Genomic DNA, 72,089 nt, shown 5'->3' with positions numbered 1-72,089 from the left:
AAACTAAGAAATTCGGGAGCAAAATACCAAATTAAGTACTAGGTGATCATAACCCAACCACTAATTGTTAATGTAACTCAAGGATTGGCCTAAATCTGATTCCAAGCAAAAAACCCCAAATTGGGTATAAACCCTAAGTCTCCAAATCCGAAATTCAACGTTAAAAGTGGAAGATATATGCTTGAGATGCTTAGATTAGTCAATATCTAACATGACCAGCACAAATTTATCATTAATAATCTAGGAAAATGTTCTTCCAAAACCCTCTCTCAAATTCCATCTCTAAGGGATTGTTAAGGGAAGGGGAAAATCTAAGATGATTGTGATTAAGGAAGAGTAAAGGATTAGGCAAGTTTTACCTCCATGAATTTATTCAAATTATCTCTAAGAATAGTTTCCCTAAGCTCAAATATCGAGATGAGAAATAATGAGGGTATAGTACTTATTTAAGAAACATTTAATGACAAATCGCTGCCCTCACCACTGTAACAGTACTTGGACTGCCCGAGTGACCACCTGGCCGCTTCAGCGGTAATGACTAAAAGTCATTAACCGCTCCAGCGGTAGGGCTACAGCTCCAATGGTGCCGCTGCCGCGGTGCTAGTGCCGCCAAAGCGGGCACCAGATACTAGAAACTTAACCCAAGATTTCCTTTCGATCCGATTTTTCGACTAATTCCCGAGGCCATCTGCTCACATACCAGACACAGTCCCATATAAAAATGCACTGCGAACGCGCCTGTGGCCTCGAAATTGCCAACGGAGGTATGTTGACCTAGTCAACCCTCGGTGCCTTAATTATAAATTTCCCTCCCAAGTCCCGAAATGCACCCAAGTGCATTGGGAACCGAACCAAACACATACAAGTTCTAAACGACCATCTGGACCTCTCGAAATTGATGAAATTCCGAAAAAAGGTTCGTTTGCCCAAAAGTCAACTTTGAGTCAACAATTTTTTACTCTAAACCTATATTTTCACCAAAGTTGCCTGAATCTAGTTTAGACACTTCGAGAAGCGTGTCAACGGTCCCTTCGGGTCAAAAGTGAGCTAATCAATGCTCGGGAACGGGCAAAAAGTAAAAAAGACTATAACGACCAAACGGGTCATTACATCAAATACCAATTAAACCGTGCTCGTCCTCGAGCAAAGAAAGGAAGGAAAGTAGGGAAATACCTAAATCAGTGAACAACTAGGGATATCGGCTACGCATATCAGACCCAGTCTCCTAGGTAGCCTCCTCAACAGGACGGTGCTTCTATTGCACCTTCACAGAAGCAATCTCCTTTGACCTCAACTTTCGAACCTGCCTATCTAAGATTGCGATAGACTCCTCCTCATAAGTCAAATTATCATCAAGCAATATAGAATCCCAACGGACAATATAGGTACCATCGGCATGGTATTTCTTCAGCATCATAACATGAAAGACCGGATGAACTCCCGCCAAGCCTGGCGGTAATGCTAACTCCTAAGCTACAACGCCGATACAGTCCACAATCTCAAATGGACCAATGTACCTGGTGCTCAACTTGCCCCTCTTACCAAACCTCATAACACCCTTCATGGGTGAAACCTTTAGTAGAACCTGGTCACCAATAGAGAACTTCAAATCCCGGACCTTCTGCTGACTCTGAGCAGCCATAAACCTGGCCTGAATAACTCTCACTCTATCAAGGGACTCTTTAAATAGATCCGTGCTTCCAGGTCGAGCCTCGAACCCATCAAACCAATCAATAGGAGATCTACACCTCCTACCATATAAGGCCTCAAAAGGCGCTATAAAAATACTTGAATGATAACTGTTATTGTACGCAAACTCTACCAAGGGCAAGTGCTGATCCCAATGACCACCAAAGTCAATAACACATGCTCTCAACATGTCCTCGAGCACCTGAATGGTCCGCTCGGACTGGCCATTGGTCTGGGATGGAAAACTGTACTAAATTCCAATCGGGTACCCAACTCCTCATGAAATGCTCTCCAAAATTAGGAAATGAAGATAGTACCCCGATCCGATACAAAAGAAATATGGATCCTATGTAATCTCACAATATCTCGAATATATACGTCTTGGCTAACTTCTTCGCGGTATAGGAACCTGAATCGAAACAAAGTGAGCGAACTTAGTCAACCGATCCACTATCACCCAAATAGAATCAAACTTGCCAAGGGTCTTCGGAAGACCCGCGACAAAATCCATGGTAAGCCTCTCCCACTTCCACTTGGTAATGGGCATCTTCTGAAACACCCCACCAGGTCTCTGGTGCTCATATTTCACCTGCTCCCAATTTCCACACCTAGCCATAAAATCAATTATATCCCTCTTCATACGACGCCACCAATAGTGTTGTCTCAAGTCACGGTGCATCTTAGTCGCACCCGAATGAATGGAATAGCGAGAGCTATGGGCCTCAGATAAAATCAACTGAATCAGATCACTAACACGAGGAACGTACACGCGTCCCCTAATCCTCAGAATGCCCTTAGAATCAATCACAACCTCCTTGGCCTCCCCTCTCGACACCCTATCTCGGATCTTTCTCAACTGAGAATCCTCAAATTGATGAGCCTTGATCCGATCCAATAACAATGATCTCGCCTCTATACAAGCCAAAATCCTGCCCGAGGCCGAGATATCAAGATGGACGAAACTGTTGGCCAGAGTTTGAACCTCCATAGCCAATGGACGCTCGGAAACAATCAATCGAGCCAAACTCCCTATACTTACTACCTTGCGACTCAAGGCATCAGCCACCACATTGGCCTTACCAAAGTAATACAGAATAGAGATGTCATAGTCCTTCAGGAGCTCCATCCATCGGCGCTAACTGGAATTAAGATCTCTCTGGATAAACACACGCTGAAGGATACGGTGATCGGTAAAAACCTCACAATGGACACCGTACAAGTAATGCCTCCAAAGTTTCAAGCCGAAGACTACGGCCAACAACTCCAAATCATAGGTAGGGTAATTCTTCTCGTGAACTTTCAACTGACGGGAAGCATAAGCTATCACTCTACCCTCCTGCATCAACACCGATCCAAACCCATACGGGAAGCATCAAAATAGACAGAGAAGTCCTTACCTTCCGTAGGTAAGGCTATAATCAGGGTTGTGGTCAAAAGAAGCTTGAGCTTTTGGAAGCTCTCCTCACAATCATCCGTGCACTGGAAGGGAACATCCTTCTGAGTCAATCTGGTTAAGGATGAAGCAATGGCAGCAAAACCCTTCACAAAGCGACGGTAATAATTGGAAACCCACAAAACTATGAATCTCGGTAACTGTAGTGGGCCTCGCCCAACCCCTCACAGCCTCAATATTCTGTAGATCAACCATAATCCCCTTCTTGGACACTACATGGCCTAAGAATGCTACAGACTCCAACCAGAACTCACACTTGGAAAATTTAGCAAACAAGCTATGTTTCTTCAACAATCGAAAAACGGTACGAAGATGGCTCTCATGCTCCTCCTTACTCTTGGAATACACCAAGATGTCATTAATAAACACAATCACAAAATAATCAAGGAATGGCCTAAAAATGCCATTCATCAAAGTCATAAATGCAACCGGGGCATTGGTAAGCCCAAAAGACATCGCTAAAAACTCATAGTGGCCATATCTCGTCCGAAATGATGTCTTCGGAATATCCTCCGCCCTAATTTTCAACTGGTGATAGCCGGAACGCAAATCAATCTTGAAGACACCGAAGCATCCTGAAGCTGGTCAATCAGATCATCAATACGAGACATGGGGCAATTGTTTCGAATAGTGACCTTATTCAACTGGCGGTAATTAATACACATTCTCATGGTCCCATCTTTTTTCTTCACAAATAACACTGGGAACCCCAAGGAGAGATGCTCGGTCTAATGAACACCTTGCTCAATAAATCCTGAAATTGTTCCTTAAGTTCTCTCAACTAGGCTGGTGCCATCCGATATGGTGGAATGGAAATGGGATGAGTACCCAAGTCCGCATCGATACAGATATCAATGTCTTGATTGGGTGGCATACCCAGCAAATTTGACGGAAATACCTCCGCGAACTCGCTCACAATAGAGAGAGACTCAAGGGGTGGAGATGCAACAGTCGTATCACGAACATACACCAAATATGCTAAACACCCCTTACTTACTAACCTTTTCGCCCGAAGGAAGAAAATAATCTTCTTCGAAGCGGCACTAGGAGTACCTCTCCACTCAAGCCTAGGAATGCCCGACATGGCTAAAGTGACTGTCTTGGCGTGATAGTCCAAGATCGCATGATAAGAAGAAAGCCAGGACATACCCAATATATTATCAAAGTCCACCATATCCAGAATCATCAAATCTACCCAAGTGTCGTACCCCATAAAAGTAACTAAACAAGACCGGTATACTCGATCAACAACCACAGAATCTCCGACCAGAGTAGACACATGAACAGGTATATCTATGCTATCACATGGCAAATCCCAACCAACGGCATGAAATGCAGATACATACGAATAAGTGGATCCAGGATCAAATAATACAGATGCTGCACTATGACGGACAGAAATGGTACCTGAGATCACAGCATCGGAGGCATCTGCCTGGGACCTACCAGGGAATGAGTAACAATGGGCTTCACCACGCCTAGTCTGGGATCCCCCTCTCGCACTCTGAGTGCCACCCCTACTGGCTGGGATCCACCTCTAGAACCATGGGAAGTACCGCGGCCTGACTGAGTATCGCCTCTATAAGAAGTCCCTCCTCGACCACCGAATGATACAGGAGTCTTCAACGGCTGATAATCCCGCCTAGGTCGGGGACATCTCCTGACAACATACCCAACCTCTCCATAAGAGAAATTGGTAAGAGGAGTCAAGTGCTGAAATACCGAAGCTGAAGACCCGGATGAAGCAACCCTGTCCACTGGTCTAGAGAATGAACTCTCAGGAGCTCTCTTCCTAGGCGGCTCACTAGAGGAAGCCGATAGTGCTGAATGCACGGGACGATCGGAATAGGGCTGAGGTGGCCTCGAAAACTGACCGGTACCCCTCATACCCCCAAAACTGCCAGTCTGACGTGGCCTCTTGTCACCACCACTAAAAGCATGGGCCTTAGCGCCCTCAACCATAGAAGCATGCTCAATAATAGACTGGAAGAAAGCCCCCATAGACTCCATCTGAAGACAAGGAATCTGTAGAGAGCCCACAAGTCCTCCCACAAAGCGTCTGATCCTATTGGCCTCGTTAGGAATCAATGGAGTAGAATATCGGGCCAAATAGAGGAAACGGGTCGCATAAGACTCTAAGGATATGCCCCTCTGCTCAAGGTGTAAAAACTGCTCCCTACGAGCCTCTCTTAAAGACCGGGGCACATACTTCTCAAGGAAGGCCTAATAGAACTGAGTCCAAGTCAAAGGAGGAGATCCCTCAGGTCTGCACGCCACGAAACACCTCCACCACATCATCCCGTCGCTGCGAAACTGGTAGGACACATAATCAACACCATGGGCCTCCACTATCCCCATACGGTGCAACAACTTATGTATATAAAGAATAAACGCATAAGCATTCTCAGATGAAGTACCAGAGAACCTCTGTGGCTCCAACTTCCTAAACCTTCCCACCAAGTCCTGATCAGCAGCATTCATAACGACGCCATCCATGGGCCTAATATCCTCACCAGAGACGGGTATAGTATCAATGCGGGAAGCCATAGCTGCAGCGAGATGTGCTACCCACGTAGGACCCTGCTCAGAGGTCTGCGCCCCAACCCTAGTCTGTGAACTTCCACCGGGTGTAGTAATGTCGACGACCGCCTCCTGGGCATCGAGATGAAGCAATACTGGCCATAGTATCATGCATGGCCTGATCAGAAGCAACCTCGGGTTGTGTCCATGCTGGGGCCATGCCATCCTCCTCGGCCTGGTCTCTAGCAGGCTGATACTCGCGCTCGGGAGATGGAAACCTCTCTCTTTCGCTGGTCCACCATCGGAGCTCTACCCCTGGCTGGGGAAGCCCCGCGGCCTCTCGCTCTGCCGCGCCCTCCGGTTGTCGCTCTCCCTCAGGTGCCAACCGTAACTGCGGGCTCTGGCACCTGACCTCGGGCAATAGTAGCTCGAGTCCTCACCATCTGTGAGAGAAAAGATAAGAGTCAGATACCAATTTGATCTTTCTAGATACCAATTCGAATAAAGTAGCACGACGAAAAGAAAGAAGCAAGATTTCCTAAATATCCCATAGCATCCCGCAGATAAGTACGGAGCACATTGTACCGATCCATGCGACTTTACTAGACACGCTCTTCTATTAAAGATCGGGTAACCTGGGGCTCTGATACTAACTTGTCACGATCCAATTAGCCTAGGCTGTGCGGACACTTACCTTTCCACCTCGGTAAGCGAACCCTCTTCCCAACGATGAACCAATACATGATATTGAAGGAAATTAAGTAGCGGAAATAACAGGTATGTAAGTCTCACGATATAGATAGATAAATAGTAGTAAAATGTTGCGGAAGACAGTAAATAACCCCAGGGTCTAATCTGATTAATACAAGAGCATCTAGGGAGAATAATACAATTTAGAAGTACTAATACATAATATCTGTGTCTCTGGAATAAAAGTAAGACATATATAGGAAAGTCTTCAAGGTCAGCGAATGTCATGCTCACCCTAGGAACTCGAGTGGAAGCTAAAAAGTTGATCAGCCACGGGTCAGAGAAGTAGATACGGCCTGGTACTCTGCATTCATAAAAGAATGCAACAAGTGCAGGTCAGTACAAACAACAGTACTGGTAGGCATCATCGGCCGACTAAGCATAGTTAACACAATTCAAAAATAAAGCAGATAAGCAAATAGCCAACCAAGCATGAGACAATGTAATCGCAATCGAGTATCCGTCATCACCTATGTAAGCCTCTAAACCCAAATATGCCAATTCCGAGTATATTTGATCCCATCCAATCACCATAATAGAATCATCACAATCCAATCGTCACAACAGAATCATCACAATCCAATCATTACAACATCTCAATCAAGTCATAATGCAATGATGTGCAATAATGGTATGAATGGGATGCCATGCCATGCAAATGATGTGTGTACATGTACTCCGGACAGAAATATCGACGTCTCGGTAGCACAACCCAGCGTGACTCGCGAAGTCTAAGTGCCACCCGTCTCGGATCTTTGCCCAACAGATAGACGAGACCCTAGCTAGTTGCTCATATGAGGAGTCTCACCGGCACCACCCTGGGGGACCCGTGGAGTCCATGCACTAACAACGATTCCGGGATAACATCGGAATCGGCCATGCAACAACGATGACCGAAATAGTTCATCAGATATCGGCCGCCTCACAGTCACTCAAGTACAAGAGTCTGTCAAATAGCAGTTTCACACAATCAACGATTCCGGAATTGAACCTCGAACATCGGCCTTCTCACAATCACTCAAGGAAAATAGTTCATCAAAATATCAGTTACATATAATCAACGATTCCGGAATGGATCTTCGGACATCGGCCCTTTTACAATCACTCAAGAAAAAGAGTTTATCAAATATCAGTTTCGCTCAATCAACGATACCGGATCATCATCGGGTATCGGCCATGCATGATGAATATGAGAAAATACGTGCAATGCATATGTCAATCATCAACAATCAAGTTCAATATCACAAGTACCACAACGGAGTACGCCAAAAATGTATCACATCACAATACCAACAGTGGGTATGCCAACATATATCAATAAATCAAGTACCAACAGTGGGTATGCCAACAATATATCCAAGTACAAATACCACAAAGGGTATGTCAATTCTATCCAAATCAAGAAGACAAACAGAAGTCAATACTTACCAATTACACATGACATCAAACCAACTCAATCGAACAATCAAAGCACATGTAACGGGGTGGCTAATCCCAACACACATCAGGGCCCGACCTAAGTCAATATCCATCCCAACTTCATACCCGAAAGTTCACATGCTGTCTCCGGCATTATATTCTAAATATGTGATTCACTATACGAAGTCTTACCAAAGGTAAACCATAACCTACCTGGACTGCCAAACCGCAACACCAACAAGTCATTCTTTTGCCTCGCTCTTCCTCTGAAGCTCAGAACCAAAGTAGTCTAAGCATAATCGAATTCTATATTAGAAATTATGAAGAATGATACTAATATTGCTATGATATCAATTAAGTCAACTCTAACCCAAAAATATGGGGAAACAAGTCCACAAGGGCAAAACGAAAAATTCGGGGGAAAAATACCAAATTAAGTACTAGATCATAACCTAACCACTAATTTTTTATTTAACTCAAGGATTGGCCTAAATCTGATTCCAAGAAAAAACCCCCAAATTGGGTATAAACCTTAAGTCTCCAAATCCGAAATTCTACGTTAAAAGTGGAAGATATATGCTTAAGAAGCTTAGATTAGTCAATATCTAACATGGACATCGCCAATTTATCATTAATAATCTAGGGAAATGTTCTTCCAAAACCCTCTCTCAAATTCCAACTCTAAGGGATTGTTTAGGGAAGGGGAAAATCTAAGATGATTGTGATTAAGGAAGAGTAAAGGATTTTTACCTCCAAGAATTTCTTCAAATTATCTCCAAGAATAGTTTCCCCAAGCTCAAATATCGAGATGAGAAACAATGAGGGTCTAGGACTTATTTAAGACACATTTAATGTCAAATCACTGCCCGTCACCACTGTAGCGGTACCTGGATGGCCCCAGCGACGCTGCCCCAGCGACCACCTGGCCGCTTCAGCAGCAATGACTAAAAGTCATTGACCGCTCCAGCGGTGCCGCTACCGCGGTGCTAGTGCTACCAAAGCGGGCACCAGACACCAAAATTTCAACCCAAGATTTCCTTTCGATCCGATTTTTTGAATAATTTCTGAGGCCATTTGCTCACATACCAGACGCATAGTCCCATATAAAAATATGCTACGAACGCGCCTGTAGCCTCGGAATTTCCAACGGAGGTCTCGTTGACCGAGTCAACCCCCGGTGCCTTAATTCCAAATTTCTCTCCTAAGTCCCAAAATGCACCTAAGTACATTGGGAACCGAACCAAACACACACACAAGTTCTAAAAGACCATCAGGACCTCTCGAAATTCTAAAAAAGATTCGTTTACCCAAAAGTCAACTTTGAGGCAACTATTTTTCACTCTAAACCTATATTTTCATCAAAGTACCCGAATCCGGTCTAGATACCTCGAAAAGCGTGTCAACAGTCCCCTCGGGTCAAAAGTGAGCTAATTAATGCTCGAAAATGGGCGAAAATATCAAAAATACTATAACGACCAAACGGGTCGTTACACGATCCTTATGACTGATGTGGCGAATCGACGGGATCAGTTTCTTATTTTAATACCTTAAGTCTTAATCATTAGTCCAAAGCACCCAAAAACCTTATTCTAAGAGCTAGTAGAGGCAATTCTTGAAAGATTTTGGAGAAATCTCTGTTGGGGTAAGTCTAACATCTAATTTTGCTTATTTACCTTCCTCTTTAAGATTCCATAGGAGATTATGACCTTAGAATGATAGGTTATGAGACCTAGGGTATTAATCATGAAATCCGTTATATAAATTGGTTATTGTTGCTTAAACTACTGTCTATATCATCTAGAATTGCAGATTAACACATTCTAGGATTGAATCACTCCTAATTTCAAGAATCAATTCATGAAACTTAGTGTTTTGCCCAAATTGTGGTTTCTGATTAATTTGATGAAATTGAAGGGTCTAATGTGATTAGAAACCTAAGTAATTAAGGATTATGGATTTTGGGACTATGGGCTGGGTAATTTCACCCTTAATTTTTTGTCTAACCCGTATGATTCGTTAGGGGTATTTTGGAAAATTTCCACCGAATCGATTCTTTTTCCAATTAGTTGGTTTATTGTAGTAATTTTATTACTTAGCATTGATAATTGCTAGACTACGAGCGATCTGAGGCACTTCGGAAGGGCAAGGCTCAGATTTGGCAGTTCACGACATCAGCTCGACGTCGAGGTAGGTTACAACTTATTTTTTTGTTAGACTCCAATTAGTGAAACATATGTGGGAGTTAGATATTGATGGGGAAATCATGCTAGGCCTTCGGGTAGAGTTGATATGGAATTCTATTAGGTTGGTTGTTGTTGATTGTGGCTTGTTTCCCTATTATTGTGATTAGGCTCGTTGCCTTAATTGTTGTGTTGTGATACGTGTTGCACTTATCTCTCTTTTGTTGTGTCATTTATCATCGGAGTAAGGAAGGATAATGAGATTAGGCCTTAATCGTGTTGTATAATTATGATAATACACGGTTGAAATCTTGATTATGGTTTACTGTTAATGATGATATCATGCATGACATACATTCTTATTCCACGTGTATATTGATATCACATTATGACTTGGTACTGATGATGACAAATGAGAAAATGGAGCAATTTGGTGACACAAGACTTAGTTGTGAGGTGTACTTGCAATATTTGGAAGTAAAGGGTGTCATAGACTCTCTATGCTGATTGAATTGGTTTGTTGATTTATTCCATAGTTGAGTATTATGCATGCATTCTCATTCCTCATGCTTGCATCTGTGCTGATGTTCCAGATTGAGGTTTCTATACTTGAACCATATTTTGAATATATATATATATATATATATATATATATATATATATATATATATATATATATATATATATATATTGTGTATGAACTCGTGATCTGAGGTCTGTTCTGGAGCGAGTGGTACATGGACGCCATATGATCTATATTGAAATTGATAACATAATTATATGCGATCTCTTTTTGGTAAAGACATGAGGCAGACTAAACGGTACAAAACATTCATGAAGGCATAATCAGCAATGAATGTATTTCTGTTGTTGCTCTATTGCATAAACGTTGTCTCGTCTATTAGAATAATTATAAATCTGAAATGTTCATCTTCAATATCAAGCTCAAATGTGAAATGTTCATCTTTTACCTCAAACTCAAATATGAAATTGTACGCAAAATCACCTTAAATCTTCTCAAAACTCCCTTGAATTTGAGATTTAGACTCCTCAAAAGTCCCCCAACAAAATCCAATAACACTCGTTTGAAATAAATCACTCCTTCATAAAATCAATTTGAAGCTCAAGCTTCAACAATGGCTATCCTCAAGCCCAAATATGAAATTCAATCCAAACTCACCTTAAATCTTCTCGAAAATCTCTACAATTTTAGATTTAAACCCATCAAAATATCCCAATAAAATTCAACAACACCCAATTGAAATGAAGCACTCTTTCAAAAATTTTTTTTTTCAAGCTTGAAGCTCACAGCTTCAACAATGGCTACCAATGGAGTATATTTCGAATGTAGGAGGAAAAAAAACATGGGAATTAATGGAGATAGGGGAATATAATTTTATATTTCTTTTTTGTATAAGGTAAAAGATATATTTTCAGATTTTTATTTTGATTTATTTTATTATTTCTTACTTCGGATAAAAAGGATATTTTTTAAAACTTGGGGGCTGGTTTGACAGCTTGGAATATTTTTTATTTTATTATTTTATTTTTTTCCTTGGACAAAAATGTTTTTTTTTTAAAACTTGAGACTTATTTTGACGCCCCAATAACTTATCTCCACTTAATTAGCCTTAATCCTAAATGGGGTCTAATTACCTAATAATTTAAAACTTGGGGTCCAATTTTCAAATAAAAATTTGGTTAGGGCCCTGTCACCACACTGCCCCATGTTACTGATGTTACTGATTCACATATACAGACTACAGTCAATCTTTCTATAATAGCTTTCCAAATATAACTTGACAGTTATAATGAAATGTTGTTATTAAAGGGGATTGATGGAGAGATTTGATGTTACAATTTTGCATTTAAACTCTAACAACTTAACTTGTGGAGAGAAACAATTTTTTTTTTTTGGCAGTTACAAAGGATGGAACAAAACGAATTAATAATTATGACATCTGGCCAACAAATAAAAGCTTCTTCTTATAGTGTCCAGATTCCAGAAGATGGACCTTAATTAATAGGAAACTTGAAAACATAGTGTAAGAACAGCTATTAAATAGCCATTAAATAGAGAGAATAAAAATAGTACCTTAGCTTCGAAAATTTCTTGAGACGGTAGAGTCTCGTGCTGATAACGTGTTATAAAACAATAAACTAAAGCAAGAATATTTGTAGAACAAGAGAGAATAGAGTTCTTATTTCTTATCAGGGATGAAATGCAATGAAGGAAACCTCTCTATTTATAGGAGAGAATTGACTTAGTGCCAAAGTCACAAACCCTAACATTTCTCCTAAAGATAGACATCACAATATTATAATAATATTTATAACAAAATGAGTTTAAATACATTGTCTCGAAATAAGTGTCATTTTAGAAATTTAAGACCAAAGTTAGCAATTATGTCCAATTATATCCTTAACGTTAAAAAAGTAATCCTTTTTAATATTGCTCAATTCTCGAAAAAATATCTAATAAATAGAAATAATCGAGTAAATATTGCGCTGTATATGTTGTTTGAGACTATGGGTGTGTTCGGTATGAAGGAAAATGTTTTTCAATTTTCTTATATTCGTTTGGTAAAAAGTTTTGGAAAACATTTTATTTTACGAAAACAAGTTCCTTAAAAATGGGAAAAATGACTTCCCTAATCAAAATAGTGAAAACAAGTCCGTATTCGACATTTCACCAACCTATCACCATCCAACCCACCCCCAACCACCAAACCAACAACTCTCACAACCCCACGCACCTCCCCCATCCACCCCTCACCCCACCCTATTTTTTTTTAAAGTTCTTAAATTTTTTATTTTTGGGTTTTCTATACCACCAATCTCTCCCCCCCCCCCCCCCCCCCAAAAAAAAAACCCCTCTTTCCAAAAAATATTATTTTTTTCCTTCAAAAAAGTTTTTTACACCACCCACCCCCGACCTCCGCCCCAACATCCCACCACCCCCTCAAAAACATTAATTCTTTTTAAAAGAAAAGGTTTTGAAAAGTTTTGTTTTTTTTTAATTTGGGTTTCTACGACACCCCACCCCACTGCCCCCTCCAAAAAGAGTAACTTTCTTTTAAAACAAAGTTTTGAGAAGTTTTTTTAAATTATTTTTTTATTTTAGTTTTCTACGACAACCCTAGCCAAGCGTCCCCCACCCCCCCACCCCCAAAAAAAGAATTGTTTTTTTAAAAAAGTTTTGAGACTTTTTCTTTTTTGATTTTCTACACCCACCTACCCCCCCCCCCCCCCCGGGGCAACACACACCTCTCTCGAATTTTCTACTTCATATTTAATTTTACCTTTATAAAAGAGGTTTACACAGTATCAAGATAACACTTGTGTTTCACAAATTCTGCTTTAAACAAGATTCTCTAACCAGTTAAGATTACACTGTGAATGTTACCAAGTGAAAAGGAATGAGATTCAATTTATAAGAGTTCAAAACCTTTTACTCCAAGAAAATGATCAACCAAATACGAAAAGATTTATTTCCTTATAAAAAAAGAAAACGAAAAACAATCATGGTAAATATGTCTCCATTCTTTCAAAATAAAAAATAAAAACTAAGCAAAACCCAAGTATGATAAGAATATTAGGGCAAATAACTAATAAATTTTGGCTCGAAAAAGAAATGCAAAAAGAAGGTCATGCTTATTAGGATCCAAACTAGTGACCTATAGCTTATTATTGAACAACTTTTGCCACTGCATTAAATCTTTTCTTGTAACCAGAAAATTCAAAAATATATGTAACCTTACAAAAGTTATTTCTCCATTAATATTAGCACGGTATAATTTCCAAGGAAGGGGATTCACTATAACGCTTAGTTAGAGGTAGCCGCCAGTAGTGACTAGTCGCAGTACCTCTGAAAATCTTAGCCAATAATAGATAGAGATGTCCATAAAAATCTTGTTCTTTAATTATTTATTTGTGGCCTCATGAATAGTAAAATTATTTATTTGTGGTCTCATGAATAGTAACGTTGAATTAAGTACATTATTGCAGATTTACTACTAAAATGGGCATTTGCTGGTGTAAGAGAATGTTTTCCTTGATTATGATGTTCCCTTGAATGGGTTGATATACAACAGGGTTGATATACAACATTTACAACATAATTGTAGGCTACAAATTAGGAACTAATTTGACTAAATAATTCTAACATACGCTATCCTAAAATAGAAGATTACAGAATATATTTGACTAAATATTTACATAATCTAACACACCCCCGTAGTCGAAGAGGGAGGTTTATGAACGGTTAGACTGTCCCGAAAATCATCAAATAGTACGCGCGGAAGACCTTTGGTGAAGATGTCGGCGATCTGATAACGGGACTAAACATGTAAGACACGAACCTCTCCACGTCTAACCTTTTCACGAACAAAGTGAATGTCCATTTCAATATGCTTGGTACGTTGATGTTGTACCGGATTTCCAGACAAGTAGATGACACTCACATTGTCACAATAGACCAAAGTTGCTTTACGAATAGGACAATTGAATTCAAGCAACAGATTACGAATCCAACAAGATTCAGAGACAACATTAGCAACCCTTTTGTATTCAGCTTCAGCACCAGACTTAGATAGAGTAGGTTGGCGCTTGGAAGACCAAGAAATCAAGTTATCCCCAAAATATACACAATAACCCGACGTGGATCGTAGAGTGTCTGGACATCCTCCCCAATCAGCATTTGTATATGATAGTAGTGACTGGAGAGAGGTTTTGTATAAGTGTGTACCAAAGTCAATCGTACCTCGAATGTAACGCAAAATGCGTTTTAATGCTTCCATATGCTCGACTTTGGGATCATGCATAAACAAGCAAACCTGTTGGACCGCGTATGATATGTCTGGCCGAGTAAATGTCAAGAATTGCAAAGCACCTGCCAGACGACGATACTTCGTAGGATCTTCATACGGGGGGCTCGAAGTAGCGCTGAGTTTGCCTTTTGTATCAACTGGAGTAGGGCAAGGCTTACATTGTGCCATGCCTGCCCTGTCAAGAATATCCTCTGCATAAGAACTCTGAGACATGAATAGGCTATTTTTGTTCCGGGAGACGGCAATCCCCAAAAAATAGCTCAACGGACCCAAGTCTTTCATTGCAAATTCCGTAGCTAACTTGGACATAATGCCTAGTCTGAGAGAGTCTGAAGATGCAGTTAGAATAATATCATCCACATATAACAAAATGTAAGCAGTATCTTTCCACGACAATAAGTGAAGAGAAAGTTGTCAGATGTACTATGCGAGAAACCAATGGTTTCCACATATTCAACAAAATGCTGATACCATGCCAGTGGTGCCTGTTTCAAGCCATAAAGAGACTTACGCAAGAGACAAACAAGATCAGGACGAGCCGGATCCCGGAATCCCAAAGGCTGATACATATAGACGGTCTCATTCAAATTACCATGTAAGAAAGCATTCTTTACATCAAGTTGGTGAATTGGCCAAGAGTGAGATAAAGCAATAGTAAGAACCACACGGATAGTTGCCGGCTTGACCACCGGACTAAAAGTCTCGTCACAATAAACACCTTCCCGTTGAGACCTGCCATCACCTACAAGACGGGCTTTATGCCTCTCAAAAGAACCATCAGATTTCTTTTTATGCCGAAAAATCCATAAAGACCGAATAATATTAGCATTGGGAGGACGAGGGACCAACTCCCAAGTCTTACTATCAATAAGAGCATTATATTCATCTTGCATAGCATTTTTCCAATTCGGGTCATTAAGTGCACCGACGCGATTCCGGGGAATAGGGGAGATGGAATTGGTGGTGGCACTTAAATCTTGATTATGGTATTTCAAGTTTGGCTTAAATATCCCATGTTGACTACGTGTAGTCATGCGAGGAACAGGCGGGGGGCTGGCAGTGAGGGGACTGCTCACGGTGGGGGAGGGGGGGGCTGGCAGTGGCGTGACCGCCGGCTGGACCGCGAGTGGATTGGGAGGGAGCTGGCGGTCAGCTGGGGTGGTGGAAGGGTTCGACTGGATAGACGACGAGGGAGGAGAGGGGATGGTTGAGCTCGGGTGGTGGGTTGCAGATGGTGGAGCAGCGGCCTGGTCATGCAACAAATGTATTCTCAATGGAGAATTATCATCACCCAAAAACTCATAGGAAGTAGAAGATGGACTATTTATTTGCGAAATGGAAAGGATTTTTCATCAAACCACATATGCCGAGCAATGATTATTTTGCGGCTCGATAAATCATAGCATTTGTATCCCCGATGATTAGAAGGATACCCCAGGAAAACACACGGAGTGGACCTAGATTGGAGCTTATGAATTTGTGTGGACGGAAAAAGAGGAAAGCATAGACATCCAAAAACTCGGAGATGAGAGTAGGATGGATTCTTTTGATAAAGAATCTGAGTGGGTGTCTTATATGCTAAGATTTTAGAAGGGAGAATATTGGGTAGGTACGTTGCCATGGTCAAGGCGTGATGCCAATAGGAGGGGGGCATGGATGCATGGGCAAGGAGTGTACGAACAATATTATTTATGGATTTAATTTTCCGTTCCGCCTTACCATTTTGGGGTGAGGTGTGCGGGCAAGAAAATCGAAAAAGCATCTCGTTTTGTTCACAAAATTTATGAAAAGGACCATTATCAAATTCACGCCCGTTGTCACATTGAAAAGTTTTGATTTCTTTTTCAAACTAAGTGCGAATAAAAATTCGGAAAGACAAGAAACAATCATAAACTTGGGACTTTGTTTTGATGGGAAAAGTCCAAAGAAAATTAGTATAATTGTCAAGAAATAAAACATAATATCTGTGACCAGAAGAGCTAAGAACAGGTGAAATCCATAAATCACTGTGAACAATGTCAAAGGGCATAATAGTAGTTGAAAGAGAGTCATAAAAAGGCATTTTAATTAATTTCCCCAAAGGGTAAGAATGACAAACATTGTTTCGAGCCTTATTACATTCAATCAAATTACTACTACGTAAAGAACTAAGAATCACATCCCTGGGATGACCTAAACGGGAGTGCCAAATATGAGACGGGATGACGGTAAAAGCAGATAGTGCGGAAGACGAGATGGCTCGATAATTTTTGAAGAATGGATAAAGGTCACCCGAACTCTCACATCTCATGAGTTTGCTCCCCGTCCGTAAATACTTCACAGAAAAACCAAAAGGATCAAATTCAACAGAAACCATATTATCGATAGTAAATTTACGAACGGAAATAAGGTTTTTGATGAGTTTAGGTGCATGTGAGACATTCTTCAGGTTTAAGGAGGGATTTACTTGAAGGGATGTATGACCATAACCATGAATCGGAATCATGTTACCATTACCAACAAAAATGCCATTATTTTTGCTCAATTGTTAATAAGACGAGAGAGTACCTTGGGAGTTGGTCATGTGAGATGTGGCTCCGGTGTCCATGTACCAATTGTTGTCATCTGGCGGATTCAAAGACATTTTGTGCATAGCCTGATCAATATCCGTGGGCGCATACCCACCATGTGATGACGGGGCTGCTGAGTAGAACGACTGTGGAGGACGAGCACCAAGAATTCCCTGCCGCGAGGGGGCTGGGCATGACTGCTGCCAGCCGCGGGGCTACTGCCACCCAGCTGTGGGATACAAGCGCGGTGGGGTGGCCTACGGCTGTGGCCCCCAAGCAGCCCACGGTGGAAAATACCACGACGGGGCAGTGGTTCCCTGCTGCTGCGACGCGGCGGGCTGGTATGCCTGGGCATTGTTTCGGCTGCCCCCGCCGCTGCTTTGCCCATTCCCGCTGCCACCGCGGTTGTTGTTGCGGTTGCCGCCGCTGCGACCGCGATTGTTCTTCTTTCCACGATTGTGCGAATTTCCTCGATTGTTGAAGGAATTTTCAGAATTATTGGGCTGTCCATTACCGGAGAAATTCTGAGGATTAACATTGTGGGAAACGAGAGCAGCATTCAACCCGGAGTCGTGAATGGCGTCCTCGCCATGGCTGTCTTCTTCAAGTTCGACCATCGACCGGACAACGTCAAAAGATGGGAGAGGAGTACGATGCCGCAATGTTGTTCGAAAAGTTTTATATTCTTCTGATAACCCTCGCAGAAGACGAAGTACAAGTCGTTCGTCGGAAACTTTGTGGCCGACGTTGGCGAGATTGTCTGCAAGAACTTTCAGCCTGGTGCAATATGCTTTCACATTCGGAAAATCCACCAATTTGGTTTTGGTGAATTTTGCATCAAGAGCAAGAGCCCTAGCCGATTTGTTTTCCTGAAAGAGATGGACAAGGCGATTCCAAGCCTCGGCTGCGGTGTCCTCTGGATGAATGATCGTGTTGAGAAGATCATTCGATATCGTACCATATATCCATTGCCTAATAATTTTATCTAGCCGTTCCCATAAAGCCTTTGTAGCAATTTTCTTGGCTGCAGTTGCCGGTGGTGGCTCGGTGGGGGAGGCAGGACGGAGGATGTGGTCGATCACCAAATTTACTCGGCAATGGAGCTTGAAGAGGGTAGCCCAGTTATTGTATTGGCTTCCTTCATAGTCAAGAACAATAGGAATGCATGATTTAATATTAGTGACTGTAGTCGCAGGATGCAACTTGGATGCTTCAGCCATTGAGAAGAGGAGGAGGAAGGGCCGAAGGGGAGGAAAACGAAAGAGGGGGATCGGCAGCTAAGGGCTAGGGTTTAGGATGCTAGGGTTTTTAGGAGAAACCTAGTCTGATACCATGTAAGAGAATGCTTTCCTTGATTATTCTGTTCCCTTGAATGGGTTGATATACAACATTTACAACATAATTGTAAGCTACAAATTAGGAACTAATTTGACTAAATAATTCTAACATACGCTATCCTAAAATAGAAGATTACAGAATATATTTGACTAAATATTTACATAATCTAACAGCTGGCAAATGCGAATCTTTCAGTATATTATTGTAGATTTAAGAGCAATATCAAAAGTTCCAAAGGAAATCGACGTACATGTTTTTTTTTCAGTTTCCCATCTGGTGTTCGGTACCGCATTGGAGTCCCACTATATCCGGATTCGCGCTGCGTAGGGTCACATTTGGGGGGAAAGAGCTCCCTACCAAGGATTTTTCCATACCCAGGGCTCGAACCAAGACCTCTGGTTATGGGAGAAGCAGCCCATACGTTGCACCACTTTCTTTAGTGGTGACGTACATGCTTTTCGTATACAAAAAAACAATACTTAACTTGTTACCTTTTTTGGTTTCCTATAGGTGTCCGGTATCCGCATTGGAGCTCTAACTAATTCGAATTTGTACCCCGTAAGATCCATTTAAAGGAGAAATGCTCGCTAAAAGAATTTTTTCATATTCGGGAATCGAATTCAAAATCTCTCATTAAGGGTGGAGGGAGTCTATCCATCCCACCACAACCCATGTTGATCTTAACTGTTACCTAACTTGTTTGGACAGTTTTTTTTTTTTTTTACGATTATATTATTCATGTTATTATTTGGATGGTTGTTATCTATTGTATTAAATGTCATTGTTACTTTAAATACAATGTTTATTTTAATAGTAGTTTAAATTTTATTGTGTCACGTCGTTAAATCCATCGTTATGTAACGATGAAGAGTACCATTTGATGTAACGACCCATTTGGTATGTTCACGTCATTATCCTTTTTCTTTTCTTCTTATTTTGCTTTTGCTTTAATAATCCTATTATATCATTTACCTTATCCTCTTTTATAATAGTTCTACTTCGTATACCCTATTTTTCCTTATAATATTATATGTAAGTTTATTCGTCAGGTTAGTATAATGTGTGATATTATGTAACGACGTACGAGAAATGATACAACCTATATACGAATGTTGCATTCGTCAAAACAATACAGTACAATGCGATACTATACAAATTATACAATACAATACAATACAATACAATACAATACAATACAATACAATACATTTTGGAACAATACGTAATAACCCTCCAACAAGCTAGTAACTAAGTCAAACAGTTTCGATTTGCGTCGCTATCATCTCATTCTCTGGACTTTTAATCTTCTGCTTCTTTGTTTGTTTGAACTCTCCATAGAAGTATGAGACGAAACCCCAAAGAGAGAGAAAAAGAGAAAGTCCCTTTTCACTAGAAAATTTCTCATTAAAGAAAATTACGCCTAATACCTCAGTAACTGGCAGTAAAACTGATATTATAACCCCAGACATTAAAGAAGAAGAGAGGTAAATAACTCCAACAGCACCTACAAAAAAACATTGCCAAATCATGGCACTCCATACTACCACTATATAATATCTAGCTTCTCCCAGGTTAAATTGTTTTGCTTCCCTTGAAATTTCCTGCAGGATTTCAATCAATATTTTAATCCTTCATCTTCAAGGAGATCAATCTCTAAAGTAAAAAGAACTAGTATCAAGACTATAGAGATGGCAAACAATCGCGATCAATGGCAGAGCTGGGATTTCTACTGAGGGATTCAAAAAGTAAAAAAACGTAAACATGCAAAGAAGCTAAGAGGATTCAACACTTACTATATAGACGTAAAAAATAATTTTAACGTTGTATATACATGTAATTTTCCTACAAAGGGTGTTCGGATGAACCCCCTTCCGGTAACCTAACTCTGCACATGGACACAACAAGTTATATGAATTAATGGAGGAGAATTTAGAGATCGCAATTGAGGGGGGGGGGGGGGGGGGGGGGGCAGAGGGGGTAGATAGATCCATGTGGGTTGAAAATAGAGAAAATGACATTTTGAAGCCAGGGACGAGGTTAACATGGGAAGTTTGTGTTCAGCAGAACGTTAGTCCAAACCCTACACATTTGTTGATACTGAATATATACAGGTATAAATTTTAAATTCTAAATCGGTCTCTGGCGCGAGGCAAGCTAAAAAGATACCTGAAAGTCCTTATTGGCAATCATTCCTACAGTGCAAAAAGCAGTAGCAGCAAAACACATGACCATCTGAATCTCCAACACCAAAGTAGCAGTAATTGCCTGCTTTGCCTTCAAATAAATCAACTCAATAAAAGGCAAAATAAGTCCATACAAAGCTGCAGCCAAAAGGGTCATAATAAAACCAAGAATATAGGCTTTACTAGTCACACCCTCGGGCCGATCACCGTTTGCCCGAATACCCAATAAAACCGCACCGACTATCAACAGAACCACCGCATTAATTGAGTACGGCATAAACTTCACCTTCACTATGAAAAATGCACCTATAGCCGTGAAGGCAAGTTGAGCAGAGATAAGAAGTGTAGAAGTTGAAACGGGGAGTTTCGACGCGCCCCAGGTGTAGAGAAAAGCGTCAAGTCCCGTGAGAACGCCAATGATAAATGATGCAATGAAAATTTGGGGTGTTATAAAGTAAAACTTGGCATCAGAGCCCTCGATTTTTCGACGATACAAGTATAGGAAGGCAAGTGGTATAAGGGTGAGTGGCCATCCACCGCTTTGTAACCAACTGTTAAGCCAAATTCTAGAACCTCCTTCGACAAAATATAGACGCAACATTAGTGGACCACCACATATGCCAACGGCCATTATCAGACTGTATATTATCAAGAGGAATCTCTTCATGTTAGTGCTTAATCCTTGATCTTCCATATTTTATTTTCCAGAGATTTGGATATTTTGCACTGGTTGTAATGGAAACTCTGCTTTTATAGTTGAGAAGAATTTGACTCCACTGTTACCATTGGTTTCACAAAATGGAGTGGTCCCTTTGAGACAGTTCATCTGTATAATTGTGGCCAAAAAGATACTATACTACCTAAAGTTTTCCGGAATTGGATATGGTTGTGTTGTTTATATATACAAGCTTAATCATGTAGACGGACAAGTATGTATCTATGTGACTATGTCTTACTTGTACAAAGTAAATTGGACCCGCTACATCAATCATCATTGATTATTTTTAACAGACAAGGGGTGATTAGCATTTTCTGTACTCCTCAACTTTGCTTTAAAAATCAAACTCCCTTCTCAATTATGAATAATAGATATTCTCTCCCCTTTATCTTAGGCAATGTCTATTTTAGCCGGCTACTCTAACTGGTAGTACGTAGCAAATTCTCAATCCATTTTTCGGTTTATAGCATCATACTTAATGAAAAAATTACTTTTTGGTGTAGGTCAATTTTATTGCCATATCTGTACTGTTGTAGTGTAGAATTTTGCATTTGATCTCTACTTGTTCTTTAAGCCATACTCAACTTGTGAAGAGAAAAATTGATTGAAGATAGCAAGGATATATGGGACAAAGGTTTTAGTCAACTTTGTCTGTTAATTCTTTTTTTTCTATATTCAACTCAAGTCTTTTAATTGAATAATTGAAACTGGTCACTGATACGTCAACAATTTAAAGCTTTAATTTTCTTGTAGGAAGTGTGTCAAAACAACAACCTTGTAAACATATAGAGTACGAAAGCGCTGAACATATTAATGAGGCCAACTACTAGTATTAATTGAGTGATTCCTGTAGGTGCCCAAAGTGATTCCAAATATGTGCTACAATATCACTCTCCACAAATATATGTTGGATGATTTCACATTTTGATAATAGCAATAGTGGCATCTAGAGACAATATTGCTTCCACACTTCTTACAAAAGTATATAACTTAAATTCAAATAAATACATATAAATGATTCTGCCATCGGAATGACATTGTTTTCGTTTAGTATACGGAAAAGGGTTAAAGATGTCCTTAAACTATGCGAAATGAACAAAAATGCCCTCCCTTCATAGTTTGGTCCAAAAATGTCCTTAATTATGCGAAATGAACAAAAATGCCCTCAATTCATAGTTTGGTCCAAAAATACCCTTAAACTATGCAAAATTGAACAAAAATGCTCCTATTGTTATTTAATGGGTCAAAATGCCCTTTTGCTAATAAACATATTCTTTCTTTTCTGTTTAAACACATTTTTAAAATAAAAATATTACTTTAAAAGAAACTTTTACTTGTTTCTTTTCTTTTAAAATCCCTTTAACTAATAAAAAAGTGGGAAGTGATTTTTTTTTTCTTCTCAATTTCATTTTATCAATTAAAATAAATTACCCCATGTACTTTTCTAACTTATAAAATAGGTCAAATATCTAATTCATAGTAACCCATCATTAATCTTCCGTTATATAACGATAAAACTTTTTCCTAATAAAATAGGAAATATTTTTAATTCTTAATATTTTTCCAAATTGAAGTAGTATAAGCATTTGCTAATATAATCCTTGGTTTTAAGTTAAAATGAAAAGAGGGTCAACAACAACTCAATCGATTATATCTTAAAGATATTTTGTGATTTAAAGCAGTGTAATAAATTTTCTTATTTTATGGTATTATGATTGTTGTATCTTAATTTTAAAACCAAGTGTCATACCCCATTTTAACCGGGTTAAATTAGAAGTACGACATATTGGAGATTCCTGTCTTTTTGTTTATTTTAAGGAGTCGCCACCTAATTTATTTATGGTGAATTAGGACACCTAAAGTTTGTTAAAATTATGTTTAGAGTTAACTCTGTTTAAGGTCTGCGAAACATAAGATTCTAGGTAAGAGTTCAATTAGTCTAAAGGGAAGGTATTAGGCATCCTTTAAGACCCATTAACAATGGTTAACCGACCGGATTCAAATTTAATTAGGCTAAGCGTAAATATAGCATTCTAAATGTTTGGGAAATAACTTATGAATACTGCTAAAATTTAAAAGGAAAATGTAATGATGTTATTGAAATAAACCTTGTAAAATATAATAATTCATGGAAAGATTTGAAAGTGAATTTGGAAACGTAAGAGTTTTTGTGTAGGCAATAAGTTTGAAATTTTGAACAAAATTGTGTTAATATGATAATGCAAACAAAAAAAAAACTAACTTCATTTTTTTTAATATGATACAAAGGACCTGGGTTTCTTTTCGTTAACTTCAATTTTCTTCGGCTAGAGTATGCCTAGTCGGATAAATTCTTAAAGATAATGTTTATAAAGTATACTTGAATCAATATTTACATATCAGTAAATCCTTAAGATTCTCAATATAGTAGGAATAAAAAATATAATTAAAGTATACGATCGTGGTTTCTTGAAAGATCGATTGTTTTAATAAAAGCGAATACTATAAGTATCATAATCAATTTGGAAATAAGTAAAGTGGAATGAGTAAAAGGGGAACAAAACCGGTGGAGCTAACTAACAGTTTTCTTAAAGTAACTACCCAATGTTTATAGAACTATCCGTACTATTTCCTATAATTCATATAAGCTAAGAGGTAAAAATAAGATGCTAATCATACAAGGTAAGTCAAACACATAGTAAAAGTAAGGCAAAAAAAAAGAGAAGAGCGAATGGATCAATCCGTTTCTGGACTGCTGCTGCTGCTGCAATCTATTTTGCTGCTGGGCAGGCTGGACGAGAGAGGAGAAAAAATCAAGTTGGGCTACGGCCCAACGCCAAATGCGAGAGATGACGAGTCCAAAGGACTCGCGTTCGATAGTCATGCGTAAAAAATGAAAAGAAAAGGATTAGTATGATCAACAAATAAGATTAAACAGGTAAAAATATAAATTCAAAAAAAATAACAAATCAGTAGGCCATGTATATAATGTGTATATCCAAGTATATCTCATGTATACACGTTCGTAAAGAGGTATAAAAGTTTAATATTGGAAAGCTTTCGCCCTCGTTTTCCCGATGTTGCACAAGTTCCAAGGGATTTCATGAATCCCAGGCATGGCTAACACCAAGAGGATTAGGACAACCCGAATTACCATACTTTGACTTAAATTAAGTGAAACTAGCAAGGATATTTAAGAGAGTATAGGACACTGGTCATACATATTTTATCAATAGCATCATAGTAAGTCAAGATGCTTTTACAAACTGTAAAGTGGACAACTATACCATATATAACAACCAAAACAGTCCTAATACCAATGCAAGGAGGCAAACCTGCGTTAGCATATAAATGATAGATGGAAGAGTCAAACAATTTAGACAGGTAGCAGCAAAGAGAGAACAATCAACTCTAGATAAAACATAGCCCAAGTAACAAACTGAGTATGACAGTAGGGATGTATCATGGTCGACTAGCATATTCAACAGAAAGGGAATAAACAAGGCAAGTTATGCAGCAGTCACTGTATAAAACAGATGAGTTCAGAGACAATTCCAGACGCAGACATGGGCATAGGCAGCAGGGGCATGACTTCCTAGAGATGGCCAGTACCAATACTTTCAAGGCTTAGTTGATTCCTTACTGATTTTTGAGGAGTAGATAACATTCGTTCGCCAAAAAACAAAATACAATCAACAACCCATCTATCTCTGTTTTCTAAAATAGTTTCAAATCTTACTACATAGGTTTAACAACAAGCTAATTATGCATAAACAAACGTGAGCATATACCAGTCAACCACTCTACTAGGCATCATATTTATTTTGACTACACTGGAATCTTAGGAACATAAACTGACCAAACAAAGCGATAGTATCCAATATAATCTAAACCAAGCTAAGACACAATGGAGGCTAAATTAATAATCTGAGCAGCAAGTTAGTATTGTGTTGGACTACAAATTCATTAACAGAGGGTCGACTAATCTAATGGGGACAAACAATGCTATCAATCATATCATATATGTACTAATCTCATCAACTCTAACAAAACAGCAAATAGATCATAACTTAATCAAAACAATAATTATTATACAATGCGTGGTTAACATAAGCATATTAAGCCAAGCAAACTTCCAAGACATTTTCAACTAACACAAACTACATTAACACCTAACAAACTGCGAACAGACAAAACTAAGCTACCATACACTTAAAGTAAAACTCAAAACTAATCGTGTGTTGCGCCTAGCCATCTTAGTAAGTCAAGATGCTTTTACAAACTGTAAAGTGGACAACTATACCATATATAACAACCAAAACAGTCCTAATACCAATGCAGGGAGGCAAACCTGCGTTAGCATATAAATGATAGATGGAAGAGTCAAACAATTTAGACAGGTAGCAGCAAAGAGAGAACAATCAACTTTAGATAAAACATAGCCCAAGTAACAAACTGAGTATGACAGTAGGGATGTATCATGGTCGACTAGCATATTCAACAGAAAGGGAATAAACAAGGCAAGTTATGAAACTGACTAAATCATAGCAGAGCATACTCAGGACAAGTTGACCAGTTTAATCTACGCAATCGTCAACAGCCAACAACTCAACAACGATAATTAAACCTATAACAGACCCATTAGGACTAATTGTAATCTAACAGCTACCACCAAATATCAAACAACAGGAAAACAAGAGACTACACAACCAACACAAAATTGCAGAAATGAGCTAAGATTTCGAACTAAAATAGAAACTAACGACTGAAACAACAAGTCTCATAATATTGCATATAAAACCACTCTAAATGCTCGATAGTCAGAAAAAATCATGCTTCGTAATTCACAGACCAAAACAGAGTAGAGCTACGACGCTTATAAAATCGATTAAGCCGGGTTGAACTCTAAATAGCACAGAAACGCAGAATCAAGAAAAACCAATTGGAAATACTAAATAGTCGAAAAAACATATACAAACATATCAGGAACTTTAGATTCGAAGATATAAAAAAAATACTGACCTTTTGTGGGTGCAGCGAACAGGCGACTGGGTCTCGAACCTACTCGAAGACGACGAACAAACGATGCTTCGATTAAACCCAAAATTTTGATTGTATGAAAATATAGCGATTTAGAGTAAGATCCGGCTAAAGTTCACCGGAAAAGTGAAAACTATGGTTTGAAAATGGTGTGTGTTCCTAAACACTGAATCAATTCCTAAAATATCCAAATCCCCTCCAAAATTGAATCATCCTCCTTTCACGATTCAACTTCGGATCCCATTTATAGGGTTTTGTTTGTATTAAAGTAAGGAGAGGAGCGTGGGAGAGAGACGAAGTGGGGATGGCAGAGGCGTGGGTGACAGAATGTGGTGGAAGCATGGAGATAGCAGAGATGTGGTGGGGAGAACGTGGGAGACAGAAGGGGAGGCGGCAGGTGAGGGATGGAGAGAAGGGAGAGAGAGGTGAAGAAAGAAAAAAAAAGGAAAAGGAGAAAGAGGAAGAGAGGTAGGGTTTTAGAAAAGGAAAAGTGGGCCGGACGGGTCAAAAAAAGGGGTAATGGGCTGGTCGGGTGAAATGTTTGGGCCAGACGGGTGAGAATGGATAATGGGCTGGGTGAATCAAAATGTATGGGTTGATTATTTGGGTAGGGGAATGATATTTTATTTGTATTTTGGGCCATTAATTTGGCTGAAAATTGTTGATCCTTCCTCCTCTATTTAATTATTTTTGGGCTTCTAATTTAATAACTGGTATAATATATATTATGTAAAGACAATAAATAATTAATATGTAGAAAAAATAAATATTTTGCAAAGTGTTGTCTTGTAATTAATTTAACGATTCCAAACCCGAAAATGAAACGATGACGAACATTTAAAATTTGTGACAAAGTAATGCTCGTAATTTTTAAAAATAAATGTAGCGAAAATAATAGTAGTGAAAAATAAAGTATTTAGTTCGTCAGTAAATTTAGAAGCCCGAGTAAATAAAATTGAATAAAGGAGGGACAAAATTGGGTGTCAACAGATGCCCCTCTTCGACCGGAGACGATGTAAGAGTATTCGAGCGAAGAAGTTGACGTAGCAGCCAAATTTGTTCCGACCGACAAACATGAACTTGAGAAAATGCAGTTTAGGGGAATTGGTGGAAAATATTATGGTATGGAAAGAATTATGGTCAAACCTGTAGAGAGAATGTTATTCATGGATTTATAACTTTGCAAGGGTGGTACACAGATGACGAGAACGTTAAAGAATTGAACATATGCTTATACCCTCCTAATTATAAATGTGGCGCGCAACACACCTTTAAGTAGGACTCTACTAGACACGATGTAAATTCTCAAAAACAATGCCCCAGTGTTGAATTATGGAGACGCTGGGGGATGTAGAAAAGGATACGAGATTGCGACAAGAGTTGATTGAGTAGAGTTTTAGCAGTGGATATGAAAGAAATTTTTTGGATAACCTACGTATCACATGTTTGTGGCCGTAGGCGGAGTCGAGTTCGAGAGTAGATCCGTGACCTTTGGTTGTGAGTTTAATATTCCTCTTCAGCAAATTTGCCCCAGTTCACTGCGTAAGATAAAGTTCGACGTTGCGTTGCGTCTCTGCAGGTTGTACTTTCTGCCAAAACTGAAATTCATGTCAAAATTAGTAGTAAAGTTGGAAGTGTAAAATTATAAAGAGTGTAAAATGATAGTAAATATGAGTGTGGGAATGAAGATGAAGCCGTGTGGCTTTTGATGAAGCAGTGTGGCCAAATGTTGTCTCTGGTTGTCTTCCAGGACCTGAATGAATGTGCGATGTTTATGCTGAATATCTCCAGTTGTATTTGAAGACTTTAAATGATAATGAGGCCTCCAGCTGTCTTCCGGGACTCGATGATAAATGATATCTGCGGAATTTAAGGTAAAGTCGTTAAAGTAGGTAAAGTAAATGGTGAAATAAAGCGATAAAGTATAGAGTAAAGTAAGTGTGTAGCCGTTTGGCTTATGCAGGTGAGGCTGTGTAGCCATGTGATGTCTCCGGTTGTCTTCGGGGACTTGATGATATATCTCCGATTGTCTTCGGAGGATTAATGATAATTCCTTTAAAGTTCAAGGTAAAATCGTTAGAGTTGGTAAAGTGAATGATAAGATAGAGAGCAAAGTCATAGTGCAGTCGTTTGGCTTATGCATATGAGACTGTATAGTCGAATGATGCCCCCGGTTGTCTTCGGAGACTCGACGCCAATCCTGTAAAATTCAAGATAAAAATGTGAATTCTTATTTTAGGGTGGAATGACCCAATATGTCCTATTTTAGGGTGGACGAACCCAAGTATCCTATTTTAGGGTGGAAGGACCCGATATGTCCTATTTTAGGGTGGACGAACCCAAGCATCCTATTTTAGGGTGGACGAACCCAGGTATCCTATTTTAGGGTGGAAGAACCCGATATGTCCTATTTTAGGGTGGACGAACCCAAGTATGTCTCCGGTTGTTTTCAAGGACATGATGCATATGCCGTGTGAGGCATTTAAAGAAATGATATCCTATTAAAGGCGGCCGAGCTTAAAGTGTCCTATTAAAGGCGGATGAGCCTAAAGTGTCCTATTAAAGGCGGACGAGCCTAAAGTGTCCTATTAACGGCGGACAATCCTAAAGTGTCCTATTCAAGGCGGACGAGCCTAAAGTGTCCTATTAAAGGCGGACAAGCCTAAATGTCCTATTAAAGGCGGACTAGCCTAAATGCTGTGCGTTTGTGAACAATGATGTTGTCCCTTTGCAGGGCATTTGAAAGTAATAATGCAATGCCGGTGTGGTGCTTTTGCAGTGCGGGCATTTGAAAGCAGTAGTGCATATGCAGTGCGGGCATTTGAAGAAATGATGTCCTATTAAAGGCGGACGAGCCTAAAATGTATAGTTATCCTCGGAGTGTGATATTGATTTCTACAAAATTTAAAGTAAAGTCATTAAAGTATTTAAAATAAATAATAAAACGGAGAGTAAAGTAAGAGTCAGATCGCTCGGCTAATGATATTGATGGTATCGTGACAGGCCAAATTAAGGACACGAAATCCTGATTTAATTCGTCTTCAATCTCGTCAACCTACAAAAACAGGTATATAAAGTCATAAAATTATTGTGATAAAAATAAAATAAAATAAATTAAAAGATAAAGTTGGAAGTAAAGCCGTATGGCTTTTGAGGCGAGGCCATAATGAGCCAAATGATGCTTTTGGCCCTGATTGATAGATTTGACTGTTGATCTCGCGATTTTAGGTTCCTGCACTCAAAGAAAAATTCTTAGTTTGGGAAGGGGAAGTTGATTCGTGTTGACTCGAAGCTTGACGTTGTTGGCTGCTCCATTCGTGTTATTTGTTTGGATCTTGTGATCTCCGTTCAAACCTCGGTAGATGAACAGTAGTGAAACAATTGAAAGAAAGTGTTTCATTTGAAAGGTATGTATGTAAGTATATGTATAAGGAAAGATATATACGTAAGTATATGTATATAAGAAAATATATATGTGTAAATGTATATATATGTAAGTTGTAAAATATTCTGCCAACTTTAGATTGTGACACTTCTAAAGTAATCGGTTCATAATACTTTCTGTCTGGTAGCCTTAATCTTGTCGATGCACAATTGTTCTTTTGTGTATATCTTTTCAAAATATGCCCCAGTTTTGGGTTCAGAAGAGTGTGCTAAAATTTATGTTGTGGTGTGACCGAACCTTGTATAGGTTGCCTACGTATCCGCCAAGGAATCAGGTCAGAACGTAGTTCGTGAGGTTCATAAAAATGGTTTGAAATTTTCTAATAAAGGGACCGAACCCGATGTGGATTGCCTACATATCCCACCAAGGGAATCAGGTCGGCGTAGTTCTGTTATACAAATGGTGAAAGATTTGTTGGATTTTTATCTGGGTGTGACGGACCTGTATGTTGATGGTCTAAAGAATCCCGCCGAGGGAATCAAGCCCTGTGTGGTTTTCTTTGTGTAAGGATTTTGGATTTTCTGCTATAGCGCAACCGAACCCTATGTGGGCTGCCTACGTATCCCACCACAGGAATCAGGTCGGAACGTAGTTCGTATTTTGTTAATGATTTTTGATTTTCTGTTATAGTGCAACCGAACCCTATGTGGGCTGCCTACGTATCTCACCATGAGAATCAGGTCAGCGTAGTTCGTACAGTATTAAAGGAAAAGTTGCAAACTAGGTTGTCTAACCTAATGTCGTACTTTGAATTCTTCTTGAATTGCTAGCTTTGAGGTTTATGCTATCACCTATCGGCTACTCCGTTTCTTTTGAGGGGAATCTTGTCTTGTCCCCTAGTTTCTTTGTTACTCTCTCGGGATGTATGTTGTCTATTCGTTCATTTTATGTCTCAATCGTAGAGTTGGCAGATTTGATAAGTAAAGTAGAAAATAACAAAAATAGATGATTAAGTAAAATCAGAAATGCATTCATAAATTTGCAATCCAAAAGATGAAGCAAAGCAACAAAAGTTTTGAGCATGATTCCAACCCTTAAAAATAAAAGTTCACTACATGTTCAGTCTACCAAGACCACCGGCGAATCAGAGACGGAATACAAGTCCAATTCTTCAGAGTCTCTCCTGGTTCGGCACCCCGTATTGTCAGTGCCTTGGTGTTGTGAGTAGTTGTAGCAGCAATCTCCACTGGTCCTTGTTTTAGATTGTCCCCATTGGCGCAACAAAAAGTTGATGACATGTCCCTCTCCATCCATCCAATTGGCGCAACGGCCTCCTTAACTTTTCGATAATTATCGGGTCGAGCTTTAGTGAGTTGGATTGCCCCTTCCTTAATCAAGGCTTCGATTTTATTTTTGAGGCCATAGCAATCCTCAGTGGCGTGCCCAGCAACTCCAGAATGATATGCACAACGCTTGGAACTATCAAACCATTTTGGAATAGGATTGAGAATTTTCCCTTCAATAGGTTGTATCATACCTGCGACTTTCAATCTTTCGAACAATTGAGCCAAAGGTTCAGCGAACCGAGTGTAATTACGGGTGTTTTTTATGACAGGGCTTGGACGGGCCCTATGTGTAGTATGTGGTCGATTTTGATAAGTGGGAGCTTGAACAGGTGGGTTTTTATAGTGAGGTGCTCGAGGCTGGTGGTAATTTGCTTGGGTGTTGTAGACAGGGTAAGGGAATAGCGGAGCTTTGTAAGGTTCAGCGTAGTGGTAAGGGCAGAAAGACCGTTGTGGATGGTCAAAGTATGTAATGACTTGGTTTGGTGGGTTTAGAGGAGTAGTTGTCGGTGGTGGATTAGTGTTGGTGGGTAAAGGAATGTAAGGAGTATGACCTAGTGATTGATTTGGTGGGTTGATGGGTAGCGGATTAGGAGTAGCATAGGTAGTGTAAGTGGGTGGTTGATTTTGTGGAGGAGTATAGTTAATGTAAGTGGGTGGCTCACTTTGTGGAGGAGTATAGACGGATGATGGATTTGGTGGGTTTGCGCGGGTGTTTGAAGGTAAGCTGTTGTTGGTAGGTGCATTATTTCGGGGAGGAAAATGTTCAAGAACTGGAGATTCAAGTGATGGAAAATGAGGCGGGTTTGGTGCGATGTTCCTAGGTTCAGGAGGTGGACTTTGGAGTGTAACGGATAAGTTGGTCATGTTTCTAACCCGATTTAATTCTCCGCGTAGATCCTCGATCTCTTGAGTCAGGCGGGCGATATGTTCATCATGCTGAATGGTAGCGCTATGTTCAGAAGTCTCAGGGGGATCACTAGAGACCACGATGTTTTCTAAACCAGTTGAAATAGATACGGCCGGATCAGACATAGTAATTTCATTTCCTTGAACAACCCAACTACGTTCAGGTAACGATGACGTCTTTGACCCTGTGATGTAAGGATGGTCGGCCATCGAGCGTCAACACGAATCAACTCTTTAGGAATAAACATAAAAAGAAACATAAAGTGCAAATGATGTCAGTGTCATTAACCTAACCAGGTAAAGTCATGATCACGTAGAGTCAAATAAGTCATGTAGCAAATAATTCGTCAAATAAAGTCAAACAAATTGTCAAACAAATGTAAACGATTATATCAAACAATAATAACGCGTCCTAATATGCACGTGACCTCTTTGTGCCAGAGGTAGGCCTAACGTTTGTTTGAAGGGTAAAGTGTGCCATAATACGTCATCCCGTTGCTTTGATTAATTAAACAAATTCTATTTCCCCAAATAAAGTACAAAAGTAGTGTAATATTTATTACATGAGTACAATATAAAATATTTCCTAATCTAAGTAAAGTAGATGCCACGTCTAGCTCCATTTTGTGATGTCTTTGGTCTTCGTCATTTGTTGTACTACAATGTAAATCCATACCTGTCATAGAAACGTTAGTCATTCCCTCCCTCCTAAAGTTTAATTAATTAGAGCAAATAGTCAATATTTAGGCACAACTATCCTTCAAACATGCATATAAAGTATGATTGGTGTCACTCGGGGTCGTGAACCCGCTTGGACGTTTGGGTAAAGGCGTCTAATGGGTTTAATACACCAAGGGTATTAAACCTCCTAGGTCATGAGATGTATGCTCCTAATAAAGGTGTTGGTTTAGCTCTATCTTAGGCTGACTAAGAGTTGGCTTCCTATGACACAAGGTTCCCCCAAGTGGACAACTTGGGAGTGGAAAGTCCGTGGCCGTCGACTGCACCGCCGATCGACTAAATCCACAAGATCAATCCAACTAAAGGGGTAATTTAGTAGTGCACGGGCGCGAACCGCGAAGCCGTTTTAAGTGTGTGAATATGTGTGAGTTTTCCAGGAGTGGAAGAAAATATGAACGGAATGACAGTTTTATCAAAGCAAGTAACACATAAGCAGTTTATATCAAACAAACAGTTTATATCAAACAAACAATTAATAGCATGTAAAAAGAGTTAACAAACAAATAAAGTAATTAAAATAAGCAGACAAAGCCTATTTAAACTAAGTCCGTTATGGCTAGAACCTAGGTAGAGTTCCCCAGCGGAGTCGCCAAGCTGTCATACCCCATTTTAACCGGGTTAAATTAGAAGTACGACATATTGGAGATTCCTGTTTTTTTGTTTATTTTAAGGAGTCGCCACCTAATTTATTTATGGTGAATTAGGACACCTAAAGTTTGTTAAAATTATGTTTAGAGTTAACTCTGTTTAAGGTCTGCGAAACTTAAGATTCTAGGTAAGGGTTCAATTAGTCTAAAGGGAAGGTATTAGGCATCCTTTAAGACCCATTAACAATGGTTAACCGACCGGATTCAAATTTAATTAGGCTAAGCGTAAATATAGCATTCTAAATGTTTGGGAAATAACTTATGAATACTGCTAAAATTTAAAAGGAAAATGTAATGATGTTATTGAAATAAACCTTGTAAAATATAATAATTCATGGAAAGATTTGAAAGTGAATTTGGAATCGTAAGAGTTTTTGTGTAGGCAATAAGTTTGAAATTTTGAACAAAATTGTGTTAATATGATAATGCAAACAAAAAAAAAACTAACTTCATTTTTTTTAATATGATACAAAGGACCTGGGTTTCTTTTCGTTAACTTCAATTTTCTTCGGCTAGAGTATGCCTAGTCGGATAAATTCTTAAAGATAATGTTTATAAAGTATACTTGAATCAATATTTACATATCAGTAAATCCTTAAGATTCTCAATATAGTAGGAATAAAAAATATAATTAAAGTATACGATCGTGGTTTCTTGAAAGATCGATTGTTTTAATAAAAGCGAATACTATAAGTATCATAATCAATTTGGAAATAAGTAAAGTGGAATGAGTAAAAGGGGAACAAAACCGGTGGAGCTAACTAACAGTTTTCTTAAAGTAACTACCCAATGTTTATAGAACTATCCGTACTATTTCCTATAATTCATATAAGCTAAGAGGTAAAAATAAGATGCTAATCATACAAGGTAAGTCAAACACATAGTAAAAGTAAGGCAAAAAAAAGAGAAGAGCGAATGGATCAATCCGTTTCTGGACTGCTGCTGCTGCTGCAATCTATTTTGCTGCTGGGCAGGCTGGACGAGAGAGGAGAAAAAATCAAGTTGGGCTACGGCCCAACGCCAAATGCGGGAGATGACGAGTCCAAAGGACTCGCGTTCGATAGTCATGCGTAAAAAATGAAAAGAAAAGGATTAGTATGATCAACAAATAAGATTAAACAGGTAAAAATATAAATTCAAAAAAAATAACAAATCAGTAGGCCATGTATATAATGTGTATATCCAAGTATATCTCATGTATACACGTTCGTAAAGAGGTATAAAAGTTTAATATTGGAAAGCTTTCGCCCTCGTTTTCCCGATGTTGCACAAGTTCCAAGGGATTTCATGAATCCCAGGCATGGCTAACACCAAGAGGATTAGGACAACCCGAATTACCATACTTTGACTTAAATTAAGTGAAACTAGCAAGGATATTTAAGAGAGTATAGGACACTGGTCATACATATTTTATCAATAGCATCATAGTAAGTCAAGATGCTTTTACAAACTGTAAAGTGGACAACTATACCATATATAACAACCAAAACAGTCCTAATACCAATGCAAGGAGGCAAACCTGCGTTAGCATATAAATGATAGATGGAAGAGTCAAACAATTTAGACAGGTAGCAGCAAAGAGAGAACAATCAACTCTAGATAAAACATAGCCCAAGTAACAAACTGAGTATGACAGTAGGGATGTATCATGATCGACTAGCATATTCAACAGAAAGGGAATAAACAAGGCAAGTTATGCAGCAGTCACTGTATAAAACAGATGAGTTCAGAGACAATTCTAGACACAGACATGGGCATAGGCAGCAGGGGCATGACTTCCTAGAGATGGCCAGTACCAATACTTTCAAGGCTTAGTTGATTCCTTACTGATTTTTGAGGAGTAGATAACATTCGTTCGCCAAAAAACAAAATACAATCAACAACCCATCTATCTCTGTTTTCTAAAACAGTTTCAAATCTTACTACATAGGTTTAACAACAAGCTAATTATGCATAAACAAACGTGAGCATATACCACTCAACCACTTTACTAGGCATCATACATATTTTGACTACACTGGAATCTTAGGAACATAAACTGACCAAACAAAGCGATAGTATCCAATATAATCTAAACCTAGCTGAGACACAATGGAGGCTAAATTAATAATCTGAGCAGCAAGTTAGTAGTGTGTTGGACTACAAATTCATTAACAGAGGGTCGACTAATCTAATGGGGACAAACAATGCTATCAATCATATCATATACCTACTAATCTCATCAACTCTAACAAAACAACATATAGATCATAACTTAATCAAAACAATAATTATTATACAATGCGTGGTTAAAATAAGCATATTAAGCCAAGCAAACTTCCAAGACATTTTCAACTAACACAAACTACATTAACACCTAACAAACTGCGAACAGACAAAACTAAGCTACCATACACTTAAAGTAAAACTCAGAACTAATCGTGTGTTGCGCCTAGCCATCTTATACCACCTGGATCCATATGAAACTGACTAAATCATAGCAGAGCATACTCAGGACAAGTTGACCAGTTTAATCTACGCAATCGTCAACAGCCAACAACTCAACAACGATAATTAAACCTACAACAGACCCATTAGGACTAATTGTAATCTAACAGCTACCACCAAATATCAAACAAATAGCAGGAAAACAAGAGACTACACAACCAACACAAAATTGCAGAAATGAGCTAAGATATCGGACTAAAATAGAAACTAACGACTGAAACAACAAGTCTCATAATATTACATATAAAACCACTCTAAATGCTCGATAGTCAGAATAAATCATGCTTCGTAATTCACAGACCAAAACAGAGTAGAGCTACGATGCTTATAAAATCGATTAAGCCGGGTTGAACTCTAAATAGCACAGAAACGCAGAATCAAGAAAAACCAATTGGAAATACTAAACAGTCGACAAAACATATACAAACATATCAGGAACTTTAGATTCGAAGATAAAAAAAAATACTGACCTTTTGTGGGTGCAGCGAACAGGCGACGGGGTCTCGAACCTACTCGAAGACGACGAACAAACGATGCATCGATTAAACCCAAAAATTTGATTGTATGAAAATATAGCGATTTAGAGTAAGATCCGGCTAAAGTTCACCGGAAAAGTGAAAACTATGGTTTGAAAATGGTGTGTGTTCCTAAACACTGAATCAATTCCTAAAATATCCAAATCCCCTCCAAAACTGAATCATCATCCTTTCACGATTCAACTTCGGATCCCATTTATAGGGTTTTGTTTGTATTAAAGTAAGGAGAGGAGCGTGGGAGAGAGACGAAGTGGGGATGGCAGAGGCGTGGGTGACAAAATGTGGTGGAAGCATGGAGATAGCAGAGATGTGGTGGGGAGAACGTGGGAGAGAGAAGGGGAGGCGGCAGGTGAGGGATGGAGAGAAGGGAGAGAGAGGTGAAGAAAGAAAAAAAAAAGGAAAAGGAGAAAGAGGAAGAGAGGTAGGGTTTTAGAAAAGGAAAAGTGGGTCGGACGGGTCAAAAAAAGGGGTAATGGGCTGGTCGGGTGAAATGTTTGGGCCAGACGGGTGAGAATGGATAATGGGCTGGGTGAATCAAAATGTATGGGTTGATTATTTGGGTAGGGGAATGATATTGTATTTGTATTTTGGGCCATTAATTTGGCTGAAAATTGTTGATCCTTCCTCCTCTATTTAATTATTTTTGGGCTTCTAATTTAATAACTGGTATAATATATATTATGTAAAGACAATAAATAATTAATATGTAGAAAAAATAAATATTTTGCAAAGTGTTGTCTTGTAATTAATTTAACGATTCCAAACCCGAAAATGAAACGATGACGAACATTTAAAATTTATGACAAAGTAATGCTCGTAATTTTTAAAAATAAAAGTAGCGAAAATAATAGTAGTGAAAAATAAAGTATTTAGTTCGTCAGTAAATTTAGAAGCCCGAGTAAATAAAATTGAATAAAGGAGGGACAAAATTGGGTGTCAACAGATGCCCCTCTTCGACCGGAGACGGTGTAAGAGTCTTCGGGCGAAGAAGTTGACGTAGCAGCCAAATTTGTTCCGACCGACAAACATGAACTTGAGAAAATGCAGTTTAGGGTAATTGGTGGAAAATATTATGGTATGGAAAGAATTATGGTCAAACCTGTAGAGAGAATGTTATTCATGGATTTATAACTTTGCAAGGGTGGTACACAGATGACGAGAACGTTCAAGAATTGAACATATGCTTATAGCCTCCTAATTATAAATGCGGCGCGCAACACACCTTTAAGTATGACTCTACTTGACACGATGTAAATTCTCAAAAAACATGCCCCAGTGTTGAATTATGGAGACGCTGGGGGATGTAGAAAAGGATACGAGATTGCGACAAGAGCTGATTGAGTAGAGTTTTAGCAGTGGATATGAAAGAAATTTTTTGGATAACCTACGTATCACATGTTTGTGGCCGTAGGCGGAGTCGAGTTCGAGAGTAGATCCGTGACCTTTTCTTGTGAGTTTGATATTCCTATTCGGCAAATTTGCCCCAGTTCACTGCGTAAGATAAAGTTCCACGTTGCGTTGCGTCTCTGCAGGTTGTACTTTCTGCCAAAACTGAAATTCATGTCAAAATTAGTAGTAAAGTTGGAAGTGTAAAATTATAAAGAGTGTAAAATGATAGTAAATATGAGTGTGGGAATGAAGATGAAGCCGTGTGGCTTTTGATGAAGCAGTGTGGCCAAATGTTGTCTCTGGTTGTCTTCCAGGACTTGAATGAATGCGCGATGTTTATGCTGAATATCTCCAGTTGTATTTGAAGACTTTAAATGATAATGAGGCCTCCGGCTGTCTTCCGGGACTCGATGATAAATGATATCTGCGGAATTTAAGGTAAAGTTGTTAAAGTAGGTAAAGTAGATGGTGAAATAAAGCGATAAAGTATAGAGTAAAGTAAGTGTGTAGCCGTTTGGCTTATGCAGGTGAGGCTGTGTAGCCATGTGATGTCTCCGGTTTTCTTCGGGGACTTGATGATATATCTCCGATTGTCTTCGGAGGCTTAATGATAATTCCTTTAAAGTTCAAGGTAAAATCGTTAGAGTTGGTAAAGTGAATGATAAGATAGAGAGCAAAGTAGTAGTGCAGCCGTTTGGCTTATGCATATGAGACTGTATAGTCGAATGATGCCCCCGGTTGTCTTCGGAGACTCGACGCCAATCCTGTAAAATTCAAGATAAAAATGTGAATTCTTATTTTAGGGTGGAATGACCCAATATGTCCTATTTTAGGGTGGACGAACCCAAGTATCCTATTTTAGGGTGGAAGGACCCGATATGTCCTATTTTAGGGTGGACGAACCCAAGCATTCTATTTTACGGTGGACGAACCCAAGTATCCTATTTTACGGTGGAAGAACCCGATATGTCCTATTTTAGGGTGGACGAACCCAAGTATGTCTCTGGTTGTTTTCGAGGACATGATGCATATGCCGTGTGAGGCATTTAAAAAAATGATATCTTATTAAAGGCGGACGAGCCTAAAGTGTCCTATTAAAGGCGGACGAGCCTAAAGTGTCCTATTAAAGGCGGACGAGCCTAAAGTGTCCTATTAAAGGCGGACAATCCTAAAGTGTCCTATTCAAGGCGGACGAGCCTAAAGTGTCCTATTAAAGGCGGACGAGCCTAAATGTCTTATTAAAGGCGGACCAGCCTGAATGCTGTGCGTTTGTGAACAATGATGTTGTCCCTTTGCAAGGCATTTGAAAGTAATAATGCAATGCCGGTGTGGTGCTTTTGCAGTGCGGGCATTTGAAAGCTGTAGTGCATATGCAGTGCGGGCATTTGAAGAAATGATGTCCTATTAAAGGCGGACGAGCCTAAAATGTATAGTTATCCTCGGAGTGTGATATTGATTTCTACAAAATTTAAAGTAAAGTCATTAAAGTATTTAAAATAAATAATAAAACAGAGAGTAAAGTAAGAGTCAGATCACTCGGCTAATGATATTGATGGTATCGTGACAAGCCAAATTAAGGACACGAAATCCTGATTTAATTCGTCTTCAATCTCGTCAACCTACAAAAACAGGTATATAAAGTCATAAAATTATTGTGATAAAAATAAAATAAAATAAATTAAAAGATAAAGTTGGAAGTAAAGTCGTATGGCTTTTGAGGCGAGGCCATAATGAGCCAAATGATGCTTTTGGCCCTGATTGATAGATTTGACTGTTGATCTCGCGATTTTTGGTTCCTGCACTCAAAGAAAAATTCTTAGTTTGGGAGGGGGAAGTTGATTCGTGTTGACTCGAAGCTTGACGTTATTGGCTGCTCTATTCGTCTTATTGGTTTGGATCTTGTGATCTCCGTTCAAACCTCGGTAGATGAACAGTAGTAAACAATTGAAAGAAAGTGTTTCATTTGAAAGGTATGTATGTAAGTATATGTATAAGGAAAGATATATACGTAAGTATATGTATATAAGAAAAGATATATGTGTAAATGTATATATATGTAAGTTGTAAAATATTCTGCCAACTTTAGATTGTGACACTTCTAAAGTAATCGGTTCATAATACTTCCTGTCTGGTAGCCTTAATCTTGTCGATGCACAATTGTTCTTTTGTCTATATCTTTTCAAAATATGCCCCAGTTTTGGGTTCAAAAGAGTGTGCTAAAATGTATGTTGTGGTGTGACCGAACCTTGTATAGGTTGCCTACGTATCCGCCAAGGAATCAGGTCAGAACGTAGTTCGTGAGGTTCATAAAAATGGTTTGAAATTTTCTAATAAAGGGACCGAACCCGATGTGGATTGCCTACATATCCCACCAAGGGAATCAGGTCGGTGTAGTTCTGTTATACAAATGGTGAAAGATTTGTTGGATTTTTATCTGGGTGTGACGGACCTGTATGTTGATAGTCTACGAATCCCGCCGAGGGAATCAAGCCCTGTGTGGTTTTCTTTGTGTAAGGATTTTTTGTTATAGCGCAACCGAACCCTATGTGGGCTGGCTATGTATCCCACCACAGGAATCAGGTCGGAACGTAGTTCGTATTTTGTTAATGATTTTTGATTTTCTGTTATAGTGCAACCGAACCCTATGTGGGCTGCCTACGTATCTCACCATGAGAATCAGGTCAGCGTAGTTCGTACAGTATTAAAGGAAAGGTTGCAAACTAGGTTGTCTAACCTAATGTCGTACTTTGAACAATATTATTTATGGATTTAATTTTCCGTTCCGCCTTACCATTTTGGGGTGAGGTGTGCGGGCAAGAAAATCGGAAAAGCATCCCGTTTTGTTCACAAAATTTATGAAAAGGACCATTATCAAATTCACGCCCGTTGTCACATTGAAAAGTTTTGATTTCTTTTTCAAACTAAGTGCGAATAAAAATTCGGAAAGACAAGAAACAATCATAAACTTGGGACTTTGTTTTGATGGGAAAAGTCCAAAGAAAATTAGTATAATTGTCAAGAAATAAAACATAATATTTGTGACCAGAAGAGCTAAGAACAGGTGAAGTCCATAAATCACTGTGAACAATGTCAAAGGGCATAGTAGTAGTTGAAAGAGAGTCATAAAAAGGCATTTTAATTAATTTCCCCAAAGGGTAAGAATGACAAACATTGTTTCGAGCCTTATTACATTCAATCAAATTACTACTACGTAAAGAACTAAGAATCACATCCCTGGGATGACCTAAACGGGAGTGCCAAACATGAGACGGGATGACGGTAAAAGCAGATGGTGCGGAAGACGAGATGGCTCGATAATTTTTGAAGAATGGATAAAGTTAACCCGAACTCTCACATCTCATGAGTTTGCTCCCCGTCCGTAAATACTTCACAGAAAAACCAAAAGGATCAAATTCAACAGAAACCATATTATCGATAGTAAATTTACGAACGGAAATAAGGTTTTTGATGAGTTTAGGTGCATGTGAGACATTCTTCAGGTTTAAGGAGGGATTTACTTGAAGGGATGTATGACCATAACCATGAATCGGAATCATGTTACCATTACCAACAACAATGCCATTATTTTTGCTCAATTGTTAATAAGACGAGAGAGTACCTTGGGAGTTGGTCATGTGAGATGTGGCTCTGGTGTCCATGTACCAATTGTTGTCATCTGGCGGATTCAAAGACATTGTGTGCATAGCCTGATCAATATCCGTGGGCGCATACCCACCATGTGATGACGGGGCTGCTGAGTAGAACGACTGTGGAGGACGAGCACCAAGAATTCCCTGCTGCGAGGGGGCTGGGCGTGACTGCTGCCAGCCGCGGGGCTACTGCCACCCAGCTGTGGGATACAAGCGCGGTTGGGTGGCCTACGGTTGTGGCCCCCAAGCAGCCCACGGTGTAAAATACCACGACGGGGCAGTGGTTCCCTGCTGCTGCGACGCGGCGGGCTGGTATGCCTGGGCATTGTTTCGGCTGCCCCCGCCGCTGCTTTGCCCATTCTCGCTGCCACCGTGGTTGTTGTTGCGGTTGCCGCCTCTGCGACCGCGGTTGTTCTTCTTTCCACGATTGTGCGAATTTCCTCGATTGTTGAAGGAATTTTAAGAATTATTGGGCTGTCCATTACCGGAGAAATTCTGAGGATTAACATTGTGGGAAACGAGAGCAGCATTCGACCCGGAGTCGTGAATAGCGTCCTCGCCATGGCTGTCTTCTTCAAGTTTGAGCATCGACCGGACAACGTCAAAAGATGGGAGAGGAGTACGGTGCTGCACTGTTGTTCGAAAAGTTTTATATTCTTCCGATAACCCTCGCAGAAGACGAAGCACAAGTCGTTCGTCGGAAACTTTGTGGCCGACGTTGGCGAGATTGTCTGCAAGAACTTTCACCCTGGTGCAATATGCTTTCACATTCGAAAAATCCACCAATTTGGTTTTGGTGAATTTTGCATCAAGAGCAAGAGCCCTAGCCGATTTGTTGTCCTGAAAGAGATGGACAAGGCGATTCCAAGCCTCGGCTGCGGTGTCCTCTGGATGAATGATGGTGTTGAGAAGATCATTCGATATCGTACCATATATCCATTGCCTAACAATTTCATCTAGCCGTTCCCATAAAGCCTTTGTAGCAATTTTCTTGGCTGCAGTTGCCGGTGGTGGCTCGGTGGGGGAGGCAGGAGGGAGGATGTGGTCGATCACCAACTTTACTCGGCAATGGAGCTTGAAGAGGGTAGCCCAGTTATTGTATTGGCTTCCTTCATAGTCAAGAACAATAGGAATGCATGATTTAATATTGGTGACTGTAGTCGCAGGATGCAACTTGGATGCTTCAGCCATTGAGAAGAGGAGGAGGAAGGGCCGAAGGGGAGGAAAACGAAAGAGGGGGGTCGGCGGCTAAGGGCTAGGGTTTAGGATGCTAGGGTTTTTTGGAGAAACCTAGTCTGATACCATGTAAGAGAATGTTTTCCTTGATTATTCTGTTCCCTTGAATGGGTTGATATACAACATTTACAACATAATTGTAGGCTACAAATTAGGAACTAATTTGACTAAATAATTCTAACATACGCTATCCTAAAATAGAAGATTACAGAATATATTTGACTAAATATTTACATAATCTAACAGCTGGCAAATGCGAATCTTTCAATATATTATTGTAGATTTAAGAGCAATATCAAAAGTTCCAAAGGAAATCGACATACATGTTTTTTTTTTCGGTTTCCCATCTGGTGTTCGGTACCGCATTGGAGTCCCACTATATCCGGATTCGCGCTGCGTAGGGTCACATTTGGGGGGAAAGAGCTCCCTACCAAGGATTTTTCCATACCCAGGGCTCGAACCAAGACCTCTGGTTATGGGAGAAGCAGCCCATACGTTGCACCACTTTCTTTAGTGGTGACGTACATGCTTTTCGTATACAAAAAAACAATACTTAACTTGTTACCTTTTTTGGTTTCCTATAGGTGTCCGGTATCCGCATTGGAGCTCTAAATAATTCGAATTTGTACCCCGTAAGATCCATTTAAAGGAGAAATGCTCGCTAAAAGAATTTTTTCATATTCGGGAATCGAATTCAAAATCTCTCATTAAGGGTGGAGGGAGTCTATCCATCCCACCACAACCCATGTTGATCTTAACTGTTACCTAACTTGTTTGGACAGTTTTTTTTTTTTTTTTACGATTATATTATTCATGTTATTATTTGGATGGTTGTTATCTATTGTATTAAATGTCATTGTTACTTTAAATACAATGTTTATTTTAATAGTAGTTTAAATTTTATTGTGTCACATCGTTAAATCCATCGTTATGTAACGATGAAGAGTACCATTTGATGTAACAACCCATTTGGTATGTTCACGTCATTATACTTTTTCTTTTCTTCTTATTTTGCTTTTGCTTTAATAATCCTATTATATCATTTACCTTATCCTCTTTTATAATAGTTCTACTTCGTATACCCTATTTTTCCTTATAATATTATATGTAAGTTTATTCGTCAGGTTAGTATAATGTGTGATATTATGTAACGACGTACGAGAAATGATACAACCTATATACGAATGTTGCATTCGTCAAAACAATACAGTACAATGCGATACAATACAAATTATACAATACAATACAATACAATACAATACATTTTGGAACAATACGTAATAACCCTCCAACAAGCTAGTAACTAAGTCAAACAGTTTCGATTTGCGTCGCTATCATCTCATTCTCTGGACTTTTAATCTTCTGCTTCTTTGTTTGTTTGAACTCTCCATAGAAGTATGAGACGAAACCCCAAAGAGAGAGAAAAAGAGAAAGTCCCTTTTCACTAGAAAATTTCTCATTAAAGAAAATTACGCCTAATACCTCAGTAACTGGCAGTAAAACTGATATTATAACCCCAGACATTAAAGAAGAAGAGAGGTAAATAACTCCAACAGCACCTACAAAAAAACATTGCCAAATCATGGCACTCCATACTACCACTATATAATATCTAGCTTCTCCCAGGTTAAATTGTTTTGCTTCCCTTGAAATTGCCTGCAGGATTTCAATCAATATTTTAATCCTTCATCTTCAAGGAGATCAATCTCTAAAGTAAAAAGAACTAGTATCAAGACTATAGAGATGGCAAACAATCGCGATCAATGGCAGAGCTGGGATTTCTACTGAGGGATTCAAAAAGTAAAAAAACGTAAACATGCAAAGAAGCTAAGAGGATTCAACACTTACTATATAGACGTAAAAAATAATTTTAACGTTGTATATACATGTAATTTTTCTACAAAGGGTGTTCGGATGAACCCCTTCCGGTAACCTAACTCTGCACATGGACACAACAAGTTATATGAATTAATGGAGGAGAATTTAGAGATCGCAATTGAGGGGGGGGGGGGGGGGGCAGAGGGGGTAGATAGATCCATGTGGGTTGAAAATAGAGAAAATGACATTTTGAAGCCAGGGACGAGGTTAACATGGGAAGTTTGTGTTCGGCAGAACCTTAGTCCAAACCCTACACATTTGTTGATACTGAATATATACAGGTATAAATTTTAAATTCTAAATCGGTCTCTGGCGCGAGGCAAGCTAAAAAGATACCTGAAAGTCCTTATTGGCAATCATTCCTACAGTGCAAAAAGCAGTAGCAGCAAAACACATGACCATCTGAATCTCCAACACCAAAGTAGCAGTAATTGCCTGCTTTGCCTTCAAATAAATCAACTCAATAAAAGGCAAAATAAGTCCATACAAAGCTGCAGCCAAAAGGGTCATAATAAAACCAAGAATATAGGCTTTACTAGTCACACCCTCGGGCCGATCACCGTTAGCCCGAATACCCAATAAAACCGCACCGACTATCAACAGAACCACCGCATTAATTGAGTACGGCGTAAACTTCACCTTCACTATGAAAAATGCACCTATAGCCGTGAAGGCAAGTTGAGCAGAGATAAGAAGTGTAGAAGTTGAAACGGGGAGTTTCGACGCGCCCCAGGTGTAGAGAAAAGCGTCAAGTCCCGTGAGAACGCCAATGATAAATGATGCAATGAAAATTTGGGGTGTTATAAAGTAAAACTTGGCATCAGAGCCCTCGATTTTTCGACGATACAAGTATAGGAAGGCAAGTGGTATAAGGGTGAGTGGCCATCCACCACTTTGTAACCAACTGTTAAGCCAAATTCTAGAACCTCCTTCGACAAAATATAGACGCAACATTAGTGGACCACCACATATGCCAACGGCCATTATCAGACTGTATATTATCAAGAGGAATCTCTTCATGTTAGTGCTTAATCCTTGATCTTCCATATTTTATTTTCCAGAGATTTGGATTTTTTTGCACTGGTTGTAATGGAAACTCTGCTTTTATAGTTGAGAAGAATTTGACTCCACTGTTACCATTGGTTTCACAAAATGGAGTGGTCCCTTTGAGACAGTTCATCTGTATAATTGTGGCCAAAAAGATACTATACTACCTAAAGTTTTCCGGAATTGGATATGGTTGTGTTGTTTATATATACAAGCTTAATCATGTAGACGGACAAGTATGTATCTATGTGACTATGTCTTACTTGTACAAAGTAAATTGGACCCGCTACATCAATCATCATTGATTATTTTTAACAGACAAGGGGTGATTAGCATTTTCTGTACTCCTCAACTTTGCTTTAAAAATCAAACTCCCTTCTCAATTATGAATAATAAATATTCTCTCCCCTTTATCTTAGGCAATGTCTATTTTAGCCGGCTACTCTAACTGGTAGTACGTAGCAAATTCTCAATCCATTTTTCGGTTTATAGCATCATACTTAATGAAAAAATTACTTTTTGGTGTAGGTCAATTTTATTGCCATATCTGTACTGCTGTAGTGTAGAATTTTGCATTTGATCTCTACTTGTTCTTTAAGCCATACTCAACTTGTGAAGAGAAAAATTGATTGAAGATAGCAAGGATATATGGGACAAAGGTTTTAGTCAACTTTGTCTGTTAATTCTTTTTTTTCTTTATTCAACTCAAGTCTTTTAATTGAATAATTGAAACTGGTCACTGATACGTCAACAATTTAAAGCTTTAATTTTCTTGTAGGAAGTGTGTCAAAACAACAACCTTGTAAACATATAGAGTACGAAAGCGCTGAACATATTAATGAGGCCAACTACTAGTATTAATTGAGTGATTCCTGTAGGTGCCCAAAGTGATTCCAAATATGTGCTACAATCTCACTCTCCACAAATATATGTTGGATGATTTCACATTTTGATAATAGCAATAGTGGCATCTAGAGACAATATTGCTTCCACACTTCTTACAAAAGTATATAACTTAAATTCAAATAAATACATATAAATGATTCTGCCATCGGAATGACATTGTTTTCGTTTAGTATACGGAAAAGGGTTAAAGATGTCCTTAAACTATGCGAAATGAACAAAAATGCCCTCCATTCATAGTTTGGTCCAAAAATGTCCTTAATTATGCGAAATGAACAAAAATGCCCTCAATTCATAGTTTGGTTCAAAAATGCCCTTAAACTATGCGAAATTGAACAAAAATGCTCCTATTGTTATTTAATGGGTCAAAATGCCCTTTTGCTAATAAACATATTCTTTCTTTTCTTTTTAAACACATTTTTAAAATAAAAATATTACTTTAAAAGAAACTTTTTCTTGTTTCTTTTCTTTTAAAATCCCTTTAACTAATAAAAAAGTGGGAAGTGATTTTTTTTTTCTTCTCAATTTCATTTTATCAATTAAAATAAATTACCCCATGTACTTTTCTAACTTATAAAATAGGTCAAATATCTAATTCATAGTAACCCATCATTAATTTTCCGTTATATAACGATAAAACTTTTTCCTAATAAAATAGGAAATATTTTTAATTCTTAATATTTTTCCAAATTGAAGTAGTATAAGCATTTGCTAATATAATCCTTGGTTTTAAAGTTAAAATAAAAAGAGGGTCAACAACAACTCAATCGATTATATCTTAAAGATATTTTGTGATTTAAAGCAGTGTAATAAATTTTCTTATTTTATGGTATTATGATTGTTGTATCTTAACTTTAAAACCAAATGTCATACCCCATTTTAACCGGGTTAAATTAGAAGTACGACATATTGGAGATTCCTGTTTTTTTGTTTATTTTAAGGAGTCGCCACTTAATTTATTTATGGTGAATTAGGACACCTAAAGTTTGTTAAAATTATGTTTAGAGTTAACTCTGTTTAAGGTCTGCGAAACTTAAGATTCTAGGTAAGGGTTCAATTAGTCTAAAGGGAAGGTATTAGGCATCCTTTAAGACCCATTAACAATGGTTAACCGACCGGATTCAAATTTAATTAGGCTAAGCGTAAATATAGTATTCTAAATGTTTGGGAAATAACTTATGAATACTGCTAAAATTTAAAAGGAAAATGTAATGATGTTATTGAAATAAACCTTGTAAAATATAATAATTCATGGAAAGATTTGAAAGTGAATTTGGAAACGTAAGTGTTTTTGTGTAGGCAATAAGTTTGAAATTTTGAACAAAATTGTGTTAATATGATAATGCAAACAAAAAAAAACTAAACTTCATTTTTTTTTAATATGATACAAAGGACCTGGGTGTCTTTTCGTTAACTTCAATTTTCTTCGGCTAGAGTATGCCTAGTCGGATAAATTCTTAAAGATAATGTTTATAAAGTATACTTGAATCAATATTTACATATCAGTAAATCCTTAAGATTCTCAATATAGTAGGAATAAAAAATATAATTAAAGTATACGATCGTGGTTTCTTGAAAGATCGATTGTTTTAATAAAAGCGAATACTATAAGTATCATAATCAATTTGGAAATAAGGAAAGTGGAATGAGTAAAAGGGGAACAAAACCGGTGGAGCTAACTAACAGTTTTCTTAAAGTAACTACCCAATGTTTATAGAACTATCCGTACTATTTCCTATAATTCATATAAGCTAAGAGGTAAAAATAAGATGCTAATCATACAAGGTAAGTCAAACACATAGTAAAAGTAAGGCAAAAAAAAGAGAAGAGCGAATGGATCAATCCGTTTCTGGACTGCTGCTGCTGCAATCTATTTTGCTGCTGGGCAGGCTGGACGAGAGAGGAGACAAAATCAAGTTGGGCTACGGCCCAATGTCAAATGCGGGAGATGACGAGTCCAAAGGACTCGCGTTCGATAGTCATGCGTAAAAAATGAAAAGAAAAGGATTAGTATGATCAACAAATAAGATTAAACAGGTAAAAATATAAATTCAAAAAAAATAACAAATCAGTAGGCCATGTATATAATGTGTATATCCAAGTATATCTCATGTATACACGTTCGTAAAGAGGTATAAAAGTTTAATATTGGAAAGCTTTCGCCCTCGTTTTCCCGATGTTGCACAAGTTCCAAGGGATTTCATGAATCCCAGGCATGGCTAACACCAAGAGGATTAGGACAACCCGAATTACCATACTTTGACTTAAATTAAGTGAAACTAGCAAGGATATTTAAGAGAGTATAGGACACTGGTCATACGTATTTTATCAATAGCATCATAGTAAGTCAAGATGCTTTTACAAACTGTAAAGTGGACAACTATACCATATATAACAACCAAAACAGTCCTAATACCAATGCAGGGAGGCAAACCTGCGTTAGCATATAAATGATAGATGGAAGAGTCAAACAATTTAGACAGGTAGCAGCAAAGAGAGAACAATCAACTTTAGATAAAACATAGCCCAAGTAACAAACTGAGTATGACAATAGGGATGTATCATGGTCGACTAGCATATTCAACAGAAAGGGAATAAACAAGGCAAGTTATGAAACTGACTAAATCATAGCAGAGCATACTCAGGACAAGTTGACCAGTTTAATCTACGCAATCGTCAACAGCCAACAACTCAACAACGATAATTAAACCTACAACAGACCCATTAGGACTAATTGTAATCTAACAGCTACCACCAAATATCAAACAAATAGCAGGAAAACAAGAGACTACACAACCAACACAAAATTGCAGAAATGAGCTAAGATTTCGAACTAAAATAGAAACTAACGACTGAAACAACAAGTCTCATAATATTACATATAAAACCACTCTAAATGCTCGATAGTCAGAATAAATCATGCTTCGTAATTCCCACTTTTTTATTTAGTTAAAGGAATTTTAAAAGAAAAGAAACAAGAAAAGGTTTATTTTATAATAATATTTTTACTTAAAAATGTGTTTAAAAGAAAAGAAACAATTTGTTTATTAGGAAAAGGACATTTTTGACCCAATTAAGTAACAATAGGGAATTTTTGTTCAATTTGGCTTGGTTCAAGGGAATTTTTGGTCCAAACTATGAATGGGGACATTTTTGTTCATTTCGCATAGTTTAAGGTCATTTTTGGCCCTTTTCCGTTTAGTATAAAAAGATAAAGATAACAATTGTCGAATTTTATGATAGTTGTCTTTGTTAATCAGAAACATAAATTTCATTAATTGTTTTCAGTTCCATAAAATACTCGAAAACTAATGATAACTTACTGGTTTGTTTTATATGTAGCAAAGTAAACTAGACTAATCACTCAGATAGGTGACATTTGCTGAGATTGAAGAATCCCTTTCCTCCATTGAGGATACAGAGTGTGATGAGAAGAAGAATGAAGAGAAAGGGTTAGAAGTGAAGAGGGTTGAACTCGTGTGAACGTGAAGTCAACTTAATAAGGGTTATGACTTGAATGGTCTGATTTGGTAAAAGTAATTAACAATTGAGTTTACACGAGTTTGGGCCTCTACACAACAAATGGGCTCATTCCTCTCTATACACAATTCGGCCCAAACATGCACAACTAAAGAATCAGATATTATTCCCATTCTAGATGTTTCCATTTATGTGTACATAGTCCAAAATTAGTTAGTTAGGATTTTATTTTAGCAACCAATGATGGGATGGCAGTTGTATAGAAATTGTTCTTTTATTCCTTTTGTCATATAGCATAGGAATTTTGTATAAATACACACTCAGTGGGATGAAATAAACATCAGGAAAATTTCCACAGATTAGTCTCCTTTTATGTTTTTCTACATGGTATCAGAGCAAATCTGAGATCTAAATTCAATCTTTTCCGACCTAATCTCTCTTCTCTTCATCAATTTCACTATCTTTTAGTCTAAATGGCTATTACACCTAAAACTATCATCACTGAAGGAACTACTGCTGGAAATGGAAGCACTGTTGCCATTGATCAAAGCAGTCCCTATTTCCTTTATGCTTATGACTTTCCTGACATGACTCTTGTCATCACACCCTTTGATAGAACTGGATATAGAGCATGGAAAAGATCCATACTCATAGTCCTCTCAGCCAAAAAATAAGTTGGGTTACATAGAAGGGGATTCAACCATGCCAACATATGATTCTGCTGAGTTCAAGCTTTGGAGGAAAGGTAATGATATGGTCACTTCCTGGCTGCTGAACTCTCTTCCAAAAGAGATAGCAGGGAAGTGTGATCTACTCCAGGACTGCAAAGCATCTGTGGAAGGACATTGAACACAGGCTTGGACAACCTAATGGAGCATTTCTTTGCTTCCACTTCAGCACAAAACAGACTTAAATTTCACCCTAGAGCAGTGCCCTGTGTATTTCTAGGATATCCATCCGGGAAGAAAGGATATAAACTCATGGAATTAAAATCTAGAAGGATTTTTTTCTCCAGAGATGTTCATGAAATGGAACATTATTTTCCCTTCTCATCCACAACACCTCATCTTACCTCCACCTCTACCAATTTGCCTTTTATCATCACTGATGATTCCATTTTTTCTCAACAGTCTGTCCCAATCAATACAAACACACGTGATGTACCCGATCCCCCTAGTCCTGTCATTAACCATTCCCGTGATCCCTCACCTCTTTCTACTAACCATTATTCACCTGATACCTACCTAATAGTTACACCTTCTACACGAGACCTATCTTCTGCTGCACCAACAAGACAATCAGAGAGGGTTAACAGGAGACCTATATATCTTGATGATTAGATTTGCAACTCTGTGTTTTTCATTGATCTTAACACTGCTTGTTTTGTTGCTTCTTCACCAGCTCCTACTTTCGCTTTTACTGCCTTATCTTCTTCTACTCAACTGCTTCTTAATTGTATTTCTTCAATATCTGAGCCTACTTCTTATGAACAAGAAAGTTTACACCCTGGATGGAAAAGTGCCATGATTACTGAGATTGATGCACTTACAGCTAATCAAACATGGGATTTAGTAGATTTGCCTACTGGTAAAAGGGTTGTACCTTGTAAGTGGGTTTTTAAAGTTAAACAAAATTCAGATGGGACACTTGAGAGGTTGAAGGCTAGACTTGTGGTAAGAGGTGACGTAGGAAGGGCAGGTATTGATTTTAATTAAACTTATTCTCCTGTTGTCAAAATGAAAACTATCAGATGCATTCTAGCAGTAGCTGTTAAAAGGGGTTGGAGGCTTTCTCAGTTGGATGTAAATAATGCCTTCTTGCATGGGGACTTACAAGAAGAAGTTTACATGAAGGTATCCCCTGGTATGCCTATTTCTTCTAGTGGACAAGTTTGTAGGCTTAAGAAATCATTATATGGCTTAATACAAGCCACTCGACAGTGGTATGCTAGATTAGCAGTGTCACGGCCCAACCGGAGGGCCATGACGGACACCCAGAGCTAGCCTATCGAGTACCCCAAAACATACATCTCATAGTCATATCTGAGAGGGCCGTGAAACTAACTCATAAATATCATAACTGAAAGGGGCACATGCCCAAAAGATATATATATATATATACACACACACACTTCATCAAATGTGCCCATATATAAGCCGACAAGGCTATCAGAGGATATAAAAAAAAATGAACCGATGCGATTATAGAACATCTAACTATATACATTTGTCTACGAGCCTCTACATGGACTGCATAACATCATAAAGACGGGACAGGACCCCGCTATGCCCATATATGTACACAAAAGAATAATACCAACTGAATCACTGCTCTGGAACAAAAGGAGTGCTCCAGTACAATCTCTGATGGTCCATCTCCCTGTCTACATGTCACACCCCGATCTCATCAGGGCATGATGGGGACCCAACCCTTACTTAGAGCTGAGCGAACCCTCTGGTATTAACACAATGAAATTGAACATATAAATTTTTTTGGAAATAGAATAAAGTACTTTCGGTCAAACCATAGAAGTTTGCGAACGATACTCAATTAATCAAAAACCGAGTAAGTCAAACTAACTATATGGTCGCTTTACTCAACACATGACATCTCAACATACTAACCACAGGACTCTGTCTGCAAAGTCTCTAAGAGTAAACACCTGAATCACAAGAGTCGGGACAGGGCCCCGACATACCCGTACACACACATGATAATCATAATGACTCGGCACTGCTCCAGTAAGAAAATGGAGTTTGCCAATCCCAGCTGATAGACAACCATCCTAGCTGAATACTTTTACCTGCAAAACAATCTGGGACTGTGTGGCATGAACACAGCGCCCCCAGGCTGTCACGCCCCGAACCTGGGCCTGGACGTAACACGGCACTCGGTGCCTGACTGCATGTGACCGAGCGAACCAACTGGCTGGCTGAATCAACATGTGATACCAAAACATAACTAATTTATAAAATAAAACTAACACATGCTGATTAACTAAAAGTCTCACTGAAATATCATAATGCGGAAATACTTAGACAATCTGAAATATATCTGACAGTAGCCGGCATGGCTAAACCAAAACGATTGAACAACTGCCAACAAGGCTAACATAATAAATATCTGATTGTATGGGCTGTGTCTATGAAGCCTCTAAGAGTACTGAATGATAGAGCTGTCTATAAACTGAAATAACTGGATAGCTGACAACGCCCCGAAGGAAGGTGGGGCTCACCAGTAGCTGATACTTGCACTCCTAATTAGCTGGGTCGTCAACCTGTGTATCGTTACCTGCATCGTGAGATGCAGGTCCCCAAGCAATAAAAAGGGACATCAGTACATTTGAATTGTACTGGTATGTAAAGCAACTGAAGCAATAAAATACTGGAACTGAAACTGAACTAAACAGGAAAGCAAGAAGCTGAAGTACTCCCTGTTCTGGATGAAGAATCACCTGTAAAACTGTAAATATAACTGTGGCCTGGGGCCCAAATAATGTGCACAAAAACTGTGGCCTCTGGCCCAAGCAATACGTATGCATAAACTGTGGCCTAGGGCCCAAAAGTACAGATACAGGTGTTCAACATTGATATTTTACAAAACTGAGACGGGCTATAGCTGATAGCATGATAACTGTTTCTGATTCTGGGACTCTTGCAGCTAACTGGTTATACATTGACTGAGACTCATGTGATAATAATGCATAAGCCTATAAGGATTACGTGCTGGGTTCATGATGTTCAAAGTGACAACCATGAACGAATTCTGTAACTGCAACCCTAGAAGATAACAGTTCTATATCATTTCATGAAACTAGAGTTAACTATATTCTGAGTCAAATTTCTAACAAGTATGAAGAATGAGGCGTAGGGAGAATCATGAACATTCCCTAACGTAGATAGTTAGCCTCACATACCTCAATTCCAGCCTTTGAGCGTAATACAATGTTCGTCAACCCTCTCAACTTTGATCTATATCAATACAAGTCAAAGGGATTCTATATTAGCAATAATATTCATGCTTTGGTCATCTAAGCATTTTATCAAACACTTGGTGGGCATGAAGCTCCACAACCTTCATTAATGGTGTTTTCTTCACCCAATCCCATTCTATTACTTCTAGATGATTCTACAATCTCAATTAGATGTAATTAACATCATTATTCATCACTCATATGAATACAACAAATCCCAAGTCAACAATCCAACAACTCTAGCATAGTTCATATAATTCCCTTCATCAAACCCAATTATTATTCTCCCAAGAATACATCAACACTTTAATCATCATGAGAAAGTCATGAAAGTTACCTTAGATAGTGGTTGAACAAGTCTTGAGTGGAGTTACTCCTTTAGCACCAAAACCCTACTTCACTTCCCTTGGGTTTTCTTGAATTAGATGAACTTTGGCTAGGTTTCATACATTTGGGTTCATGGATTTGGTGTTATTGATCATGGATTTCCCTTGAATTTTCTTGTGGATGAAATGTTGAGAGGGTTCTAGAGGGTTTTCGGACCAAAAATGGTGAGAAAATGGGTTAAAAACGAAGTTGGGTCTATATATAATTGTCCAGAAGGTTCGGAACTGGCACAACATGCGACACCATATGCGAGTCGCATGTCGAACGTGCGAGTCGCATGTCGAACGTGCGAGTCGCATGTTGTGTCGCAAATCATGCCAGCAGCCTAACTCTCACTGGCACAACATGCGACACCAAATGCGAGTCGCATGTTGAACATGCGAGTCGCATGTTGCGCCAGAACGTGATGAACTATCTGCCGTAAAATGGCCATAACTTTTGATCCCGATATTCTGTGAGGGCCCACGACCTATGGTTGGAAATATATTTCAATTATCTACAACTTTCATCCTGTGGTGTTTTTCCCAAATTCCAAATTTATAATAGCATTTTGGCCCCTTCAAATCAGATCATCCGAAAACGTTTTCCTTAACTCGCCCTTTTCGATGGCTTATGCCCATATTTGGCTTATGGGTCCTTCTTGAAACTTACTTAACACTTCATTACCAATATAAGGGACATTATAACTCTTCTCCAAAATTTCATTAAGCCATCATTAATTCGATACTCGAAATTCTTTCCCGATACACAACATATACCTTGCTTTCCTTAACAACTTTCGTCTCCTACCTCCAATATCTTTGAAACCTCATTTAGAATCATTAAATATTATTCCTTACTTATCGAAACATCATATGCATCATTCCCTTCGTCAGTCAATTCACTGTGCATGAACGGACAAAGTTACGAGGTGTTACAATATCTCCCCCTTGGGATCATTCGTCCTCGAATGATAACCATTCGGGATTCTACAAAAATTTCGCCAGAGTTTCCCCTGTAATAAGGCACTACCAACCTGTCACAACAACCCATAATATCATTGCCTCATAGGGCTACATCACAATAGCATTATAAATTGGCCACACACGACCAATAGCATGAAAAGAAAACTTACATACCTCAAAATCTTGGTGCTTCATCATAAATCTCTTCTGCAGGCTGAAACAAGTGTGGGTACCTAGATTTCATATCCTCCTCGGCTTCCCATGTAGCTTCCTCAACTTTCTGACTCCTCCACAGGACTTTCACTGAGGCTACTTCCTTAGTTCTCAACTTGCGAACTTGACGATCAAGAATGGCTACAGGGATCTCCTCATAGGTGAGGTCATCCTTAACTGTTATAGTATTTGCAGGAATAACCAACGATGGGTCTCCTACACACTTCCTCAACATGGATACATGAAACACTGGGTGAACAGCAGCCAAATCTTGTGGCAACTCAAGTTCATAAGCTACTAGACCAACCTTTCGTAGAATTCTGTAAGGTCCAATATATCTGGGACTGAGCTTCCCCTTCTTGCCAAATCTCATGACACCCTTCATGGGTGAGACTTTAAGGAACACCCAATCATCGACTGAAAATTCCAAGTCCCTTCGCCTCACATCTGTGTAAGACTTCTGGCGACTCTGAGCAGTTTTCAAACGCTCCTGTATTAACTTGACTTTCTCCATAGCTTGATAAACTAAGTCTGGTCCTAACAACTCCGCTTCACCAACTTCGAACCAACCAATTGGTGATCTACACCTTCGCCCATACAGAGCTTCAAATGGTGCCATCCCAATGCTAGCATGATAACTATTATTATAGGAAAACTCGATAAGAGGTAAGTGATCATCCCAATTACCCTTGAAATCCAAAACGCATGCTCTTAACATGTCCTCTAGAGTCTGAATAGTACGCTCTGCCTGGCCATCTGTTTGTGGATGAAAAGCTGTGCTGAGGTTCACCTTGGTTCCCAATCCTTTCTGAAAGGATTTCCAGAAGTTCGTTGTAAACTGAGCACCACGATCTAAAATAATGGACACTAGTGTCCCATGCAATCTGACAATCTCACTAACATACCGCTTGGCATAATCTTCTGCTGAATCTGTGGTCTTGACTGGCAAAAAGTGCGCTGACTTAGTAAGTCGGTCAACGATCACCCAAATAGAGTCATGTCTCCTAGCTGAACGAGGTAGACCTGATACAAAGTCCATATTGATCATTTCCCATTTCCAGACAGGAATATCAATGTTCTGAGCTAAGCCACCAGGCCTCTGGTGTTCGGCTTTCACTTGCTGACAATTCGAGCACTTAGCTACAAAATCTGCCACATTCTTCTTCATATCGTTCCACCAGTAAATCTCCTTAAGATCATGATACATCTTAGTGGAACCTGGGTGAATGGAATACCTGGAATTGTGAGCTTATGTCATGATTCTCTCTCTGAGCCCATCTACATCTGGAACACACAATCTACCTCGGTACCTCAAGGTACCATCATCTCCTCCCTGTTCGAAAGCCGTTGTCTTATGCTTGTGAATTCCCTCTTTTAGCTGCAACAAGTAGGGATCATTAAACTGTTTCTCCTTGACTTCCACAACTAAAGAGGAAAGGGCCATGTTCTGAACAACCACACCACCATTCTCGGAGTCCAAAAGTCGAACTCCAAGATTGGCCAAACGGTGAACTTCCTTCGTCATAACTCTCTTATCCACGTCCACGTGGGCTAAACTTCCCATGGAACGCCGACTAAGAGCATCAGCTACAACATTCGCTTTCCCCGGATGATAAAGAATATCCACATCATAATCCTTAAGCAATTCGAGCCATCGTCTCTGCCTAAGATTCAACTCTCTTTGCTTGAAAATATATTGCAGGCTTTTATGATCGGTGAAAATATCCACATGTACTCCATATAAGTAGTGCCGCCATATCTTGAGTGCAAAAATCACAGCTGCTAACTCTAAGTCATGGGTTGGATAATTCTTCTCATGAGTCTTAAGCTGTCTGGACGCATAAGCAACAACCTTACCATGCTGCATTAAAACACATCCAAGACCAACTCCCGAAGCATCGCAATAGACGACGAATCCCTCGGTTCCTTCTGGTAGTGTCAAAACTGGAGCAGAAGTCAATCTCTTCTTCAACTCTTCGAAACTCTGCTCACATACCTCTGACCATTGGAATTTGACTTTCTTCTGAGTCAGCTTAGTCAGCGGAGCTGAGATAGAGGAAAATCCCTCAACAAAACACCTATAATAACCTGCCAGACCTAAGAAACTTCTTATGTCTGTTGCTGAGGTGGGTCTGGGCCAGTTCTTGACAGCGTCAATTTTCTGTAGGTCCACCTTAATACCTTCACCTGAAATTACATGGCCTAGGAATGCCACTGACTTGAGCCAAAACTCACACTTTGAGAATATTGCATAAAGCTCACGATCCTTGAGAGTCTGCAACACTATTCTGAGATGCTCTGCATGATCTGTCTCACTACGGGAATACACCAATATGTCATCAATAAACACAATGACGAATAAATCAAGATAAGGCTTGAATACTCTGTTCATAAGATCCATGAAAGCTGCTGGTGCATTCGTCAACCCAAACGACATGACAAGAAATTCAAAATGACCATAACGGGTTCTGAAAGCGGTCTTCGGAATGTCAACTTCCTTAACCTTTAACTGATGGTAGCCTGATCTGAGGTCAATCTTGGAATAACACTGAGCACCCTGAAGTTGATCAAATAGGTCGTCTATTCTGGGAAGAGGATACCTATTTTTAATGGTGACCTTGTTCAACTGGCGGTAGTCTATACACATACGCAAGGACCATCCTTCTTTCGGACAAACAAGACCGGTGCGCCCCAAGGTGAGACACTTGGCCTTATAAATCCCTTATCAAGAAGATCCTTCAACTGAACTTTTAACTCCTTTAACTCTGCTGGGGCCATCCTATACGGTGGAATAGATATCGGTTTAGTGCTGGGAAGTAGGTCAATTCCAAAATCAATTTCCCTATCGGGAGGGACTCCGGGTAGGTCATCTGGAAATACTTCTGGAAATTCACTGACAACTGGCACTGACTGAAGAGCTGGAGTCTGGGCATCTGCATCCCTGACTCGAACTAAGTGATAAATACACCCCTTGGAGATCATCTTTCTGGCTCTAAGGTAGGAAATAAATCTACCCCTAGGTGCTACTGAATTACCTTTCCATTCTATAAGTTCATCGGGAAAAAATCAAATGTCACAGTTTTGGTTCTACAACCCACAGAGGCATAACAGGACTCTAACCAATCCATACCCATAATTACGTCAAAATCTACCATCTCCAATTCTATTAAGTTTGTTGTGGTGCTGCGATGGTAGATTAACACTGGACAACCTCTATAGATACGCCTAGCTATAACTGATTCCCCAACCGGTGTGGATACTTCGAAAGGTTCTTGCAACTTTTCGGGTTCTATCCCAAATTTCTTAGCAATATACGGGGTTACATAAGATAGAGTGGATCCTGGGTCCATAAGAGCGAATACATCGAAGGTGAAGACTGTTAGTATACCTGTGACAACATCTCCACGAGCCTCTGTATCCTGGCGACCTGACAGTGCATACAGACGATTCTGACCACCACTCGTATTACCGGGCTTTGGTGCTCCGTGCCTCTGCTGGGCTTGGAAATTTCGCGGAGTTGCTGAATTTGTGGACTGAGCTGCATTATTGTTACCTCCGGTATTCCGTCTTGCGGACGGACAATCCCGCAGAAAATGACCCGGCTGACCACACCCAAAACAACCATCCATGCCCAAACGGCATACTCCTGAATGTTTCTTACCACAAGTGTTTCATGTAGGGTGTTGAAAACCACGGTTGGTCACGCTGGCCTGTGAATGTGAGCGTGTCGTTCCGAAGTTCCGATCTTTCTGGTTAAACTTGGACTTTTGAAATGGAGCACTAGCTGTTGAGGGAGTAGGTCTTGATGACCTATTCTTAAAAAATTGACGGTTGCCATCACCTTGAGATCCCCCATGACTGAAATTACCTGCAGACTTAGCCCTCTTGCTGAACTCCCTATCTTTTTGCTTTTGTAGGGCTTCTTCTTCCTTCATTCTTGTCTCGTTACCCTGCACGAATGCCAGTATCTTGGAAATAGTCATCTTGTCGTTCTGAGCAACTGTGTTGGCATCCCTGTGCAACTCGGGTTTAAGCCCAAGTACAAATCTCCTAACCACGGCTCTCATATCAGGAACCATGTGAGGAGCATGTCTGGACAATGACACGAACTTGAGGTAATAGTCCTGAACAGTCATGTCCTTTTGCCTTAGCTTCTCAAACTTTATAGCCTTGGCTTCTCTAACCTCAATTGGCATGAAGTGTTCAATAAAAGCGTCTGCAAGTTCGTCCCAAGTAGCAGAAGGTGCATCCTCCCCTCGGGACTGTTCCCATGTCTCATACCAAATATGGGCCACATCTTGCAGCTGGAAAGCCCCGAATTCTGCTGCCTCTGTATCAGTAGCATGCATCATACAAAATATTTTCTAGAGTCCATCAATGAAATTGTGGGGGTCTTCCTCCTTCTTTAACCCTGTGAACACTGGCGGCTTCATCCGCATAAACTCCTGAGTCCTAGAACTGTTTGACCCACTACTAGCGCCTGAGCTAGGGGCCGTTTCCTGTCGCTGGGCCTGATCTGCCAAAATTTGAGTGAGCAGCTGAATAGCTCCTCTAACATCTGCATCAGAAGTATTGGAAGGCGTAGCAGCGACATTAGCTGTGGCGGCTGCCTGGGCCTGAGTGCCCCCTTCTGTTGCTGCATCAACGGTAGCCCTCTGGCTAGTAGTCGTATTTTTCTTGTTGTACTTCCTTTTTGGAGCCATTTCTGAAATACGTAATTCACACGAGTTAGAAGAATACCTAAAAACATTACTCTATCTTGCACGATCTAGAGTATGAAGGAAGTGAAACAAATCCTGAATGTCTTGGTGGTCAACTGTTTATATGTGTGGGGCCCTCACACATATAAAAGAGACCCCACTAGACACAGCTTCATAGACTCCCCAAGAAACTTGAACTTAGGGCTCTGATACCAAGCTTTGTCACGCCCCGAACCTGGGCCTGGACGTAACACGGCACCCGGTGCCTGACTGCATGTGACCGAGCGAACCAACTGGCTGGCTGAATCAACATGTGATACCAAAACATAACTAATTTATAAAATAAAACTAACACATGTTGATTAACTAAAAGTCTCACTGAAATATCATAATGCGGAAATACTTAGACAATCTGAAATATATCTGACAGTAGCCGGCATGGCTAAACCAAAACGATTGAACAACTGCCAACAAGGCTAACATAATAAATATCTGATTGTATGGGCTGTGTCTATGAAGCCTCTAAGAGTACTGAATGATAGAGCTGTCTATAAACTGAAATAACTGGATAGCTGACAACGCCCCGAAGGAAGGTGGGGCTCACCAGTAGCTGATACTTGCACTCCTAATTAGCTGGGTCGTCAACCTGTGTATCGTTACCTGCATCGTGAGATGCAGGTCCCCAAGCAATAAAAAGGGACATCAGTACATTTGAATTGTACTGGTATGTAAAGCAACTGAAGCAATAAAATACTGGAACTGAAACTGAACTAAACAGGAAAGCAAGAAGCTGAAGTACTCCCTGTTCTGGATGAAGAATCACCTGTAAAACTGTAAATATAACTGTGGCCTGGGGCCCAAATAATGTGCACAAAAACTGTGGCCTCTGGCCCAAGCAATACGTATGCATAAACTGTGGCCTAGGGCCCAAAAGTACAGATACAGGTGTTCAACATTGATATTTTACAAAACTGAGACGGGCTATAGCTGATAGCATGATAACTGTTTCTGATTCTGGGACTCTTGCAGCTAACTGGTTATACATTGACTGAGACTCATGTGATAATAATGCATAAGCCTATAAGGATTACGTGCTGGGTTCATGATGTTCAAAGTGACAACCATGAACGAATTCTGTAACTGCAACCCTAGAAGATAACAGTTCTATATCATTTCATGAAACTAGAGTTAACTATATTCTGAGTCAAATTTCTAACAAGTATGAAGAATGAGGCGTAGGGAGAATCATGAACATTCCCTAACGTAGATAGTTAGCCTCACATACCTCAATTCCAGCCTTTGAGCGTAATACAATGTTCGTCAACCCTCTCAACTTTGATCTATATCAATACAAGTCAAAGGGATTCTATATTAGCAATAATATTCATGCTTTGGTCATCTAAGCATTTTATCAAACACTTGGTGGGCATGAAGCTCCACAACCTTCATTAATGGTGTTTTCTTCACCCAATCCCATTCTATTACTTCTAGATGATTCTACAATCTCAATTAGATGTAATTAACATCATTATTCATCACTCATATGAATACAACAAATCCCAAGTCAACAATCCAACAACTCTAGCATAGTTCATATAATTCCCTTCATCAAACCCAATTATTATTCTCCCAAGAATACATCAACACTTTAATCATCATGAGAAAGTCATGAAAGTTACCTTAGATAGTGGTTGAACAAGTCTTGAGTGGAGTTACTCCTTTAGCACCAAAACCCTACTTCACTTCCCTTGGGTTTTCTTGAATTAGATGAACTTTGGCTAGGTTTCATACATTTGGATTCATGGATTTGGTGTTATTGATCATGGATTTCCCTTGAATTTTCTTGTGGATGAAATGTTGAGAGGGTTCTAGAGGGTTTTCGGACCAAAAATGGTGAGAAAATGGGTTAAAAACGAAGTTGGGTCTATATATAATTGTCCAGAAGGTTCGGAACTGGCACAACATGCGACACCATATGCGAGTCGCATGTCGAACGTGCGAGTCGCATGTTGTGTCGCAAATCATGCCAGCAGCCTAACTCTCACTGGCACAACATGCGACACCAAATGCGAGTCGCATGTTGAACATGCGAGTCGCATGTTGAACATGCGAGTCGCATGTTGCGCCAGAACGTGATGAACTATCTGCCGTAAAATGGCCATAACTTTTGATCCCGATATGCTGTGAGGGCCCACGACCTATGGTTGGAAATCTATTTCAATTATCTACAACTTTCATCCTGTGGTGTTTTTCCCAAATTCCAAATATATAATAGCATTTTGGCCCCTTCAAATCAGATCATCCGAAAACGTTTTCCTTAACTCGCCCTTTTCGATGGCTTATGCCCATATTTGGCTTATGGGTCCTTCTTGAAACTTACTTAACACTTCATTACCAATATAAGGGACATTATAACTCTTCTCCAAAATTTCATTAAGCCATCATTAATTCGATACTCGAAATTCTTTCCCGATACACAACATATACCTTGCTTTCCTTAACAACTTTCGTCTCCTACCTCCAATATCTTTGAAACCTCATTTAGAATCATTAAATATTATTCCTTACTTATCGAAACATCATATGCATCATGCCCTTCGTCAGTCAATTCACTGTGCATGAACGGACAAAGTTACGAGGTGTTACACAGGCAAAGGGACGTCAGTACGAATAATGTATCGAGTATGTAAGGCAGCAGTAATCATAAAGGATGAGATATAAGTCATAATGAAAGTATGAGAAACCACCTGTAATATGAATAGCCCCGAAGGCAATGACTAAAAATGTAAATATATGCCATACCCGGCCCTTTAGTAAGGGACTCGGTGAAATATAAATATATACCATACCCAGCCCATTATGGGACTCGGTGAATAAAGTCATCATATACCATACCCGGCCCATCGTGGGACTCGGTGTCATAATCACATCATATATATATATATATATATATATACCGTACCCGGCCCTCTAGTGAGGGACTCGGTGAACAATGCAGTGAAACTGTGTACGAATACATACCCGGCCCGGGACTCGGTGAATGATATATTAACGGCATGCACGAGTAGAATAATGAGCAACCATATGCAAACTAAATCATCATCTGAGAATCAATAGAATAATTAGAATGAACTAACACTTGAGAATCAAAGACAACAGTCATGTCAAGTACCACTGAGAACTAGAATTCATTGGAGTCATAATGTAAGTGAGACTCGTAAAATTATTTCTGAGCTGCTTGAATAACCTGGAAGCACCCTCGAATGTCACTATGGATTATATCAAAATAGGGCTTCAGGAATCATAGACACGTATCAGGACACAATGAAATAGCTTCTAGAAATCAAGAACATTAGCCATTCTAGTATCTCTAAGAATAGGATCTTCTTTGGAGTTTATACGTTCGTCGTCTGTTTGTTTCATATAGACCATGCCAAAAAAAAAAAGGGGGGATAGCCTTAACATACCTTGTCCACTTCTTAAGCTAATCCAAACTTAAGTCTCGAGCTTCCCAAGATCTACAAACAATACCAAATATGCCAATAATCAGATTAAGATACTCTTTCAATCCAATCCTTAGTTGCTTAGGAATCTAACGATATTCGGGCAGCATCTTCCCTAAAAACTTAATAATCCTCAAGATTCCAACTTAGCCAAAAATATCAATCACAATACCAACAACAACAATATCAACAAATACATATCCAAATGGAATCAAATCCATCCTTAAATCACTTTTAAAACAGCCCACCATCATAATAGCAACTCAATGAACATATCGAGATTATAACGTCATTTTCTTCATTCTAATCCCAAAACATCAATAACAATATCTTATCCGATTTCTCGCAATTAATTCCGTATTTCTCATCCCACGATTTAGCTATGGCCCGGACAAATTTAAATATATCAAGAATAGAAGAATTCTTACCTTATTTTCCAAGAACTACTCTTCTTTCACATTTCTTCTCTTTGAAGAAATCTCCGATTTGCTAGGATCCAAAGGAACATGACGTTAGAATCACGTTACCAGCGATCGGAAACATCTATTTGTGTGTATTGTTGCTGCTCGCTAATGACTTGCTGCTCATTATTTTTGTCACGTTAATTTCTCCATTTCTCCAACAATGGAAATATTTCGTTGCAATACGTACTGCTTGTTGTTTGCCCTTCCTTTTCATTACAAGATTTTCATTACTTGGGTGGGATCTTCAATTTTGATGATAAGAGATATTGAAGTATGTGATTCTATTCAACAAAAACGTTGCTGCCTCATCCTTGAGACCACAATTCAAAAAAAAAATCAAAGGGTTCTTAAGGTGGCTTTTATATTCACACGTGTAATACTATAAGCTCATCTTAAGCTTTGTCATCACAATTCTATTTACAACATTATATGCTGCCCCTTGTTGCCACATGTCACCCACATTGTTTGGTCCACCTAACTTATCTATTTATCTTAATTTAATACTTATTATTCACTACAAACCCCAATTTAATCAATTATACACATAATTAATTTCTTGATCTCAATTCACTTAAACTGTGATCACCTTTAACATACTCCATATACCCATTACCATGACCATATAATATAATACTAGTCCATAGCTGTAACAACCCGATATTTTTTCAAGCGTCTAGAATGACTTCTTTATTTGCAACTTATTTAATTTTAGCAGGTTTCATATCGAAGAGGATAATTATATATTTCTAAAATATATATGTAGATTATTATTAGAAATATTATATTTATTTATGATATAGTATATGAAAGGTGCATGAATTAGTTAACTTAGTGAGTGAGTGGGCCAAGCCCACTATTCTGATTACTGTGCACGTTATATTTTCATAGGGTAGAGGGAAAATACAAGAAGAAAAAAATTATTAACTTACTTCTAACATAAAAAGGAGAAAAACAGACGGACAGAGAGCATGAAAATTGTTGTGCAACTGCTAGCACGGTGAACTTTTTCCAAAGTTTAGAAGATTCAGGTACATAGCATGCTGTTGACTTTGATATTTAAGAAATCATGTTGCAAGTGATTTTGTCTATTATGAGGAATTGTGGGGTTGGCAGAGAGTTGGGCTCATATTGTGAAATTGCTTCTTTTTCTTTTCTGCAATTCACGTGCAACCATGTAGTTGCTCATTTTTGTTTCTTTGCTCATTTTGTTTCTTTCTTTCTTTTGTGTTTTCTTTCAGTGTACTCGATAAACTTTATTTATTTTGCGATGTTGGGAGTGGAACAAAGACATATATAAGTATATTATATAATTATTTGTTAATGATATTGAGATATAAATTTCACTTTTTAAAAGAATTATGGAATCAGGGTATAGAATGTTGAGATTTAATTCTAAATCTAAAATTATAGGATTTGTTTCCCTAAACTAATTTAGATAATTTATTTATGGTATTGAATAGATTGAGGCTATTGAAGATTGTTTGAAGGAAATTTGACACTTCAAGAGAGGTTGCGTTCCAGTTATAAGGCAAGTGAGGCTTTAACTCTTAGTTTACTTGCTTTTCATAAAAAGCATATGGTTTGTGTTGTATGTATGCATTTAAACCATTTAGTTCGTGTGAGTGGGGCAAGCATGATCTAAATTGGATAATTTCCAAGTTTCTCAAGTAATGACCGTATGAGTCCTTTAGCGTAATTTCGCTTAAATAGATACTATTTATATAAGTGTAAAGTTTAGAAGTGGTATTGAATGGATGTATGTTCCACTTATCATATCTTCAGAGGGGCATACATCCACATGTCCCGTTGATGCTCGGTGAGAGATAGATGCTAGAATTTTAAGTAACCCGGGTAAGATGTAGGTAAATAATGCCCTCTCCGGAAGACGGGGTAAGACATAGACAAATACGTACTATGTCCCGTGAGCATACATTCAGATTCAGTGTATTTCATGTATTGCTCGTCCGGGTAAGATGGGGGTAAATAATGCCCTCTCCGGAAAACGGGGTAAGACATAGATAAATACGTACTATGTCCCGTGAGCATAGATTCGGATTTAGAGTATTTCATGTTCTTCTTGGTTGTGCTTCATGATTTTAGCTTAGCTTCAGTGTTTGTATATATTTAATATACTTGTACTGTGTAATTGCTTTTATGCATTATCAGGAATTTCAAAGACTTGCCCCAGGGGTAAGCTGAGAGTGTCGATGATCTTGCTGGGTCTTTTAGACTCACACTTGTTGATGTTGTATGTGTGCAGGTGTGGTTAACGGTGACCAGGTAGCCGATACTTGATTCATTCCAGCTTTGTTCAGTCCAGTTCAGTGGAGGTGAGCCACCATTAGATCATGGCGGCCTCTTCTTCTTTAGTTGACTTAGCAGTATTCCGAGCTACGTCTCGTACTTTTATATTCAGACTACTAGTTCCATGACTTAGACATTTTATGGGGTTTATGGGCAAGACTCAGTATTTATATTTCGCTTTCGCACTTTTCTTTATATTATGAGACTTTGCGTATTATTCATTTTATTTGTTAATTTTCGCATGATTAGCTTAGAGGGTTCACCTTATGGGTAGAAGCTCGAAAGGTGTCCGGTCACGGCCTGAGTGTCAGATTTGGGTCGTGACAATAGCCTCATTTTTCATACATAAAATATTATTTGCAATCATCGTCGTCACACTTGTTAAGTCCTAAATTATTTCGGGACCTCATCCTTGTATACACTGAGTTCTTGATTTTCATGCTTGAATGTGACTAAATCTTCCAACCTGGAGTAAATTTTCTCATGTTGGACAGTCCAATTTCCTAGTCCAAAAATACAGATATTATAGCTTGGACCGTATTTTATTCAAATAAATTTCAAACCTCAACGAAACTTATTTCCTTCGATTTATTTAACTTCTACTATTTACATCACATCTGTACCATCACTCTAACCACCTATAAGCTTGGGGGATAACCTCATTTCCGTTACTAATGTCATTTAACTCGCACGTTTTCCAACGCATGAAAACACGGGATGTAACACTACATACAGGCATGAACGCAGCGCCCACCAATAAAATAACGTCAGTACGAATAATATACCGAGTATGTAAGGCATGAATAGCAAAATAGCAAAAGTATGAAGATAACATAAGATAAAAAGATCAATTTGTACCTCTGAGTGCCTTTTAAGGCGGATATCATGCATGCTTAGCTTTTAAAAAACAAATATTTTCATACATACGTATATATATGGTATCCTGCCCGGCCATTTAGTCTCGGTGTTATCATCATATCATCATCATCCCGCGTCCAGGGTAACATTATAATCTGCCCACTGCAGTGGTATTGAACATATACATGTCTGCATGGCCGACTATAGTGTGGCGTGGTGTGAGAAAATACATACATATATATAAAGCATGCATGAGAGCCCAAATAAAAGCTATAACTCTATCGGAGTGATGTAAGGTCGATAAACCTCCGATTATCATTATGGAACTATCATCATGAATATATCTCACCTTGAAGGAATAAAAGCATGAGATGAGATCAACATCAATGAATAAAATCAATTATCATATGATAAAGATCAATAATCATGAGACAAGTTTCAACCATATCATAAGAACATCAAGAACCAGGAGTTTCTAGCATCTCTAGAAATAAGGACATTATAGATATCATTGGTATGGGTTTGTATTGATAGGATCATGCCATAAGAAAAAAAGGGACAGCCTTAACATACCTCGTCGTCTCCTTACTACTCCTCGCCTATCCTCCTGAGTTTGCAAATCTACATTCAAGATGATTCACACTAAGTTTAGGTCATTGAAACGCTTATAAGATCAAACTAGACTATTAGGTGAGCTAACGATTTTGGGCAGCATCTCCCTTATATCACTTACATCTATTAATTCCAAAACAGCTCCCAAACTTCCTTAACAACATTAACAATACCATAATCAAAAGGTTACATTCAATTTATGCTCAATTCAATTCTAGAACTTCTTTTCGTAATCAATCCATAATAACAACTTCAACACAAGCCCTTATACAATTGTATACAACACTTCCTCATCATCATTATTATCCCTCATAGCAAGATTATACTCATAACATACTAATAATTATAGCTCAAGTTAATTTACAACTCAAAATATCATCAAATTCATATTTGAACTTTTCCTCCAATTTCTTCTCCTCAAATCTTAACATAGTTACCAAATAAACTCACAAGCATGGAACTAAGATGAAATCTTACCTCAAAATTCAAGAAAACTTCAATTCCAAGGTTACTCCACATTAAGAAATACTCACTCAAGCATCTTCAAGAAGAGGAGACAAGTGTAGACCTCACTTGGAAACCCTAACCACTTAAATCTTCACTTTGATGTTTGATTTAGGCTTGGAAGTATGTTGGAATATGTTTGGAGAGGTTTCTAGGGCTTTCTAGGACTTGGGGTTATGTTAAAATGAAATAAAATGAAGAGAGGATCATAATTATATCATTCTGGAAACTCACCGCCTCAACTTTTACAGCCACAAATTACTGGCCGTAATTCAAATTATGGTTCGTAATTCAAATCGTAAAATTTTATACAGACCGTAACTTTTATTGTATTTCTCTGATTTGCAATCTGTAAATTGGACAAAAAATTGGAAATATAACTTCCTTAACTTCAATTTTCATAGGTTATGCATTCCATAACTCCTTATATTCTAGGATATATACGTCCCTTAAGTTGGACAAAAAATCCTATCCAGAATTCTGCCAAATTTTTCAAAATTTTTGACAGACTTAATTTCTTCGATTAACTTGATCCCGAAACCTTTAGACACTTGTCTAACACTTGTTAAAAGTCTTCCTTAACCCTATAGGGGTATCATAGTATCTCTAGACTTACGTTAGTTTGCTTACGACGCAATCGATGCGAAAATTTACGAGGCGTAACATCCTTCCCCCCCCCCCCCCCCTTGAAACATTCGTCCTCGAATTGTTAAACTCTTAGGAATTCTTTAAAAAAATTGGCAGAGTTTCCCCTTTAAGTATAGTACTACCAACCTGTTACAACAACCCAAAATATACAACGCCACACAGGGCTACAACAAGCAATAACAGCAATGGCATTACACAACCAATAATCATAAAAATTGAAACACTACGCACCCAAAAATGATGGTGTATCTGTCTGGACCTCCTCTAGAAGTGGAAATAAGTGCGGATATATGGACCTCATATCCTCTTCAGCTTCCCAAGTCATCTCTTCAATATTCTTATTCCTCCAAAGGACCTTTATTGAAGCTACATCTTTAGTCCTTAATCTTCGAACTTATCTATCTAAGATAGCAATGGGAACCCCTTCGTATGATAGCTGCTGTATAACCTGAATATCATCAACAGGTACAATTCTGGAAGGATCCCTAATACACTTACGAAGTATCGATACATGAAAGACTGGACTGACTTCAAATCTGGAGGCAAATCTAACTCATAGGCCACCTGGACCACTCTACGTACAATCCTGTAAGGTCTAATATATCGAGGACTAAACTTACCCTTCTTGCGAAATCTCATGATGCCTTTCATGGGTGAGGCCTTCAAGAACACCCAGTTATCAATTTGAAATTCTAAGTCTCGTCGGCAGTTATCTTCATAAGACTTCTAACGACTCTGGGTTGCCAACAATCGATCCTGAATAAGTTTGATCTTCTCCATTGCTTGTTGGATCAAGTCTGGCCCTATTAACTTAGATTCCCCCACTTCAAACCATCTGATAGGTGATCTACACTTCCGCCTATATAAAGCTTCATATGGGGCTATCTGGACACTAGAATGCTAGCTATTATTATATGCAAACTCAATAAGTGGTAAATTGTCATCCCAGCTGCCTCTGAAGTCTAACACATATTCCCTTAACATATTTTCGAGGGTCTAAATAGTACGCTCAGCTTGTCCGTCTGTCTGGGGATGAGATGCTGTGCTAAGACTCACCTGAGTCCCCAAACCTTTCTGAAAAGACGTCCAAAAATTTGTTGTAAACTGCATACCCCTGTCGGAGATCGGAACACCATGAAGTCGGACTATGTCCTTTATATAAAGCTTCGCGTAATCCTTGGCTGTGTAAGTAGTCCTGACTGGAAACAAATGGGTTGATTTAGTAATTCTATCAACAATCACCCATATGGAATCATACTTACGCTGAGAACGAGGCAAGACTGTAATGAAATCCATATTAATTACTTTCCATTTCCAAGTCGGATCTCAATAGTTTGCAACAATCCACCGGGCTTCTGATGCTCAATCTTCACTTGTTGACAGTTAGGACATTGGGCTACAACTCTGCTATGTCCTCCTTCATTACATCCCACCAATAAACTTCCTTAATATCATGATACATCTTCATTGTCCCCGGATGAATAGAATGACGGAATTAATGAGCCTCTCCCATAATCTGACGACGTAGCCTTGTAACCTTAGGAACACATAGTCTGCTTCGATATCTAAGAACTTCATCTTCAGCAATCTCAAATGATGACTTTTTCTTCTGAAGAGTTATGTCCCTATAATGAACTAACATAAAATACTCGCATTGGCGTTCCTTCACCTCAGCTACCAAAGATGAATCTGTCGCATCATGGATAGTAACTCCCGAATCGCCCGAGTCTAATAATCAAACTCCTAGGCTAGCTAACTGTTGAAGTCCATGAACAATCTCCCTTTTCTCTGGCTGGACATCATATAAACTACCCATGGATTTGTGGCTAAGAGCATCGGCTACTACATTTGCCTTTCCGGGATGATATAAGATACTAACATCATAATCTTTTAGTAACTCTAACGATCGCCTCTGCTGCAAATTTAACTCCTTCTGCTTAAAGATATACTGAAGACACTTATGGTCCGTATAAATGTCGACATGAACACCATATAAATAGCTCCACATCTTCAATGCATGAATCATCACGGCGAACTCTAGATCATCTGTTGGATAATTCTTCTCGTGCTTCTGCAACTACCTTGAAGCATAAGCTATAACCTTGCCATGCTGCATCAACATACAACCTAGCCCAACGCCTGAGGCATCACAATAAATAACATAGCCCTTCGATCCTTCTGGAAGTGTCAGAACTGGGGCCGAAATCAATTTATACTTCAACTCCTGGAAACTGCGCTCGCAAGCGTCCGTCCATTGAAACTTAGTTGATTTTTTAGTCGGCTTCTTCAGTGGTGCAGAAATAGAAGAAAAACCTTCTACAACTCTTTGGTAATAACCTGCAAAACTCAAGAAACTACATACCTCCGTAGGTGTTGTGGGTCTTGGCCAAGTTTTCACAGCTTCAATCATCTGGGTATCTATTCGAATACCATCAGCTGAAATAATATGCTCCTGAAAAGTCACTGAATTCAACCCAAACTCATATTTTGAGAACTTTGCATATAACTTTTGAGCCTGAAGAACTCTAAGGACAGTACGTAAATGATCCGCATGCTCCACCTCGGATCAAGAATATACCAGAATATCATCGATAAATACAATCACAAACGTATCTAGGAAAGGCCTGAATACACTATTCATCAAATCCATAAATATCGCCGGTGCATTTGTTAACCCAAATGACATTACACAAAATTCAAA

The 72,089-nt window shown here is 38.9% G+C and overlaps 3 protein-coding genes and 1 long non-coding RNA gene across 4 annotated transcripts; all 4 read right to left on the bottom strand.

Annotated features, from left to right (window-relative positions):
- Positions 1-19,819: 19,819 nt before the first annotated feature.
- Positions 19,820-21,760, bottom strand: LOC132600671 (purine permease 3-like). The gene is made up of 2 exons (XM_060313990.1): positions 20,894-21,760; positions 19,820-20,328 (listed from the first exon to the last, which is right to left on the bottom strand). The coding sequence occupies exons 1-2, from the start codon at positions 21,602-21,604 to the stop codon at positions 19,981-19,983; spliced, it is 1,059 nt and encodes a 352-aa protein (XP_060169973.1). The 5' UTR covers positions 21,605-21,760; the 3' UTR covers positions 19,820-19,980.
- A 20,433-nt stretch (positions 21,761-42,193) lies between these two features.
- Positions 42,194-42,925, bottom strand: LOC132643747 (uncharacterized). Its single transcript, XM_060360280.1, has one exon. The coding sequence runs from the start codon at positions 42,923-42,925 to the stop codon at positions 42,194-42,196; it is 732 nt and encodes a 243-aa protein (XP_060216263.1).
- Positions 42,926-44,135: 1,210 nt separating this feature from the next.
- On the bottom strand, positions 44,136-46,042 carry LOC132600670 (purine permease 3-like). The gene is made up of 2 exons (XM_060313989.1): positions 45,185-46,042; positions 44,136-44,626 (listed from the first exon to the last, which is right to left on the bottom strand). Exons 1-2 carry the CDS (start codon positions 45,893-45,895, stop codon positions 44,279-44,281), a joined length of 1,059 nt encoding a protein of 352 aa, XP_060169972.1. The 5' UTR covers positions 45,896-46,042; the 3' UTR covers positions 44,136-44,278.
- A 6,356-nt stretch (positions 46,043-52,398) lies between these two features.
- Positions 52,399-64,767, bottom strand: LOC132599515 (uncharacterized). The gene is made up of 3 exons (XR_009566853.1): positions 64,427-64,767; positions 63,963-64,013; positions 52,399-53,099 (listed from the first exon to the last, which is right to left on the bottom strand). It is a non-coding gene; the product is annotated as an uncharacterized LOC132599515 (long non-coding RNA).
- Positions 64,768-72,089: the final 7,322 nt, after the last annotated feature.

This window comes from Lycium barbarum, chromosome 6 (genome assembly GCF_019175385.1).
Source record: "Lycium barbarum isolate Lr01 chromosome 6, ASM1917538v2, whole genome shotgun sequence".
NCBI lineage: Eukaryota > Viridiplantae > Streptophyta > Magnoliopsida > Solanales > Solanaceae > Lycium > Lycium barbarum.
Note: the sequence above shows the minus strand (reverse complement) of the source record. Positions and strands in the feature narration are given on the sequence as shown.

What these genes read in the sequence shown, in the direction of transcription:
- LOC132600671 (XM_060313990.1), bottom strand. Translation starts at nt 21,604, where the DNA reads ATGGAAGATCAAGGATTAAGCACTAACATGAAGAGATTCCTCTTGATA. An exon ending in TTGCCAATAAGGACTTTCAG is followed by an intron (nt 20,329 to 20,893) that starts GTATCTTTTTAG and finishes GAAATCCTGCAG; the next exon opens with GAAATTTCAAGGGAAGCAAA.
- LOC132643747 (XM_060360280.1), bottom strand. Translation starts at nt 42,925, where the DNA reads ATGGCTGAAGCATCCAAGTTGCATCCTGCGACTACAGTCACCAATATT.
- LOC132600670 (XM_060313989.1), bottom strand. Translation starts at nt 45,895, where the DNA reads ATGGAAGATCAAGGATTAAGCACTAACATGAAGAGATTCCTCTTGATA. An exon ending in TTGCCAATAAGGACTTTCAG is followed by an intron (nt 44,627 to 45,184) that starts GTATCTTTTTAG and finishes GAAATCCTGCAG; the next exon opens with GCAATTTCAAGGGAAGCAAA.